Here is a 72089-nt window from a genome sequence, read left to right as displayed (position 1 = left end):
TGTTGCAATAACGCTAAAATGCAAAGATGGACAACAGATGAAAGATTCTGATGCATTTGTGTGCTTGAATGAATCCATAAAACATCAAGGCCTGGATTATGAATACATTACATTGATAGATTTTGGTGAAGGGTCTGTAAATATTATGGTGAATAATAAAGGGTGTCAAGATATTCATTTAGAGGAAAATTCTTCATTGGGAATGTCCATACAAAAATCACATTATACAGCAGATCTGAAAAACATGGTGATTGGAAATAGCAGGGGGTGTGTTGCCAGAATACCTGGATTCTCAGCCCAAAGGGATCTTTAAAATTCATTCTGTGTAAACTTATAATTCAAATGAGACAGTATGTTATCACCAAGAGAATGATATTGCATTTGACTTGAATGAAAATGAAACAGAAAATCAGCCCATTGAAGTGGAAGCTGATATGCCAAAATATTTGAAAGCAGCAGCTTTACAGAGAGACACAGCCACACAGTTGGAAGAAAGCACAGAGATTCCTCCACTGGAAAATTTCCCAGAATTCTCAAAAATGGTAGAGGAACAGATTTTGTCAGCAGATGCATGTGATAGCGATGAAGATAAAATTGAATTGAGAACATTTTTTATGGAGTCTAAAGATGTCTTTGCTAAAGATGCATACAATTGTCGAGTAACTAACTAACATGTTGCCACATTACCGGAAGGGTGTAGTAGAAGCCCAGTATTTGTGCGCCAGTATAGATTACCACTGGCATGTTTAGAGTCCCTGACAGAAATATTTAAGAAGTTGGAGTCTCTGGGATTTATCAGGCCTATTCATAGCACATTCAACACACCTATTTTGGGTGTGTTAAAGCCAAATGGTCAATGGCTTCTGTGTGCAGATTAGAGAGGATTAAATAAAAGAGTGCCAGTGTCTAGATGGCCACTGCCATTCATTGATCAAGGTTTAGCTCAGGTACATGTCTCAAAGTTGTTTACTACATTAGATCTCACATCTGGATATTGGTGTGTGCCATTGGCAGATGAGATTCAGAATTTATTTTCATTTTCATTTGATAAAACCCAATACGCATGGGTTAGAACTCCATTCGGGTATGTCAATAGTGGGAGTGAATTTGGTATATTTTTAAGAAAGGCTATGCTGATGCAGCAGAAATAGGGACTATAGTTTATGTGGATGAGGTCCTGATAAAAAATGAAAGCTTAAAAAACCATTTTGATTTAATTAGACATGTTCTTGGCCAATTACAAAAGGCAGGTGCCAAAATATCTTTACAAAAAGCACAATGGTGCAAGAAAAAAGTGGATTTTCTAGGCCATGAAGTGACTGAACATGGATTAAACCCACAAAAGAAGAAAGTAGAGGCCATACAAAAACTAAAAGACCCTAGATGTGTGAAAGTTTTGAAATGTTTATTAGGAATGACAGGATATAACAGAAAGTGTATTGAAAATGATGCTGAAATTACTCAGCCATTGACTAAACTACTGAAGTTGAATACACCCTGGAAATGGGAAAAAGAGTAATCTGAGGAAGTGGCTAAGTTAAAGAAGTGTCTTATGAAGGCACCATGTTTAGAATACCCCATAAAGAATAGGGATTTCTTTATAGAAATAGGTTTCTCTGAACATTGTATGTCAGCAGTGTTATCACAAAAACATGATTTGAATCATAAAACCGTCGCTTATGCAAGTAAGGCATTTTCCCAAGTTGAAATTAAATTCAGTGAATGTGAAAAGGCCTTTTTGACCACTGTGTGGGCGCTACAGCATTTCCGCCCCATTGTTCAGGGGGAAAAGGTAATCTTTGAGGCAAGACCTCAACCATTGCAGTTTTTAGAGAGTAAAATAATTAGTTCAGGCAACCTAGCACAGTCCAGCATTACTTCATGGACCCTGGCATTGCAAGGCTTTCCTGTAGAAGTGAGATATGGCCAAAATAAAAAGAGCCCAGTTGCTCAAGGTTTGGCAGATCTACATGACTGTGCAGCTGAACATGTATCAAATGAAGTAAAAGTGGCATCTAGTTTACAGGAATTTGGACAGCCAACTGTATATGTTGACGGTTGTGCTTTTCACATTGAAAATGACAGTAATAAACAATTGGTGTCAGGAATAGGAAATGTCTGGTTGAGATGTGAAGATATCCCCAGTGTAGGGATGAGAATTGGGGCTAGGAGCAGTCAGGTAGCGGAATTAGCACCCATTTATAAAGCAGTTATTACTGTAGTTAATAATAAATTTAGTGAAATTGTCTTGGTGACTGATTCTGATTATGCACGAAATAGCTTTGTGGAATATTTGCCTGGCTGGAAAGCAAGAGGCATGATTACATACAAGCCCCTTAAACATGGAAAAATGATACAAGCCATAGACAAATTGGTGTCAGAGAATGATTTGACAATATATTGTAGGAACATCTGTGGGCATTTAAAAACTCCAGGAGAGGATACGGAGGGAAATGATAAAGCAGATCATTTAGCTAAAATTGGGGCTGTAATGATAGAGTTGCTACCTATTGAACATTTACATGGTGAAATGCAAATTGATGCAGTTACACACTCTAAAGCTCTAAAAGAGGTAGATCAACCAGTAGTACAATGGAGTTATGATACACCAGCTCAAGATCTGATTAAGGCACTAAAAGATGATCCAATTTTGGGAATATATTATAATGATTTGATAGACCCTGAACAAAACCCTTTAACAGAAAATGATTGTGTGGGAAAAGAAGAGTTGAGGGTGCTATTAAAGAATAAAAAACAAATCAGACTACAGGATGGACTCATGATTAGGGAGTCCATAACAGGACAAATACAGTGGGTGGTACCCCTTTCATTCGGAGGGCTAATGCTACACCATGCACATGATGCAATAACTGCAGGACACAGAGGTTCACAAAAGACATTAGAAATGCTAAAAGGTTATGCTTACTGGCCACATATGTCCCAAGATGTGGAATTATATACTAGGGGATGTCTATTATGTGCCCAATTTAAACCTGCTTCACCAATGCCTAGAGCCCCATTAATGAAAAGAGTCTTAACTCTTCCATGGTCAGATCTGCAAATAGACTATGTAGGGCCTGTAAAAAGGTCAAGCAGGGGGAACCGTTATATTTTGAGTGTGGTTTGTTTAATATCAAAATGGATAGAGTGTATTCCTGCACCAGATTGTAGTGCACAAACAGCAGCTACATTACTGGTAAATCATATATTTTCAAGATTTGGGTTACCACAAAGAATAGAATCAGACAGAGGAAGTCATTTCACAAGCGCTTTAATGAGTAAGGTGTGGCAAATACTGGGAGTGAAAAGAAAGCTGCATATTGCATACAGACCCACCTCTTCTGGTGGTATTGAACGTTGTAATAGGTCTGTTGTGGATATATTAAAGAAGTTTGTAGCAGAGGCAGGTTCCAGCTGGGATTTACATTTACCTCTAGTTTTGATGGAAATCAGATCAACTCCTGCCAAAGCAACAGGTATCAGCCCTCATGAAGTATTGACAGGTAGGAAGATGGTGTTTCCACACCTGCCATACAGAACACATGAACAGACACTTGTAAGTGCATCTACAGTTCATGAATATATGGAAGAACTGAGGAAGCATTTACAACATGCATTTGCTTTTGTGGAGCAGAATTTGGAAAGGGCCGCTGACAGTGCAAAATGCAAAATGACAGATGTCTTTTTATGATAAAAAGACATCTGTCAAAGAGTATAGTGTGGGTGCTCAGGTGTATAAATTTTCTTTTGGAAAAGGTAAACAGAGAAATTCAAAATGTCTGCCTGCCTGGCATGGGCCATTTCAAATCATAGATAAGGTGTCTACAGTGGTTTATAAAATATTAAAAACAGAGGGTGAAACGGTAACAGAGCAGTTTGTTCATGTTAACCATATTAAGCCCTGGCATCCCAAACATGAAGTAAGGAGACTTGAGCGAGTAGAAACAGATCAAGTGCCGTAAATACATGAAAGAAAACACATGAGTCTATTTATAGGGCCCAATACCAGAGAAATAAAAATAGAGGTGATTGTTGTAATGGAATAGATGTAAATAAAATTACTATATGTGATGATCATTAAAAGGGGGCTGAAGCTAATGACATTATTTTTACAAAGTTGAAATATGTTAAATGATCAATGATGCTTTGTGTATGTTTGTTTTCTCTCTAACATATGCTTAATTTCAGAAAGCGAAAAGAAAAAGGGTGAAATGTTTTGGAATATTTATGGATATTTTATTTTTGGTAAAAGGGTGAAATTGGTATTGTGCTATGTACTTAATCTGTCTCTTTTCTATCTGATCTTGAATCACTAACCTATGTTTTGAGGTCGGAGGTCACAGGACCAGAGGACACGGGAGATAATGGGGACCTGGAGTCCACGGGATGAAGATCAAGTAATGCTTGCCTCCGGATGGAGGTGAAGACAAAGTAACCGGGAAGCCAAAAGAGATGACTCCTGTAGAAAAGCATCCAAGGGTGCCAGGATGAAAGAATTCACCAGATGAACCAGATGATGTGATGTTGCTGGTCGGGACGTATCAGAGATGGACATAATTAAAGAAACAATATTGAACTGAATCAGCAGCATTGTGGGTGTATTCATTTGGATGCATCATGGAAGTATGGAGTTCCACACCTTTATTGTTTTAATTAATTATTTTAATGTGTTATGTTAATTCTTTGTTTTAATTATTTATTTTATTTTATGATGTTATGATTGACATCAAGTATTGATAAAAAAAAAACATTGGACTACGGACACTTCAGTTGGGAAGAAATATGTACAATATTTTATAAGAACTAATTGTTAGGCGGAAACCTCACTGCAAAAGATTTAGGACTACAGGTGTTTGGCAGTAAACCCACTTGGTAGCAGTCTGTACCACACAGATTCACTTGGTAGCTGTGGCTGAGCAGTCAGACTTCCCTCAAGAAGAGTTAGGCAGTATGTGGAGTATACAAAATAGAGCAATTTACACAGTAGAACAAGCAAACACGGAACAAGGCTTTGGTGTAAAGATATATAGTTATTTATTTATAAAAACACATCTATGAAAAACACTCTGGCACTAATACGGCCAACAACTTCAATCACAATTACTATAAGAAAAAGATCAATCCCCCTAACAATAGTTCGACAAGTCTAGGTTCAACGGCATCACTTATTTGCAGACAGAGGTGTATGCTTTAACCTAGATGGCACTCTAGTATTCGTTAGGACGGGAGAGAAAAATAAGGCAGGTTATGAAATCAACTCGGTACCAATACTTTTACGAACAAATGCAGGGCAAGTAAGGCAGGGTCTACTGTAGATCGCAAAGTTCAGAGGCCAGGCCCACTCGGAGAGAGGCAAGGCGATGTGTCCCAAAACAAAAAGTATCACAGTGGAAATGCACTTCGAGTCTTTGTGACAAAATTGTTATCGCAAGATTGGACCAGTTCAGAAAAGAAAGTTAAGAAAGCTTGGGGGCGACCCAATGGAGAGGCGAGGATTAAGACACCTCACTCTGTCCGGCAGAAAGGGAAGCCAGGCGGACACGGTACCTTGTTTGTGGAGAGACAGCTCCGGCGGGGGCAGTTGTTCCTGGTGGTGGATGCACGTCGGGTCTTTGCCAAGAGAAGAGATGATCTCGTCGTCGGAGGAAAGTTGAAGATCGTTGCACCACCAGGGAAGAGACCAGGCGCGGAGTGCACCGTCACAAGGCACCACCTTTTGGTCGCAGTACAGGGGGAGTGGCTATCCGGTTGCCGAGGTGCTCTGCACGGGCAATTCGACCACTGCGTCCTGGAGTGAAGAAAAATCAAAGGGGACTGGTTATTCCCACAAGTCAGGGGAAGAGACTCTGTGGCAGGGAGATCTCCTCTGTCGTCGGGAAGTAGTGAGTCGGTTCAGCAGGGCTCCACCGGAGGTGTCGTCGTTGCAGGTCGGCTCAGCTTTACCCTCGTCGGATTCTTAGGTCCTGTGGCGACTTCTGAAGATCCAGTCCCAAAAGCCCTGATTTTATGCAGAAAACCCCCATTCATTCAGCCTAGCTGTCAATCAAAACATGCTAAGTGGTGAGTGGGGTGGCTCACCACTTGGGCCAATCACACCAGAGTGCGACCTGAGTTGGCAAGGCAACTCAGTCCAGGGTGCCTAAACCCCCTCCCTCACCACCTGTGGTACCCAGACAGAATGGCACCACTTTGGAGGGCCTCTGTGTAGAGGCCCGCCAAAAGTGGAACAAAGGGCTCAACCTTTGGTTTAGGAGTCACAGAGACGAACACAGACGCCATTTTAAAAACCGAGTTCTGACAGAAAATACCAGAGATTAACGAGAAAAAGTATTTACCTCCAACAATGGGAAGAATCCCATAGAGTTATATTCGGGATTGAATATAACAAGTAGTTTCCACTGCCACCAGCCAAAACTCGACGAGGGGGGACGGGACAGTGCCCCCTCGAATAACAGACCCAGGAGTAATCGAATTACCCCTACTAGTACGTCCGCAATAGGATGGTTTGTACTAGTTCTGTTAGTATATTTAGGTCTAGTAAAGCCAATGGTGACTTTACATGCCCGGGGAGACAGTAGTCAGTCCCAGGGTATGGAGTCTATGGTGGGGATCCTCTAGGACGCCCCAGTGTTACGGCACGGAGGGCACGTTGTAACACACATAGCAAAACATATGAGAACCTATGGAGTAAAAGACCCCATAGCCCATAGAACACATTGACATTCAAAGGAATTACACACATTCATGTCCAAGAGTGGGAGAAAAAGAGTCTCACTATTGGCAGGATGGAAAAAAACAAACTCCAGAAATCCAGCAAAGCTGCTGGGGGACTCACTAGGTTAGGAAATTCAGCCTAAACAGAGAATTCTCCCTAACACTAATGGACTCATCTGAGATGAGTTTTGATTTCATAGTGATTAAGCAGTGATTTATTGTGAAAATGTCAATATTCGTTTTGTTGAATTGCTATGATGAAAAAAAAGGAGCACAAGTTGGGTTTCCTCCAATTGTGGCTTGGAACACTGCCAAATTGTCAGAAAAGGAGGGATAATGTAGTAGTATAAAGCGCTTTATAGTGCCTTGGAGTGTGTGGCACTTCCCTGAATGCAAAAAAAGCGATTTATAGCACCTTGAAGTGTATAGCGCCTCACTGAATGTTATAGCATTTTGGTGCCAGCAATAATGTGGCATACACATATAGTCAGTCTATGTTGCTAGCAAAACATGTGAGTTTGTGGCTGGAGACAGAATTTATAATACAGCAAAAAGCAATGTGAAGCTGTAGATTAAAAGTGCACCAGAATTTTTTTTCTCTTTTCTTTGAAATACCTCATACATAGGGGACTACATTATTCATCTAACTAACTGACTTAATTAACAATTACTAATTACTAGAGATAACCTATTAACATTGTAATGTAATCTCTATGGGCAAATGGCGTGAAAATACATATTCTGAAATTCGTTTTTCAAACGTGCAATGCATTTTCTCCCTTACTGTTCTGTGTTCGCAGTAAGCAGAGAGCCTTCATACCAGGAAATAATATTAGTTACAGTATAACTGGTCTATTGTTCTAAAGGAAGGGTGATGCTGACTTCAATTTGATTGGAGCAGTGTATCTGCAGTTGTGCTACGTAGGCAGAATGGGACGGTGCTGAGCTTTCCTGGGGGAACAAGGACTGGGGAAAGGCAGTTTGTTTTTGCTGGGCTTGTGATGTCATCTTTGATGTCGTGGGTGTTAGTCTTAGCAGTGCACGGTGGTGGCGCGAGTTATGGTTGCTTAGCTTACCATAACTGGCGAGTTTCAAGGGTTTTTCGGTTTTACATGGAACCATAACGTCCCTTTAACAAAGTATTTTCACTGAATTTCATAGGTTTTTAGTAGCGCAACTTAACCATAACGTCCCTTTAACAAAGTTTTTTCACTGAATTTCATAGGTTTTTAGTAGCGCAACTTAACCATAACATCCCTTTAACAAAGTTTTTTCATTGAATTTCATAGGTTTTTATTAGTGCAACTTAACCATAATGTCCCTGTAACACAATTATGTTTTACTGCATTTCATAGGTTTTTAATAGTGCAACGTCACCATAACATCCTTTTCAATAGATGAAGACCACTAGCATTTTAGGTCCTCAAAGTGGGAACCCCAGGTGGTAAAAAAAAGATTTTTCTTCCCAAACCGGGACGCCTATGGCGCCCCGGTGCAGGAAGGAAAATCTTTTACCAAGATGGCCACCATGGAAAGGGAAGGCGGGGTGTATAAAGAGAACACAACAGGGCATGAGCGGGTGGTGGGGGGGAACAGGAGAGAGACACGGGGCATGAGCGGGGTGTGGGGGGCAACAGCAGGGAGACATGGGGCATGAGAGGGGGGTGGGGGGTAACAGGAGAGAGACACGGGGCATGAGAGGGGGTGGGGATAACAGGAGAGAGACACGGGGCATGAGCGGGGGGTGGGGGGAAACAGCAGGGAGACACGGGGCATGATCGGGGGTGGGGGGCAACAGGAGAGAGACATGGGGCATGAGAGGGGGTGGAGGGTAACAGGAGAGAGACACGGGGCATGAGAGGGGGGTCGGGGTAACAGGAGAGAGAGACGCGGGGCATGAGCAGGGGGTGGGGGGCAACAGCAGGGAGACACGGGGCATGAGTGGGGGGTGGGGAGCAACAGCAGGAAGACACGGGGCATGACGGGGGGTGGGGGGCAACAGAAGAGAGACACGGGGCATGAGAGGGGGTAACAGGAGAGAGACACGGGGCATGAGCGGGGGGCAACACCAGGGAGACACAGGGCATGACTGGGGGCAGGAGAGAGACACAGGGCATGAGCGGGGGGCAACAGCAGGGGGACATGGGGCATGACCGGAGGGTGGGGGGCAACAGGAGAGAGACACGGGGCATGAGACGGGGGTGGGGGCAACAGCAGGGAGACACGGGGCATGAGCAGGGGGCAACAGCAGGGAGACACGGGGCATGAGCAGGGGGTGGGGGGCAACAGGAGAGAGACACAGGGCATGAGCGGGGGTGGGGGGAACAGGAGAGATACACGGGGCATGACCAGGGGTGGGGGGTAACCAAGGGAGACACTGGGCATGAACGGGGGGTGGGGGGTAATAGGAGAGAGACACGGGGCATGAGTGGGGGGTGGGGGACAACAGCAGGGAGACAAGGGGCATGACCAGGGGGGTGGGGGGCAACATGAGAGAGACACGGGGCATGAGAGGGGGTGGGGGGTAACAGGAGAGAGACACGGGGCATGATCGGGGGTTGTGGGCAACAGCAGGGAGACGCAGGGCATGAGCGGGGGTGGGGGTAACAGGAGAGAGACAAGGGGCGTGAGCGGGGGCAACAGCAAGGAGACACGGGGCATGACCGGGGGTGGGGGTTAACAGGAGCGAGACACAAGGTATGAGAGGGAGTTGGGGGGCAACAGCAGGGAGACACGGGGCATGAGCAGGGGGTGGGGGTAACAGGGGAGAGACACAGGGCATGAGCGGGGGGTGGGGGGCAACAGCAGGGAGACACGGGGCATGAGAGGGTGGTGGGGGGTAACAGGAGAGAGACACGGGGCATTAGAGGGGGTGGAGAGTAACAGGAGAGAGACATGGGGCATGAGAGGGGGTGGGGGGTAACAGGAGACAGACACGGGGCATGAGCGGGGCAACAGCAGGGATACATGGGGCATGAGCGGGGGCAACAGCAGGGAGACACGGGGTGAGCGGGGGGTGGCGGGGCAACAGGAGAGACACACAGGGCATGAGCGGGGGGTGGGGGAACAGGAGAGAGACATGGGGCATGAGCGGGGGGTGGGGGGTAACAGCAGGGAGACACGGGGCATGACCGGGGGGTGGGTGGTAACAGGAGAGAGACACGGGGCATGAGTGGGGGGTGAGGGGCAACAGCAGGGAAACACAGGGCATGACCGGGGTTGGGGGGCAACAGGAGAGAGACACGGGGCATGAGAGGGGGTGGGGGGTAACAGGAGAGAGACACGGGGCATGAGTGGGGGGTGGGGGGAAACAGTCGGGAGACACGGGGCATGAGCGGGGGGTGGGGGGTAACAGGAGAGAGACACGGGGCATGAGCTGGGGGTGGGGGGCAACAGCAGGGAGACACGGGGCATGAACGGGGGTGGGGGGAACAGGAGAGAGGCACAGGGCATGAGAGGGGGGTGGGGGGCAACAGCAGGGAGACACGGGGCATGAGCGGGGTGTGGGGGAACAGGGGAGACACAGGGCATGAGCGTTGGGTGGGGGAACAGGGAAAACACGGGGCATGAGCGGGGGGTGGGGGAGAAAATGAGGGAGACACGGCATGAGTGGGGGGTGGGGTGGAACAGGGGAGACACGGGGCATGAGCGGGGGGTGGGGGGCAACAGCAGGGAGACACGGGGCATGAGTGGGGGGTGGGGGTCAACAGCAGGGAGAACGGGGCATGAGAGCGGGGTGAGGGGCAACAGCAGGGTGACACAGGGCATGACCGGGGTTGGGGGGCAACAGGAGAGAGACACGGGGCATGAGAGGGGGGTGGGGGGTAACAGGAGAGAGACATGGGGCATGAGTGGGGGGTGGGGGGAAACAGTAGGGAGACACGGGGCATGAGCGGGGGGTGGGGGTAACAGGAGAGAGACACGGGGCATGAGCGGGGGGTGGGGGGCAACAGCAGGGAGACACGGGGCATGAACGGGGGTGGGGGGAACAGGAGAGAGACACAGGGCATGAGCGTGGGGTGGGGGGAACAGGGAAAACACGGGGCATGAGCGGGGGGTGGGGGAGAAAAGGAGGGAGACACGGCATGAGCGGGGGGTGGGGTGGTACAGGGGAGACACGGGGCATGAGCGGGGGGTGGGGGGCAACAGCAGGGAGACACGGGGCATGAGCGGGGGGTGGGGGTCAACAGCAGGGAGAACGGGGCATGAGAGGGGGTGGGGGGTAACAGGAGAGAGACACGGGGCATGAGAGGGGGGTGGGAGGGCAACAGCAGGGAGACACGGGACATGACTTGGGGGGGCAACAGGAGAGAGACACGGGGCATGATCGGGGGTTGGGGGCAACAGCAGGGAGACGCAGGGCATGAGCGGGGGTGGGGGTAACAGGAGAGAGACAAGGGGCGTGAGCGGGGGCAACAGCAAGGAGACACGGGGCATGACCGGGGGTGGGGGTTAACAGGAGAGAGACACAAGGCATGAGAGGGAGTTGGGGGGCAACAGCAGGGAGACACGGGGCATGAGCAGGGTGTGGGGGTAACAGGGGAGAGACACAGGGCATGAGCGGGGGGTGGGGGGCAACAGCAGGGAGACACGGGGCATGAGAGGGTGGTGGGGGGTAACAGGAGAGAGACACGGGGCATTAGAGGGGGTGGAGAGTAACAGGAGAGAGACATGGGGCATGAGAGGGGGTGGGGGGTAACAGGAGACAGACACGGGGCATGAGCGGGGCAACAGCAGGGATACATGGGGCATGAGCGGGGGCAACAGCAGGGAGACACGGGGCATGAGCGGGGGGTGGGGGGGCAACAGGAGAGACACACAGGGCATGAGCGGGGGGTGGGGGAACAGGAGAGAGACATGGGGCATGAGCGGGGGGTGGGGGGTAACAGCAGGGAGACACGGGGCATGACCGGGGGGTGGGTGGTAACAGGAGAGAGACACGGGGCATGAGTGGGGGGTGAGGGGCAACAGCAGGGAAACACAGGGCATGACCGGGGTTGGGGGGCAACAGGAGAGAGACACGGGGCATGAGAGGGGGTGGGGGGTAACAGGAGAGAGACACGGGGCATGAGTGGGGGGTGGGGGGAAACAGTCGGGAGACACGGGGCATGAGCGGGGGGTGGGGGGTAACAGGAGAGAGACACGGGGCATGAGCTGGGGGTGGGGGGGCAACAGCAGGGAGACACGGGGCATGAACGGGGGTAGGGATAACAGGAGAGAGACACAGGGCATGAGAGGGGGGTGGGGGGCAACAGCAGGGAGACACGGGGCATGAGCGGGGTGTGGGGGAACAGGGGAGACACAGGGCATGAGCGTTGGGTGGGGGAACAGGGAAAACACGGGGCATGAGCGGGGGGTGGGGGAGAAAATGAGGGAGACACGGCATGACCGAGGGGTGGGGGGAGGGAGAGAGACACACAAGGCATGAGCGGGGGTAGGGGGAGGGAGAGAGACACACGAGGCATGAGCAGGGTGTGGGAGGGATGGAGACAGACACACAGGGCATGAGCGGGGGTGGGGGGGAGTTAGAGACACACACGGGGCATGAGCGGGGGTCGGGGGAGGGAGAGAGACACAGGGGGAATGAGCGGGGGTGGGGGAGAGGGAGAGAGACACACACGGGGCATGAGCGGGGGTGGGGTGGAGGGAGAGAGACACACGAGGCATGAGCGGGGGGTGGGGGAGGGAGAGAGACACACGGAGCATGAGCGGGGCATGGGGGGACAAACAAAAACATGGACATGCCGGACGGACATGAGTTCGTGCAGCAGATCCCGCTCCTCGGCCCTCTGCTGGCCACAGTGTGCGATGGCGTGAGCGGGTGGCTGGAGGAACAGGGGACACACGGAGCATGAGCGGGGGTGGGGGGGACAGGAAGGACACACGGGGCATGAGCGGGGGTGGGGGGGACAGAAATGACACACGGGGCATGAGCGGGGGGTGGGGCAGACACGGGGCATGAGCGGGGGTGGGGGGGACAGAAAGGACACACGGGGCATGAGCGGGGGGTGGGGCAGACACGGGGCATGATCGGGGCGTGGGGGGCAACAGCAGGGAGACACGGGGCATGAACGAGGGTGGGGGAACAGGAGAGAGACACAGGGCATGAGAGGGGGGTGGGGGGCAACAGCAGGGAGACACGGGGCATGAGCGGGGTGAGGGGGAACAGGGGAGACACAGGGCATGAGCGGGGGGTGGGGGAGAAAAGGAGGGAGACACGGCATGAGCGGGGGGTGGGGTGGAACAGGGGAGACACGGGGCATGAGCGGGGGGTGGGGGGCAACAGCAGGGAGAACGGGGCATGAGAGGGGGGTGAGGGGCAACAGCAGGGAGACACAGGGCATGACCGGGGTTGGGGGGCAACAGGAGAGAGACACGGGGAATGAGAGGGGGGTGGGGGGTAACAGGAGAGAGACACGGGGCATGAGTGGGGGGTGGGGGGAAACAGTAGGGAAACACAGGGCATGAGCGGGGGGTGGGGGGTAACAGGAGAGAGACACGGGGCATGAGCGGGGGGTGGGGGGCAACAGCAGGGAGACACGGGGCATGAACGGGGGTGGGGGGAACAGGAGAGAGACACGGGGCATGAGAGGGGGGTGGGGGGTAACAGGAGAGAGACATGGGGCATGAGTGGGGGGTGGGGGGAAACAGTAGGGAGACACGGGGCATGAGCGGGGGGTGGGGGTAACAGGAGAGAGACACGGGGCATGAGCGGGGGGTGGGGGGCAACAGCAGGGAGACACGGGGCATGAACGGGGGTAGGGGGAACAGGAGAGAGACACAGGGCATGAGCGTGGGGTGGGGGGAACAGGGAAAACACGGGGCATGAGCGGGGGGTGGGGGAGAAAAGGAAGGAGACACGGCATGAGCGGGGGGTGGGGTGGTACAGGGGAGACACGGGGCATGAGCGGGGGGTGGGGGGCAACAGCAGGGAGACACGGGGCATGAGCGGGGGGTGGGGGTCAACAGCAGGGAGAACGGGGCATGAGAGGGGGTGGGGGGTAACAGGAGAGAGACACGGGGCATGAGAGGGGGGTGGGAGGGCAACAGCAGGGAGACACGGGACATGACCGGGGGGAAGGGGGCAACAGAAGGGAGACACGGGACATGACTTGGGGGGGGCAACAGGAGAGAGACACGGGGCATGAGCGGGGGTGGGGGGTAACAGGAGACAGACACGGGGCATGAGCGGGGGGCAACAGCAGGGAGACACGGGGGATTGGAGGGGGGTGGGGGGTAACAGAAGAGAGACACGGGGCATGAGCGGGGGGTGGGGGGCAACAGGAAGGGACACGGGGCATGACCGGGGGCTGGGGGGCAACAGGAGAGTGACACGGGGCATGAGCGGGGGGTGGGGGTAACATGAGAGAGACACGGGGCATGAGCGGGGGGCAACAGCAGGGAGACACGGGGCATGAGCGGGGGGTGGGTGGGAGGTCTAGAGACACACGGGGCATGAGCGGGGGTGGGGGGTAACAGAAGAGAGACACGGGGCATGAGCGGGGGGTGGGGGTCAACGGAAGGGAGACACGGGGCATGACCGGGGGGTGGGGGGCAACAGGAGAGAGACACGGGGCATGAGCGGGGGGTGGGGGGTAACATGAGGGAGACACGGGGCATGAGCGGGGGGCAACAGCAGGGAGACACGGGGCATGAGCGGGGGTGGGTGGGAGGGCTAGAGACACACAGGGCATGAGCGGGGGGTGGGTGGGAGGGCTAGAGACACACGGGGCATGAGCGGGGTGTGGGAGGGCTAGAGACACACGGGGCATGAGCAGGGGGTGGGTGGAAGTTCTAGAGACAAACGGGGCATGAGCGGGGGGTGGGAGGGCTAGAGACATACGGGGCATGAGCAGGGGGTGAGTGGAAGTTCTAGAGACACACGGGGCATGAGCGGGGGGTGGGTGGGAGGGCTAGAGACACCCAGGGCATGAGCGGGGGGTGGGAGGGAGAGAGTCACACGGGGCATGTGCAGGGGGTGGGGGGAGGGAGAGAGACACACGGGCATGAGCGGGGGCTGGGAGGGAGGGAGAGAGACACACGGGGCATGAGCGGGGGGCGGGTGGGAGGGCGAGAGACACAGGGCATGAGCGGAGGGTGGGCGGGAGGGCGAGAGACACACAGGGCATGAGCAGGGGGTGGGCGGGAGGGCGAGAGACACATGGGGCATGAGCGGGGAGTGGGCGGGAAGGCTAGAGACACACAGGGCATGAGCGGGGGTGGGCCGGAGGGCTAGAGACACATGGGGCATGAGCGGGGGGTGGGGGGAGAGAGGGGCATGAGCAGGGGGTGGGGGGAGGGCTAGAGATACACGGGGCATGAGCAGGGGGTGGGGGAGAGGTCTAGAGACCCACGGGGCATGAGCGTGGGGTGGTGGGGAGGGCTAGAGACACACGGGGCATGAGCGAAGGGTCGGTGGGAGGGCTAGAGACACACAGGGCATGAGTGGGGGGTGGGGGGAGAGACACACAGGGCATGAGCAGGGGGTGGGGGGAGGGAGAGACACACAGGGCATGAGCAGGGGGTGGGGGGGAGTGAGAGACACGCACAGGGTTGGGGGGAGGGAGAGACACACACGGGGCATGAGCAGGGGGTGGGGGGAGGGAGAGACACACACGGGGCATGAGCGGGGGTGGGGGGAGGTAGAGAAACACACGGTGCATGAGCGGGGGTGGGTGGGAGGGCCGGAGACACAGAGGGCATGAGCGGGGGGTGGGGGAGAGGGAGAGACACACACGGGGCATGAGCGGGGGTGGGGGGAGGTCGAGAAACACACGGGGCATGAGCAGGGGTGGGGGGAGGGAGAGAAACACACGGGGCATAAGTGGGGGGTGGGTGGTCGGTTTAGAGACACACAGGGCATGAGCGGGGGGTGGGTGGGAGGGCTAGAGACACACGGGGCATGAGCAGGGGGTGGGTGGGAGGGCTAGAGACACACGGGGCATGAGCGGGGGGTGTGTGGGAGGGCTAGAGACACAGAGGGCATGAGCGGGGGGTGGGGGAGAGGGAGAGACACACACGGGGCATGAGCGGGGGTGGGGGGGAGGGAGAGAAACACACTGGGCATTAGCAGCGGTGGGTGGGAGAACTAGAGACAAAGAGGGCATGAGCGGGGGGTGGGGGAGAGGGAGAGACACACACGGGGCATGAGCGGGGGTGGGGGGAGGGAGAGAAACACACGGGGCATGAGTAGGGGTGGGGGAGGGAGAGAAACACACGGGGCATAAGTGGGGGGTGGGTGGTCGGTTTTGAGACACACAGGGCATGAGCGGGGGGTGGGTGGGAGGGCTAGAGACACACGGGGCATGAGCAGGGGGTGGGTGGGAGGGCTAGAGACACACGGGGCATGAGCGGGGGGTGGGGGGAGGGAGAGAGACACACGGGGCATGAGCGGGGGGTGGGTGGGAGGGCTAGAGACACAGAGGGCATGAGCGGGGGGTGGGGGAGAGGGAGAGACACACACGGGGCATGAGCGGGGGTAGGGGGGAGGGAGAGAGACACACGGGGCATGAGCGAGGGGTGGGGGGAGGGAGAGAGACACACAAGGCATGAGCGGGGGGTAGGGGGAGGGAGAGAGACACACGAGGCATGAGCAGGGTGTGGGAGGGAGGGAGAGAGACACACGGGGCATGAGCGGGGGTGGGGGGGAGGGAGAGACACACACGGGGCATGAGCGGGGGTCGGGGGAGGGAGAGAGACACACGGGGAATGAGCAGGGGTGGGGGAGAGGGAGAGAGACACACACGGGGCATGAGCGGGGGTGGGGTGGAGGGAGAGAGACACACGAGGCATGAGCGGGGGGTGGGGGAGGGAGAGAGACACACGGGGCATGAGCGGGGCATGGGGGGGACAAACAAAAACATGGACATGCCGGATGGACATGAGTTCGTGCAGCAGATCCCGCTCCTCGGCCCTCTGCTGGCCACAGTGTGCGATGGCGTGAGCGGGTGGCTGGAGGAACAGGGGACACACGGAGCATGAGCGGGGGTGGGGGGGACAGGAAGGACACACGGGGCATGAGCGGGGGTGGGGGGGACAGAAATGACACACGGGGCATGAGCGGGGGGTGGGGCAGACACGGGGCATGAGCGGGGGTGGGGGGGACAGAAAGGACACACGGGGCATGAGCGGGGGGTGGGGCAGACACGGGGCATGATCGGGGGGTGGGGGGCAACAGCAGGGAGACACGGGGCATGAACGAGGGTGGGGGGAACAGGAGAGAGACACAGGGCATGAGAGGGGGGTGGGGGGCAACAGCAGGGAGACACGGGGCATAAGCGGGGTGAGGGGGAACAGGGGAGACACAGGGCATGAGCGGGGGGTGGGGGAGAAAAGGAGGGAGACACGGCATGAGCGGGGGGTGGGGTGGAACAGGGGAGACACGGGGCATGAGCGGGGGGTGGGGGGCAACAGCAGGGAGAACGGGGCATGAGAGGGGGGTGAGGGGCAACAGCAGGGAGACACAGGGCATGACCGGGGTTGGGGGGCAACAGGAGAGAGACACGGGGCATAAGAGGGGGGTGGGGGGTAACAGGAGAGAGACACGGGGCATGAGTGGGGGGTGGGGGGAAACAGTAGGGAGACACGGGGCATGAGCGGGGGGTGGGGGGTAACAGGAGAGAGACACGGGACATGAGCGGGGGGTGGGGGGCAACAGCAGGGAGACACGGGGCATGAACGGGGGTGGGGGGAACAGGAGAGAGACACAGGGCATGAGAGGGGGGTGGGGGGCAACAGCAGGGAGACACGGGGCATGAGCGGGGTGAGGGGGAACAGGAGAGACACAGGGCATGAGCGTGGGGTGGGGGGAACAGGGAAAACACGGGGCATGAGCGGGGGGTGGGGGAGAAAAGGAGGGAGACACGGCATGAGCGGGGGGTGGGGTGGAACAGGGGAGACACGGGGCATGAGCGGGGGGTGGGGGGCAACAGCAGGGAGACACGGGGCATGAGAGGGGGGTGGGGGGTAACAGGAGAGAGACACGGGGCATGAGAGGGGGGTGGGAGGGCAACAGCAGGGAGACACGGGACATGACCGGGGGGAAGGGGGCAACAGAAGGGAGACACGGGACATGACCGGGGGGTGGGGGGCAACAGGAGAGAGACACGGGGCATGAGCGGGGGTGGGGGGTAACAGGAGACAGACACGGGGCATGAGCGGGGGGCAACAGCAGGGAGACACGGGGCATGAGAGGGGGGTGGGGGGTAACAGAAGAGAGACACGGGGCATGAGCCGGGGGTGGGGGGCAACAGGAAGGGACACGGGACACGGGGCATGACCGGGGGCTGGGGGGCAACAGGAGAGTGACACGGGGCATGAGCGGGGGGTGGGGGTAAGATGAGAGAGACACGGGGCATGAGTGGGGGGCAACAGCAGGGAGACACGGGGCATGAGCGGGGGGTGGGTGGGAGGTCTAGAGACACACGGGGCATGAGCGGGGGTGGAGGGTAACAGAAGAGAGACATGGGGCATGAGCGGGGGGTGGGGGTCAACAGAAGGGAGACACGGGGCATGACCGGGGGGTGGGGGGCAACAGGAGAGAGACACGGGGCATGAGCGGGGGGTGGGGGGTAACATGAGAGAGACACGGGGCATGAGCGGGGGGCAACAGTAGGGAGACACGGGGCATGAGCGGGGGTGGGTGGGAGGGCTAGAGACACACAGGGCATGAGCGGGGGGTGGGTGGGAGGGCTAGAGACACACGGGGCATGAGCGGGGTGTGGGAGGGCTAGAGACACACGGGGCATGAGCAGGGGGTGGGTGGAAGTTCTAGAGACACACGGGGCATGAGCGGGGGGTGGGTGGGAGGGCTAGAGACACCCAGGGCATGAGCGGGGGGTGGGAGGGAGAGAGTCACACGGGGCATGTGCGGGGGTGGGGGGAGGGAGAGAGACACACGGGGCATGAGCGGGCGGTGGGAGGGAGAGAGAGAGACACACGGGGCATGAGTGGGGGGTGGGTGGGAGGGCGAGAGACACGGAGCATGAGCGGGGGGTGGGCGGGAGGTCGAGAGACACACGGGGCATGAGCAGGGGGTGGGCGGGAGGGCAGGAGACACATGGGGCATGAGCGGGGAGTGGGCGGGAAGGCTAGAGAAACACACGGGGCATAAGTGGGGGGTGGGTGGTCGGTTTAGAGACACACAGGGCATGAGCGGGGGGTGGGTGGGAGGGCTAGAGACACACGGGTCATGAGCAGGGGGTGGGTGGGAGGGCTAGAGACACACGGGGCATGAGCGGGGGGTGGGTGGGAGGGCTAGAGACACACAGGGCATGAGCGGAGGTGGGGGGAGCGAGAGAGACACACAAGGCATGAGCGGGGGTGGGAGGAGGGAGAGAGACACACGAGGCATGAGCGGGGGGTGGGCGGGAGGGAGAGAGACACACGGGGCATGAGCGGGGGGTGGGTGGGAGGGCTAGAGACACACGGGGCATGAGCAAGGGGTGGGGGGAGGGAGAGAGACACATGAGGCATGAGCAGGGGGTAGGGGGAGGGAGAGAGACACACGAGGCATGAGCGGGGGTGTGGGTTGGAGGGCTAGAGACACATGGGGCATGAGCGGAGGGTGGGTGGGAGGGCTAGAGACACACGGGGCATGAGCGGGGGGTGGGTGGGAGGGCTAGAGACACACGGGGCATGAGCGGGGGGTGGGTGGGAGGGCTAGAGACACATGGGCATGAGCGGGGGGTGGGGGAGGGAGAGAGACACACGAGGCATGAGCGGGGGGTGGGCAGGAGGGAGAGAGACACACGGGGCATGAGCGGGGGGTGGGTGGGAGGGCTAGAGACTCACGGGGCATGAGCGGGGGGTGGGTGGGAGGGCTAGAGACACACGGGGCATGAGCGAGGGGTGGGGGGAGGGAGAGAGACACACAAGGCATGAGCGGGGGATTGTGGGAGGGAGAGAGACACACGAGGCATGAGCGGGGTGTGGGAGGGAGGGAGAGAGACACACGGGGCATGAGCGGGGGTGGGGGGGAGGGAGAGACACACACGGGCCATGAGCGGGGGTCGGGGGAGGGAGAGAGACACACAGGGAATGAGCGGGGGTGGGGGAGAGGGAGAGAGACACACACGGGGCATGAGCGGGGGGTGGGGTGGAGGGAGAGAGACACACGAGGCATGAGCGGGGGTGGGGGAGGGAGAGAATCACACGGGGCATGAGCGGGGCATGGGGGGACAAACAAAAACATGGACATGCCGGACCGACATGAGTTTGTGCAGCAGATCCCGCTCCTCGGCCCTCTGCTGGCCACAGTGTGCGATGGCGTGAGCGGGGGGCTGGAGGAACAGGGGACACACGGAGCATGAGCGGGGGTGGGGGGGACAGGAAGGACACACGGGGCATGAGCGGGGGTGGGGGGGACAGAAAGGACACACGGGGCATGAGCGGGTGGTGGGGCAGACACGGGGCATGATCGGGGGTGGGAGGAACAGGAGACAGACACGCTCCTGCTGATCTGACAAAGCCTCTCATGCGGGAAAGAAAGATGGCGGGCGTCTCTGAAGCCTGACGCACTGCACGCTTTCACCGCATCCAATGAGAGAGCACGTCAGATGTCCGCGGACATCACGCAAGCTGCTGGCCCAATCAATGTCCTGTTCGCGGAGCGAACAGGGAAGTCTGTCCGTGGACACAACACAGATATCACTAATTTTTTTTTACCTACTTTTTGGTCATTTAATAAAAAACTACTGGACGGATTTTCACCAAATTTGCAAAAGCACGCTTCGGGACCAAGCCGCTGCTCCTGGTCCAAATTTGGTGAAAATCCGTCCAGTGGTTTGGGCTGTAGGCGCGAGCAAAATGTTATTCCCATTCAGTCTATGGGAAAAACAGACATTTTGGGAACCCCCTATAACTTTTCCACCCCTGCACGAATCCTCACCAAACTTTGCAAAGAAATTCGGAGTGGGCCATATACTTTTTTTGCAAAGTTTGGTGAGGATTCGTCCAAGGGGAGTGAAGTTATAAGCCGCCCAAAAAGTGCTCTTCCTATGGAAACAGCATCTTAACCATAACTACACTGCCACTATCGTTGCAGTGTAATATTACTGGATTAGCCAATACAATATAATAAGGTATGGTCTCTAGGATGATGTGAGGACAAACCCAACCTAAACGTGAGGATAAGTATCTCTATCTCTAAATCACCACTATTCTTTTGGTGGTAAGAAAATACCGCCAGACCCCAAATCTACACAAAATATCCTACACACCTTAGAAAACCTGGACAGTAAGTATCCATTAATAAAGCCATATCTGAATTCTAAACAATATGACGGTTATTTGAATAAAATACCTGAAGAAGTAAAGAAGATAATGAAGGAAGATAAATGGTAACGTCATAAGAAATCGGACTGACGCACATTTAGAAGATATAATAACCTGAGAATACTGACAAGAGACGAAATACCATGGATAAGTGACATCTTGAACCTAAGGTGAAGAAGTTGATGTCATGATGAAGAAACTTATGCAACATACATGATGAAGATATTTAGTTAGTTTAAACATGTACAGATGCAAGTAACTGCAAGAGGCAAAGAAATTGTGTAGCTTGCTTATGCTTAATAGTTGTTGGATTGTGGCGAGTGCCGACGTTTACAAGTATAAACCTCAAGAAGCACTTTATGTATGAATGTAAGTCCACTACGCACATAAGGAGAATTGAACAAAGGTTACAAAAGGCCTCAGATGGAGTGTGTCGCAACAAGAAAATCGAGAATCAAGACAGAACAAAACTCAGCTAAAGGATGACCATGCCAAGAAGCCAAGGTCTTATCTGACTGGAATGGGCCAACATTGGATACAATTAAGGAGAGAAGAGAACAGAGGATACTTTTTAGAAAGGTCAAGATAAGCCAAAGACATCAGAAGACTGGTAGAATTAAATCAAATATACGAAAAGACACAGAGAAAAAACGATTTCACGGTGTCCAGTCACGTGACAAAGTCAGGCTAGAAGGGTGAAACTATCACACCTACGAATGGATCCCCGCCATGCTCATACTTCTTGAAAGTTTGCAGAGTACAGAACAGACACAAGGCCAAACTACAAAGCAGTAATTGAAACATGACCACTGAGGTGATGATTGATTGTAGCATAATTGGTGGGAAGATGGTGTGCAGACGAGCTTATGTGCACCTGCATGTTCTTTCTGCATGCTGCTAGACTTAGGTAGAAAAGTATGAGTTGGGTTGATGCCAACCCAATCATAGTGGGCCATGTAATCTAAGGTCCTATAGTGAGTAGACCCAATGGGACATCATACTTTTATTGATGTTCATAGTGGCCATTTTGAAGGGAGGTCTTAGTTGCCCTTCCTGACGTTTATTATCCAATCCCCTCTCCCCATTACCATATACAGATATAGTACCTATGTTATGTTACCTTCCTATAACCAATCACGTTGCATGTTAGGTTTTTAAGATTGCCACGTAGGATGACGTTAGTACAAGCTCAGGTTTTACGTCAGCAATGATGAGTTTTTGCTATAAATATTGGGGTTTTTCTAAAAGTAAAGAGAGCGAGAAGATCAAGCGGTTGCTGATGTTCGGTGTATTCCCCGTTTTATGAACTTGTCATTAAACTGACTCCCTTTGCCAAACTATTGAGTTGTATTAATTATTTGATGAATGAGTATGAATCTGCATCCCTATCTATATCAAAGGTACTGCTACTCATCTTAAAGGGCTGTTGGAGATCATCCAGTACACTTGGTAGCAGAGATTAGATGGTTAGATTAGATAAAGATACCCATCGACCATCAACATAAGTAACTTCGGGTCCTCCGCAATATCACACGTCCTTTGCCATCCGGCTGATAGAACGATAAGCTCAACATAGATAGTGGATAGATTAATTAAAAAACCCTGCAGGTTAGGTGTGACGGGTTCCTTGCTTCCCCCAAAAACCACTCCCAGTTCTACTAGCAGCAGATCGGACAAGCGACCCGGAGAGGCGGTAATGAAGGCGGTGACCCTGAATGTACGTAGATGAAAGACATGCGAACGGTGAGTAAAAAAGACTGAATGTTTTGGTAAAGCATGCATGGCTTAGAAAACAAGTAAAGGGAAGGTAACGGAAGGAGGTGGGATAAAATATAACATCACAATAAGAGTGTAATATATATATAAGGGGAAAGAAATTGACTCGAGTGTGGCTGAGCAATATAAAGAGTTATCGTGAGTTTGGCCGCGATAAAGAGTATACACCCTGTTCCTAGATAGTAAAGAATGCTAGCAGAAGACCTTATCTAAGGTCGTGATTAATAGGATGACATACAAGACCGGATCGATTAAAGACGATCTGAAAGGGATAGACTTGAATTCCATGTTGAAATAAAAATAGGGGTAAGATGCATCTGAGAGAGCAGACGGCATAAGGTTCATGTGGCTGGCCAGAGTTTGCATGTTTGTTTAATGTGTTTAAGTAAACTCGTGATGTCATAATCGAAAACTTTTTTTGTGAAAAAAGAGCATGAAAATTGCACGATTGTAGAAGGACATTGGTGCATGACATGGATTGATGGTTGTTTTTTAGCAAGCGTAATGTAACAAATATTGTTGAAATAACAAGATTGGAGCTTACGACGATTGGTGCTCGCTCATATTGTTGATTATTGAGAGGTAATTATAATGAAGTATGAAGTGAGAAAAAAATAAGCAAGTGTTATAGAAATAAAAAATAAACGAGTTAAGCATGGAAGATATCATTCCGTTAATGCACATTTGCAAACAGTTGCAGAAAAAATCACCTAAGCTTAAACAGTACAGTGCGGAATGAGCTAAAGGGACCACTGACAAAAAGTTTATGTCATGGCCCCAAGGCAGATCACTATCTAAAGCGGTCCTACAGCACATGACAATATATTTACAGGCTACATACACTGGCAAAAAGTTAGACAAGTGCCTGGCTAGTTTAGAACTTTGGGAGATGTACCAGGAAGAAAGATAGGGGCAGCTGCTGTTAGATTGGATACTGAACATATGCAAAGAGGGGGGTGAAGAGCCTTCTGCGCCACCCGCCCCGTCTGAAATCAAAAACAAAGCTCGTAAAGACCATGGATTGTACCCACTAAGAGAACTTAAAGCAGCAACTGGATATAGTAACCTGTGATATGAGTCACCTACACAAAATAGTGATGAAAGCCCACAGCAAGACAAGGAAAGAAATATTACCTCCAAAGTCCCGAGGGATAAGGAGAGACACGAAAAGGAAAAAGGTGATCAAACGCAAGCAAGTACATTGCTAGGTATAGGAAGAGAGGTAAAGAGATGGAAAGGAGATGAGGATAGAACTGATGAGATGGCATTCACACAGTACAAATGGATGGAAGGTCAGATTTTATTGAAACACGATGGTAAAGGCATTGAGGACATGAGACAAAGGGGAGAACGATATGAACAAGAAAGAAGGGATAAGGAAAAGGCAGGATGATTGAGGGATGAAGGAGCGAGAAAAAAGGATAGGCAGAAACAAGAGCAGTTATACCATGATGAACAGGCTAGAAAACAGGAAAAGGTGGAAGAACAAAGAAAACATGATACAAGCAAAGGACAGCTGATGATCAGGAAAGAATAGAACAAAGGAGAATAATAGAAGAAGAACAAAAGATACGAGAGAAGAGAATAAAAGACGGAAAGATGAGGAAATACGAAGGGCAAATGAACAAATAGATACTAGGAAAAAAGAGTAATATAGGGTTAGAGAGGAAGCGAGGAAACGTACAGAGTTTGATGATGACGTAGAACATAAGCAAAGACAGAGAACACGTGATTTCGAATATCTGGAAAGGGAGGTTTGAATACCTGATCGAGTAGTAGAATAGGAAGATATAGAATAATTATTTCCTGAGTACAATTCAGTACAAGGCACGTCTAGGGTAAATCTAGAAGATGACTTTGACAGCAGAAGTATCAGAGAGACAATCAATAAGATATATGATGAGATGGGACTAGAAGACATAGACATAGAAAGCAGCAGACATAGAGAGCTGTTGTTAGATCAGCTAACACTAAATAGAAATGAGGAAGATGAGAGAAGCTGCACGAGTTGGGCACAGGAAATATCACACGAAGAAAGGGAAGCCTGTGGAAGAGAAGAAAGAGAAAAGAGAGACGCATAGCGAGGTCACGAGATATGTTTCTCTAGTGGAAAGGGAATAAGATGGTCAGATTCAACCGCGTCCACATCTAAAGTGCCAGAATTAGTGACACAGTCAGACCGGCATGAAGGACTGCCATACGGCTAGAGGGGGGTGTCTCCCCTGCCATACGTAAGCAGGTAAAGGACATTGCCAGGCAGACGGCGATGTGGGAATATTACCCCTGTGGTAGAAAGGCAAATGATGAGAGAAGAAAAGGAGTTTAGTGTGTCACAGTTAACCCTTATTAGAGAAGGGAGGGACAAGGCCACAGTATATACCATGGCCACAAATGGATAGAGAAAATCTTAAAACCAAGCTCCGAATGTTGACATCTGCAGCTCGGAAATGGATAAACAAGTTAAAAAAAATGACAGGAGGTAATACGTTGGCTATAGGAGATATCAAGGGTCTTTTGATCGCCATACTTGGTGAGCGAGCTGACGATGTTTGGACACGTGCAGGTTAACCCGGTGTGACTACAGTCAACACTGCACATGACGGAGCGCTGTTTAACAATTGCAGAACCGCGGCATGGAAAGCTCTTCGAGTGATATGCCTGGTCACTTCTAAGGCCACATAAGATGAAAGAGGGATATGATCCGTTGATTTAAATTCAGAATTTCCAAGACGCATGGGTGCTAGAAACTCGTGAATCTTGGGGGAAATCTATAGCTGTGTTTTACCATATATCATGTCAAGGGCTGCCAGAACAAGTGCAGAAGCAGCTCAAGAAGTTGGTAGGAAATGAAGCTAAACCATGGTCTGAAATACAATTGAACATTGCGCATTATTGCAGGCTGCTGCAAGAGAAAAATCACTAGATGAATGACTCAAGAAAAGGAGAAGAAGCCAAATTAGTGCAGAAAAAGTTGTCGAAATATGCCATTGAATTGGCAATCTAAACTAGCACAGATGGATACAATGCGCAGCAGGTTAATAACCAAAGGCAGTTTGATCAAAGCAATAAAGGGTTCAGCCCAAGAGGAAGAGGCTACCACGGAAGGGGATGGTGGAATAATCAGGGAGGTTTTCAGAATATGCAAGGCGTAAATCCTAATATGCAAAATGGCCAATGATCAGACCACCGCCAACATGTTGGATGTGTGGGATGACAGGGCATCTAGTGTGTATGTGCAGAAGTCAAGGGATGGTGCAAAATGACCAATTTACAAGCGGGGGTACAGCAGCAAGCGCAGAGAGTGCAGCAAAGCTTACAGCCACAACAGACTGTGACCAATTTCCCGCAAGGGCAGTCTCAACAGCCTTCAATGCAACTTCTACAGACGACAGGCACAGGACAGCAGGACAGGTATTGAGCTCTAGAGCAGGAAATGCCACAGGTGATGGAGGAAATCCATTCACTAACTGTGGGACAAAATTGTACATGGACTAGGACAGCTCACTGGGAAACCTGATGTGTCCCATCCTATCAGTGACACCAAACTCTCACGAGGAACCAAGGGTAGATGTCACTATAGGGGATAAAGAATTTTCGTTCCTAATGGACTAGGGTGCCACACGCTCATGTATACGTGAAGGCAAGTTTTCTTTATTTGGCAACGCCATGAATACCCAAAGTTTTACAGGAGCCACAAGCCGTGTTCCTTTCACAAAATAACTTCCAGTTTCTATAGGAGAATGTGACATGAAAGTGCCACTATTATATTCGAGACAGATGCCTATCAATTTATTGGGACGAGATTTTATGACAAAGCTAAATATGAAAATGTCGTTTACTGAGGAAGGGATAGTGTGTTCAACTCCAGGAATGCATTATTTAAATGTGTGCAAAATGATCAGAGCATATGCAGGACGAGTGGCTATGAGAGCTATTCTATTAGAAGCTGAGACATTTGCATATGAAGTGCGCATATTAATGTCATGGAGAACACCAGATGAGTTTCTGTTCAGACCAAGAATACCTATACAGGAGGAAAAGGGACAAGTGTTTCCCTTGACAATACATGCAGCCATAGTGCGAGGAGAGATGACTTTGCTTGATGGCTGTGATGATGAAGGCAGACAATGGTGCGCTATAATCGCCATTGGGGAATGTTACAGATCGACTGACGTCACTGATGATGATCTATTTGAAGAACAAATAGGTGAGGATGAGATTACATTTGAGGTTAATCTCATTTATTGAGTGAAAATGATTAAATGAGAGGTACCCCAGAAGATGACGCTGGCACAAAAACGTCCTGAATATTTTGATGATGACATGGCAAAGGTGCCTATCTCAGTATGGAGTACAGGCCCTTATGATGTAGGCCTACGAAAGAGAGTTGGAGAAGTGAAGATTAAATTGAAACCAGGAGTAATTTTAGCAAGAGCATGCCAATGTCCCATGTCTAGGGAGACAGATGAAGGGATTTTCAAGACAATTTCCGCCATGATGGATCACGGTATCTTAGTGACGTCAGAGTCGTCATGCAATACTTCGGTTTATCTGATAAAAAAATCAAAGGGAGGGTCTTGGCATTTAATGCAAGATTTAAGACCGATAAACCAGATAGTAGAGGCCGAGTTCCCTCTAGTCCCTAACCCATCTACAATCCTATGTAAGATACCTGTTGAGGCACGTTATTTCATGATGATTAACTTACAAAATGCATTTTTCTCAATCCCATTGCACAAAGACTCACAAGATTTGACATCTTTCATGTTCAGGCAAGTTTGTCTGAAAAGCACAAGGTTGCCCCAAGGTTATTGTGAGTCTCCTTCGATTTTCAATAGAGTCCTGCAGATGGACTTAAGCAACATTGCATTAGAGAGTGTTGTTTTGCAATACGTGGATGACATTTTAATCTGCAGCACAACAGAGCAACAGAGGAAGAGTGCAGACATGATTCCATTCAGTTATTGACTATACTTGCTGAGAAAGGATATACATTTGACAAGGAGAAGTTACAGTATTCTCAACAAGAGGTGTTGTACATAGGACAATTGATTTCACATGAGGGAAAACAGGTTACTCCTTTACTGCTGCAAGAGCTGAAGCTATTTTGAGAACAGCTAATCCGCACACGGTAAAACAAATGCAAAGTTTTCTAGAATTATGTAATTATGTCAGGGCATGGGTCTTTGACTACAGCTCTTATGCAGGCCCTTATTACAAGCCTTAAAGAAAGCACAGGCATCTGAAGAAAAAATCGTGTGGACTAAGGCCGTGGAAGAAGGGTTTGATGAACTAAAAAAGGCCATTTGCAAAGCACCAGTTTTAGGGATTCCCAATTATGCAGAGGAATTCTACCTGTTTTCACACACAGATGGTACTGTTATGACAGCAGTCCTTACACAGAAAACCAAGTTGGAGTAGAAGCCCCTGGCATACTACAGTGGGATTTTTGACCCAGTAATGAGAGGTCATTTTCCATGCGAACAAAGTTTGGCTGCTGCCGCGTTCACCATAAAGAAAGCTGCAACCATTGTAATGGGGTGCCCAATGACGTTATTCGTTCAGCATGCATTATTTGCCATTTTAGAGAAACCAAAAGGTACATTGACATCAGAAAGAGCTTCTGCTTATGAAGTGGTCATATCAAATCCAGTGATTAAAATAATTCAATGAAGAATAGTGAACCCAGCTATGTTTATAGCAAGGCAAGTAACTGAAGGAGAGCCAATACATGATTGCGCAAACTATGAAGAATTCTATGATGAGATCACAAGAGTAAAGGAAAATGCATTGGCAGAAGGAGAAATCGTCTTCATTGACAGTTCCTGAAGGATCGATCAAAGTCACAGACAAAGATATAAGGTGCTGCTGTGGTAAAGCAAATGGCAAATGGGGAATTTCGAGTACTTATTAGTGCACATTTACCCTCTCAGTATTCATCACAGGCTGCAGATCTATACTCGCGTTTGAGAATCACGAAGACCAGGCAGTAATGGCAAACAGTAACTCTGCCTATGTGACATCGGCAGTGCATGTAGGCTTAGCGCACTGGAAAAGGAGGGGTTAACTCCGAGCGGACAGAATGCCAATGCAACACGCCGCCTTATTGGACAGGCTGATTAGATTAAGGCACTACAACTCCCAGTGGGCATAGCAGTCGTGAAATACACAGCCCACACAAAAGGGGCAGATTATATTTCATGCGGAAATCAAGCAGCAGACACTGAAGCCAAGCGTGTGGCAACTGAAGATGAAATAATGATGAATGTGGAAATATCTGATGTATATGAGAAAATGATTGTGGTGAGAAGTGAGCCGGAGGACTATAGTAATATGTCGATTACTCAGTTAATGGTGTTCGAAGGGGAGGCATCGCAGGAAGAAAAGAATGTTTGGAAGCAAAGAGGGTGTTCTTTAAACCCTTCTGAGGCTTTATGGTGACAGGACAGCCCTGGTAAACCAGTAATACATATAGCCCAACTGAAAATAGCACTGGAACAGTTACACTATCCAGAGCATATAACAAGAGAAAATCTAGCAGCAACTATTGCCGAAGACTGGTTTGTACCAAACCTAGCGGAGCATGTTGCATTTTATATGATAAATTGCATACCCTGTTAGAAATGAATTGCTGGGCATACACTGCGTGTGATCAGAGGAGTCATCCCAATGCCTAATGGTCCTTTTCTGCACTTGCACATCGACTATGTCGATATGATTGAAGTATGTAACGGGTACAGGCATCTAATTGTTGTGGTGTGTCCATTCCCTAGATGAATAGAAGCAGGTCCATGTATACACCCAGACTCTACCTGTGCGGCCACATTTTTGGTGAGGGAGGTGTTTGTCAGATGGGGAGTTTGTCAGATAACGGTCCTCATTTTGTTAACGCAGTATTTGAACAGATCAGCTTGAAATAATGAAAATGTATTAAAGAGTCAGTTTTTGCTTCCTTAGGTGATCGAGATGGGAAGCCAGAGCAGCAGCATTGTTCTCCCTCAGGAGGAGAGACATTAATATTGCCCAAGAAACAAATTCTGTAAGATAACCTACCGTTGCATTGTTTATGCATGCATTATATTCATAATCGTATTACTGTCATTAATGATAAGAACTGCATTTTTATAGGTCCACAAAGTGTTGTTCCCATGCACCCACCTGAGAATGCATGCTTGATACCCGCAAGAGGCCCAGACCTTATATAGTCATTCCTGTTCCAAGAATATAATGAGTACAAACACACCTGGTCTAGTGTCAATGAGTTCAGAATCACATTCCAGAGAATGGGGGAAGCTTGGACAAACAACGATGACAAGTTTTACAGAAGAGAAGTTGAGAGACAAATGAGGAAACCTGAACTTTTAAAGAGAAAAAAGGCTTTAGAGAATAAGCAAATAGAGACCACACATGCAAGCGCACCTGACCCTGCGAGATATGATATCAGGGCAGTGCCTGGAGGCAAGACACAAACAGAAATTATAAGAGACATTTTCATGCCTAGTTGGTATATTGAAAGGATGGAGCAAATTGCACAACCTCCTACTCAATCAGTACAAAGGGAAACAACCGGATCACTGATGGAGATGCCTGAGAATCCTCCAGCAAGAAGGAGCTATACAGAAGTATTACGTGACATGCTTGTGAAAGCTCATATCAAAAGAATAAAGCCAAAAGAAGCACACAAGATGACAATAATGAATTGAATGATTATCCGTGTCACAACTATCACGACCTGTTTGTAGGCTCATCTGTTGAGACTTGGAGTGTTTCTTTTTTGTAGACTCGAGCTGCTTGCGTTTCCTGGAGGTGCGGGTCTCGTGGAGGTAAGGACAGGCCTTTTCCAATGCCACTCTGTTGGTAGTTGTTCAAATGTCCAAAATAGTAGACAGTGTTCCCAGGGAGGAGGGGCCGCGGTTAGAGGAGCCGTGTAAGTTCGTGGATGGAGGAGCCCAGGAAGGAACAGCAGCGATAGAGTCCCTTCTGCAACAGGAAGCTCAGGAATGAAGAGGTTCAGCGATCCGAGGATGACCGCTAGGTGGGAAGCCCAGGAAGTGGGAACCGCGGAAGGCGGTAAGGCGTGGCCGCGGACGAACAGTGTAGGAAGGTAAGGAAGAAATCGCTGGAAAAGATTCTAAGGTACGCGAACACTAGATACAGAGACCGGAACTCGGACTGCGAGCGTTGACACGCGCCGTACTGCAGGGGCGGGACGCTTATCTAGCCGATTCAGTATACCCATGAGCTAGACCACGTATCGGAGAGCGGCGTCTGCCATATTGGGGTTTCATTCTGGTACGTTGCCGTATGGACCAGGATGTCCAGAGGGTGCAGTAGCATGGTTTGATGACAGTATACCCCTCCGAAGCTTCGTACCCCCTGGCTTGCCAGGATGTAACCATGGAACTGTTGGACCAGTCTTGGGGCATTGAGGTTGGAGACTGGTTCCCAGGTGTGGTCGCTTGGCAGATATCCTTTCCATTCCACCAAGTATTGTAAACGCCCTCTTCTGTATCTGGAATCACAGATCCGGGAAACTTCTTACTCGACTTGACCCTGAACAAGCAGAGGAGGGGGACGAGGAGTATGTTTGGTGTATTGATGGTACGGTTTCAACAAGGAGGTATGGAAGACAGGATGAATTCTCTTCCAAGTTGTAGGGAGACAAAGTTGGTAAGCCACAGGGTTGATGATCTTGGATACTACGAAGGGTCTGTAATTTCAGGGTACCAGCTTGTTTAGTCTCAAATGTCTTGGTAAATACCGAGATGATAACCAGACCTTGTCCCCAATGGTGTAAGACGGGACAGAACGTCTTTTGGCATCTACAAATCTCTTAATGTCTTCCCTAGCTTTGGATAGATGGTTCTTTGCCTCCTGATGGGTTAATACTAGGTGAGCAGTACAGGAGTCAACAGAAGGGACGGGACTCGGTGATGGTAGTAGGGCTGGATTTTATCGCTGAATGCTCAGAATTGTTGTAGGCAAATTCTGCCACCAGCATCAGAACAGAACAGTCGTCCTGAACCTTGGTGGTGAAACATCGCAGATATTGTTCAAGGGTTTGGTTGACTCTTTTGGTTATGCCATTGGTCTGGGGATGGTATCCCGAAGACAGGGCACGTTGAATACCTAATACGTTGCAGAGGTGTTTCCAAAATCTTGCGATATCCTGGGGCCCACGGTCAGAGATAATCTTAGATGGGAGCCCATGTAGACGTAAAAAGTGTTTTACAAAAACGCCAGCCATCTCAGGTGCCGAAGGCAATTTCAGTAACGGTGCAAAATGGGCCATGTGAGAAAAAAGATCAATGGTCACCATTATGACCATATGTTCCCTGGAGGGAGGGAGATCCACTATGAAATCTGCTACTATGACTTCCCAGGGTCGAGAAGGTGGGTCCGGTTGGGGGAGCAGTCCTGCTGGTTTTCTGCTAGCTATCTTGTTCAGGTTACATATAGTACATGCCTGGATGTAAGCTTAAACGTCATTAATCATCTTAGGTCACCAGAGGTTTCTGTGAATGGAGAGAAGAGTGCAACTGACTCCACAGTGTCCGGAGTGGAAGGTGTCATGGTATAGGTGTATTATCCGTTCCTTCAAAGCCTCGGTAGGAATTACCAGTTGGGAACCTCGAAAAAGGAAGCCATCTTTATTCTTCAGGGCCCACGAGTTGCGTCCCTGAAATTATTTCCATAGATCAGAGGTTGTGGTTTCACTCCTAATGGTATCCAGGATATCACAGGCCTGGGCGATGAACACAGTATTGGGAAACATCTTGGGTAGGTTGTGCGTATCATGTCAAGGGTAGTCAGGATGTCTGGATTAGACATCTGCAATGACATTAGAGGTACCTGGAATATGTAGGATTTGGAACTGGTACTGAGCAAAGAAGAAAGCCCATCGTGCTTGTCGACTGTTTCTGCACTCCATGGACTGGAGGACATGTAGATTTCGGTGATTCGTCTGCACCTGCACAGGATGAGTAGCGCCCAGAAGGAGATGACACCACTCCTTAAAGGCTTGGTGAATGGCAAGTAGTTCCTTTTCCAGGACTGAAAAGTGTGTCTCGCATGGATTGGATTGGTAAGCCACAAAGATGTTCAAGACCATCCTCGGCTTCTTGTTTCAAAACCGCACCTATTGCATATTCCGAGGCATCAGTTTCCACCAGAAAGGGTCTTGAAATGTCGGTTTGTATCAGAACGGGTCCTTAAGTGAACATTTTCTTCAGTTTTTGAAAGGCGGTTTCTTGGGAAGACGTCCTTACGAAGGGAACGTCCTTCTTGAGTAAGGATACAATCGGTTGAACAATAGCTGAAAAAGAGGGAATGAAGTTCCTGTAGAAATTTGCAAGACCCAGGAAGGAGTGAATTTGTTTAACAGAGCACGGAACTGGCCAGGAAGTGATAGCTTCAATCTTAGTTGGATCCATAGCCACCCATTGGGGGGTCAAGATAAATCCCATGTAACGTACTGTAGAAACATGAAATATGCACTTTTCAGGTTTAGCTAACAAGTGGTGTTCCCTTAGTCTTTGTAAAACAGCAGAGAAATGTTCATGATGCTATGTTGGGTCGCTTGAGTACACCAGGATGTCATCCAGATATACGATAACAAAGAGGAGCAGCATGCCCAAGAAAACCCTATCCATAAATTGTTGGAAGACAGCTGGGGCATTAGCAAGACCGAATGGCATGACCAGATATTCGAAGTGCCCAAAGGGTGTTCGAAAGGCGGTCTTCCATTCGTCGCCCTCTTTTATTCGCACCAGATGGTAGGCTCCTCTTAAGACTAACTTGGTAAATATCAGGCACCTCGTAGTGCTTTCAGGATGACTGATATCAATGGTAAGGGATATATGTCTTTCCGGGTGCATTGATTTAGGCCCCTATAGTCCAAACAGGGTCGTAGCTCCTTGGTGTCCTTTTTGGGAACAAAAAATAAGGATGCCCTTGCAGGGGACTTGGAAGGACGGATGGTACCATTAGCAAGGTTGGTATCCAAGTAGTCTCGTAGGTCCCTTTTTTTGGGTTCTGACAGGATAAACATCCTGCCGAAGGGTATTATCACATTTTCATCGGTATCAATGGCACAGTCTTCCGGCCTATGTGGAGGCAGGGTCTGTACAATAGCTGAGGAGAAGACATCCAAGAATTGCTGATAGATGTCTGGTACATTGATTTACATTGGAAACGGTAAGCGAATTATTAGCTTTTCAGCTTTCCGTGGATACAACTGGTCTGGTGTCTGGTGCAAGGCAATGTGATAAACAATACTCTGAGCCCACAAACAAAGAATCAGCAGTCCAATCAATGTATGGATTATGTTTTTTTAGCCATGGCATGCCCAGGACCACTGGATAGTGCGTGGCTTTTACAATGTCAAATTGTATGGTTTCTTGATGGTTGTGGATAGAGAGTACAACATTCCTGGTTTGTTGGGTGATTGGTCCAGAAAACAGGTGGGAGCCATCTGTTCCTTCGACTGTCTGAACAAATTCCTTGGATTCTCTTGGGAAGTTGTGCTTTAAAGCCCACTCATCATCCATAAACATACCCATGGCGCCACAGTCTGCTAAGGCTAGGACCGAATGTGGTGCTCCGATGGAAGGGGTCAGGATAACCTGAAGGACCACCAGGTTACATCTCAATGAAGGATACAGGATGGGAGGGATGAAGCTATCTTTATTCTCCCGAAGCTGAGCTCCATTCAGGATCGGGAGCTGGCCTTTCCCGAACGCCTCGGTGGCGCTCTGGGGCAGTTCCTGACTAAGTGTTTGTGTGAAGCACAATACATGCACAAACCACTGTCAAATCTTCGGTTTCTTTCTTGGGCTGATATAGGGCCTCTCATGGCCCCCAGTTGCATCGATGCTGGCACAGCAGAAGGGTTTTCCCTGGAAGCAGGAGCAAATGGAGATATCTTGGATGGAGGGTGTTGTGTCTTTTTCTTTTCCACCCTTCTTTCTTGTATTCTGAACTCAATTTGCAGGGATAAATCCATAAGAGCCTGGAATTAACCTGGACGTGCTATTCTGGCCAGCTCATCCTTTACTTTGTTGTTCAGGCCACGATGGAACAAAGTAAAACATGCCTCTGTGGACCAGTCTGCTTCTTTAGCGAGCTGCTTAAATCGAGTAACATAGGACAACATATCCTGGGAACCTTGTCGGAATTCCAATAACCTTTCTTGAGCAGTATAAACCTGGTCTGGGCAGTCAAACATCTCCTTGAAGGCTTTAATGAATCCATCATAATTGTCCAACAAGGCATCTCCTGCGGAAACCAACGGTGTAGTCTAAGTCAGGGAATTGCCAGTAAAATGGGCTATGACAAATCCCACCATGGCCCTAGGGCTGGAAAAATAATATGGCTTAAAGGTGAAGTGTACCAGACATGAATCCAGGAAAGAGCAGAGCGTTTTAGGAGAACCATCATATTTATCTACTACACCACTCATAGAGGTACTATCCTGATAAGCAGACTCCCGGGATAGAACCAGTTGTTTCAGGGCTGCGTTTTCTGCCTTAAGGTTCTGTACCTCTGTAGAGTGTTCCTGCATTCCTCGTAAAAGATCCTGAACCGTAGGATCCAACTCTGATCTCTTGTCAAGAAGTGTGCGTGTCAATCTGTCATAACTATCACAACGTGTTTTTGGGCTCACCTGTTGTGACTTGGAGTATTTCTTCTTCGTAGACTCGAGCTGCCTGCGTTTCCTTGAGGTGCGTGCCTTGTGGAGGTAAGGACGGCCTTTTCTGACGCCACTCGGTTGGTAGTAGTTCTAATGTCCAATATAGTAGACAGTGTTCCCAGGGAGGAGGGGCCGCAGTTAGAGGAGCCGCATAAGTTCATGGATGGAGGAGCCCAGGGAGGAATAGCAGCGATACAGAGTCCCTGCTGCAACAGGAAGCCCAGGAAGGAAGAGGTTCAACGATCCTAGAATGACCACGAGGTGGGAAGCACAAGAAGTGGGAACCTCGGAAGGAGGCAAGCCGAGGCCGCGGACGAACAGTCTAGGAAGGTAAGAAAGAAATCGCTGGAATTGATTCTAAGGTACGCGAACACTAGATATCGCAGGGCGGGGCGCTTATCTAGCCGAGTCAGTATACCTAGGAGCTAGACCGCGGATCCGAGAGCGGTGTCTACCATATTGGGGTTTAATTCTGGTACATTGCCATATGGACCAGGACGTCCAGAGGGGGCAGTAGCATGGTTTCATGACAATCTGGACAGCACAGTACCTTTTGGGAACAACATATGGTACCAACATATGAAGGAAGTTGGAAGACGACCTTCGAATGCGGAATGCTTTGTATGTGCACTTTTGCTCTACAGCATGGGAAAGTGAAACATCTTTGTAGCTATTGAGATAGATGTGCCGACAGCACGCTGTCACATATAGCAATGTGCAAAACCAGAGGTCAGTTCATGGGAAGTGATGCTTCTCTCAAATGGGCGACTGAAAAAACAGATCCAGATGAAGATGATTATGTCTAAGACATAAAGACAAGAAACAATGCCAAAACGCAGAATGTTGTGATCAGATATGAAAAACCTGGAATAAAAGTAGCAGAGATCAGAAGACAAGTGAACAAGAAATTGGAAACTACAGGAAAGACTTCAGAAGAATCTCGCAGATGGAAGAACAGAGGTCAAATGCAAATCTGGGGAACAGTGTGTTCACCAGACGGATGGGGAGAAGGAGTAGTGATCTGCAGAGCAGGGGTAGTAATCAGGGCCGGTGCAAGGAATTTTGCCACCCTAGGCAATCAGTCAGATTGGCGCCCCCCCACTCCAGATCCTAACCGATCTCAACCAACTGTCCTCATTTTGTTACCGATTGCCGCAAACCCATTACCTTCACCTAACACATTGGTCGTGTCTTCTGCTATGGATGGATAACATTGCACTTAATGGAGTGAAGAGGGAGAGGAGGAATACCATTCAGAGGACAGAAAAGAGTGAAAGTAGTGGAGAGGAAGAAAAGTGGTTAATTACATGGAAAATAAGGAGAGACAGAGACAGGTGGTTGGAGAAAACATCAAGGGAGATGGGGAGGTTGGGGAAGGGCTGAATGAAGCCCGAGAAGACTAGGGTGAAAGAAGGTAGTGAAGTGAGAGATGAGAATCCTTAGTCCAAAAGGGGCGTGTCTGACAGGGCTAGAGGAAGGAGCACATGGTGATGCGCCTAGAAGTGCAGGGAAAGCGCGAGGCGAGAGGACGAGAGAGGTATAGGAAAGGTTTCTCTAGGTGTGAGCAGGTGGCAAGATGTCATGGAGGAAGGTAATACTGGGTTTCTGGGAAGTAGTCAGGACCCCGAGACAGGGAGGGGGCACGAGTCCAAGAAAGAAGCCTTTGGAAACTGTAAGGGGCCATCCTGTTTGCTTGAGTTGGACCTTTGACGAAGTCTGGCTCAGTTCTAGCATCATGTGTAGAACCAACTGTCAAGTACAACCCTGAACCTGCCACCCAGGGAGGTTGTCTGCCCACCGTATGCCTGCTACACATGATCCAACCAAGAAAACAGGCAGACTAAGAACAGCACTTCAACTCACGGATTGTGAGTGAAGAGGAGACCACAAAAATCCAAAAGGGGATTTCTTAGCAACATATGTTTGCAAAGCTGAGAACGACAAGCCTTCGGGTTTGTTAGCTTGAGTTTCTTTGCATTTTCATTTCGTGCACGCTTTTAAATCTATCATTTAAAGAAATGTCTGCCTGTGTCATGTCAAGCAACTGGGAAGGAGCAAAGACTCAGACTCTGTTGCTTAGGGACACTTTGCTTACACCCAAAGGCTACATGTGTAATCACTTGGATGGGACCATAGGCAAGGGTAGGGAATAATACAGGCCTTTTGGAAAAGCTACGCTGACCATTAAGCTTTCAGGATTTTCAGCCTTTTTATTATTTTTATCTATAAGAGTAGCAATACCCCAAATAAAGATTATGATTCCTGCACATGTGGTTGACTGGAGTTTTCAATTGATCTCTGTACACTTTGTGACAGTCTACAAACATCAACAAAAAGACACCCATCAACAATATTCCTGGTGACCACATTTCAGTGCAACACCCTCACATCAGCCCTCTGAGAATATCTGCCTATGACAATAAGAGACAGATTCCACTCTGAGGCAAGTTCATGTCCATGATCATGTATCCTATGACATGCACCGCGTCTTTGTGAGGGTGCTTGTGGAGGAACTATGCACAGATGTGCTGCTGTGCTGCAAAGCCGCAGAGGCGTTGGAGGGAGAAACAGTGGTGGTCTCCCTGATTGTACAATATGGCCAGTGGACAAAACGGCCAGTGAATATGACAATCTGGATAGCTCTTTAGTCAGTTAATTGGGCACAGGAAATACCATAGCCCGCAACCCGGTGGGGTAAAGAGGAGCAGAAAAGGGGCAGGCTACAAGTGGGAAGAGGAAGAGCGAAATGGCGAGGATGGGAATCAACAGGATGGGGATGTCTGAGGGAGGCACAGGATAGTGGAAACAGGAGGGGAGGAGTAAAGCACAAGAAGAAGGTGTAAGAGTAAAGGGAAAGGAGGGCAGAGGTATAGTTAGAGTTTGAAGGTTGGGGGAAGATAAAGAATCAGGGGAAAGGAATGGTGTAAGAGTAAGGAGGCAAGCATGCTTAGAAGAAGTAAGACAAGGAGCAGATGAGGGAGTAAGGGTAGTAAGACAGTAGATGATGGAGCAGGAGCAAAGAGTGGGAAGGGCACAGAGACACTTATGGCGAGTCAGAAGGAGTAGGGAGGCAGAGGATGCAGCATGAGGGAAAATTTAGAAGGACGCCCATATACAATGAGGAAAAAGGGAACAGGATGAGCAGAGGGACAGGATGGCAGAAGAATGAGTAAGAGGAGAGGAAGGAACAGGGAATAGAATAACGTAGGTAGGGGTACACACATGTGCATTTTAGGATTTTCCTTAACAGGAGATGTCTCTGTGAGTTCATGATTTCATATGACTGAGTTCACACAATTGGTTGATCATTGATACATGTTAACGTGTGTCATAAAATACTCATTTTGTTGCAACATATGTGAAGCATTCATACACAAAACTTATATAATCACCCGCTAGCCGCTATCCAGAACTTAAAAGATCAGTGGGGCCAGAAACTCAACAATTTTATTCCCCACCTGAGGAACAAACCTGGGTACCTTTAAACCAAATCCTTTATCCCAGAAACCCTGAAAAAGGCCCATTTTATTCAAACTCAGAGTGAGAGCCAGAGAGAACAGACCTGGGGGAGAGAGGCAGGAAAGCACAGAGTAGGTGTAAGAGGAGACACAGTAACACAAGGATGGGGAAGCAGAGAGAGAGAGGAGAAAGAGGAGCGTGATCAGGGCAATGGGGGACTGTGCAGGGCTTGCATAGAGGGAAATGAAGCCTGAAAACAGAGGGCGATGAAGAAGGGCTGGGCAAGAAAAGGAGTAATAGGGGATAGTATGGATGCAGGAATCGGATGAAGGCAAGAAGAGGAAAGAGACGGCAGGCACATAGGGAGTGAAGTAGGTAGAAGAAAGAGGGAAGCGGAGGAAACATGAAGGCAGGGGGATAGAGGTAAAAGGAAAATATCAGGGGGTGCCGGTGGCTCATATCCTTGGTGAGGGCCAGGGCCTGCAGCCACTGCCAGCCTGTCCTGATAAGCATAACTAACATTTAATAATTGCAAAGGGTTGGGGGGCATGAACTATGGTGTCGGCAGTAGTCGGCACGAACAGGACACGCACATCAAGGTGAATGCAGTAGTGGTCACAGAAAACACTCTTTCCCGGTCTGAGGAGTGCTGTTAGGACCTACAGAGGGGTGTTTGCAGGATGGTCACAGATCACGCAGGGGGTACTTGACCACCAAGACAGTAAGCCACCACCAGAGCTGAATCTGTGGCCCTGTTAGAAGCAGGCATGGACTGTTAGACCTTAGTGTCCTAGAGGGAATCAGACAATTCTAGACTGGAGTTTAAGCTGAGTGCACATCAATCATGCAGTACAAACATCCAGGAGGTGATTTGCAGACTGTGTCAGTTTGAAAAAAATAATGTTGGCAGTGGTACAACAGAGACAAACTGCTTAAATAAATGCCCACCTACCTAGCTACTGGCTCTCATAGACATTTGACATCACGTGCGTATGCTCACCAAAGACAGATCATTTGTATTGCCCCACAGATGATATGGGGGCAACGTCTACCACGTGTTCGTAGCAAATGTCCAGACGATGACTCCATGTTTGTTACGTCAATTGCCACACCCCACACCAAGTCCGTGTCTGACCAAAGTGCCTGCTGCATCTGGATAGATTCAGTGTTGACATACTTGTGCCAAAGAGGGTAGAATCACTGCAGATACCAGAAGCCACATGCCCAATCACCTGGACAGTGTACCCAGGGACATGGAGTCAACACCTAAGACGGTTTCATCAAGGTTCATGATGACTAGATAGTTTTGCCTGCATCAGCACAGTGTAGTGCCTGTGATTACTCTGCCCCAGGTAGGTAGCATGCTACATGCAAGAAGCCATCGCAGGTCAATGGAATCAACTTGAGAGAGCATCGAGTCAATGCATGTACTGCACACCCCTCGCCCTCTGTAAAAATACTTGGGAGCACGACAAACTGCAAACAATGCATGTCAAATCAGGTGGTTAATTACTGAAGGCCATCATATAAGCCTCACTCTGCAAACCAGTGGACTTGCAACCCGACTAGTATGCATGATAGGAGTCAATTATCAGAGAGAAGCATAGAATAACCCACACCATACACCTGCAGGAAGATGAAAAGCAATGTGAATGTCATGCATTCATGCTAGCATGACCATCCCATGCTGCTGTAAAGTAACGTCTCGTGATGCATTCTGCCAGACCCTGGAGACCCATCATTATTTCAAGAAACAAGCCTAATGGCAGTCACACTTTGCGGCTAGTTGCACCTGTGATATTGCCAGTAGGGTCTCCTCTCAGCATGCATCATTGACCATTTACTTCCCGTATGCTTCACCTTTTCCATGTGTACCAAATGCCAGTATGAAACGCTATCTAAAAAAATCACATTTACGTTTGCAAAAACATTGCATATTTGTCAGGTGTGCAAAGTGAGTGAAGCTAATGTTTTGTATAATTGAAAAGCCGAGTAAGATTGCTAAATCGCATGCATTTTAGCGCAGTCTAGCATAAAATGGAACCTTTCTGACATAGGGCCTCATTACGACCCTGGCGGAAATGGAAAAATGATGGCGGAAATGCAATACCGCCATCGAACACCGCTCGTTGCGATCATGACCCGTCACCGTAAAGTACGATGCCATTAGCGACACCGCAGTGAACGGCAACGCTAACTGCACCAAGTACGCGCACGCGCGCCTTGCAAAACCGGAATCACCGCCATGGCGCAACGGTACGCGAATTCTGACCCTAGCGGACATGTACTGAACGCTATCAAGCACCTCGTAAAGTACCATTCCGCCATGGCGAGAAATACGGCAACGCGAACCAACCGTAAATGGCCCACTGAGTGCCTGTACTCCACTCCCTGGCCTCATTGCACAACTCCTGGCAGGCGCAATGTACTCACACTATGCAACCAGTGAAATCCACAATTCACCCATGCATGCCAACGTAGAAAAGCATGCAGGGGCTCAAAGCGCCCCGTGAGTGGGCATCCATGTACGGCATGTCACCATAGCCGTACTGACGCAGCACAGGCATGTGAAGGTACAATACATCAAAATGAAAATCAAGAACACATGACACAAAACAACAGTAGACCCCCATCGCTTGCCACCAGCGCAAGGCAACATCCAAAACAGCATCCTGAGGGGGATTGCACCAGCCCTGTACTCATGCCAGTAAACAAACCAACCATCAGCAGAAGCATGTACCACACAAGTCGGCAGAGTGACTGAGCAGCCAGGCTCATCCCAAGAGGGGCCGATGGGAGCTGCAGGGCACAGATGGCATCAATACAGAAGCTATTCCAATGGACATGACCCCAGTCCCCCTCCAACAAACGCACGCAAACACAGTCACCTGTGACCAGCCACATTCTGAACAACCCATCATTCCACCAATCGACCTGGCTGACAGGCACCAGTCGGCCAAAAGCCAATCCCCCGCCCCTGAACAGCACATCATGTAAACAGTCACAATGGCAGCCCCTATCCGTGACCATACTGTGCTACGTAGGCAAACGCGGCCAGTACTGTACCACACAACTCAACTCAGAAGGCGGAACACAATGCAGATCATCACGCAATACATACCGCCACAAAGCGAAAACTCGCCACATCACCTGCAAAGAACAACGCAACACGACAAATATCGGAATACAATTTAAATGCACATCCAAATGACAAAGGCCCCACAGCAATTTGCAAAATACCACCAAAACAACCATCATCACCGAGGGCTGCATCTGCAATAATTGACCGGCTTCCACTTGTGTGACGCCCTGTACCATCATGGCACACAGGGCCTACATCAACGTTCCAAAAGGCAACATGGAAGCGGCAAGAACCGCAGGTCCGTCCCATGAGGCAGGCACTTGTCGAGCTGAAAGGCCGAAATGTTGCACCTAGCCACCAGTACAGCGTAAGGGCATGTGGCCCATTGGCGATCGTCCCATATGATCGAAATGGTGCTCCACTGATTCACCCGAAGCTGCAGGAGTCGAGAGTAAAAACCATCTGGAGGAGTGGCGTAGAGATGGCATCTGCAATAGGGCAGGAGATACCTGTCACCCAAAAGAAACACAAATCAACCGACTGCATTACGGGACTCATGATGCATTACAATCTTCATTCAACACACCAAATCCACACCCATATGCATGCTAGCCCACTCCAAAGGAATATACACACCCCTAAATCAGTATCGAATCATAACGAAACCAATCGAGCTAAATACACCACTGTCAACGTCGGTTACTGTGCATGCGTCCGTCAAGATAGAACCCATGACATGGGATTAGTAACGTGCCTAGACACAAGTGTATGAAGGCGCGTCGAGACAGGGAGGATCCGACAAGGGCAGATAGACGTATGTCCCACTATGGCAGCCTTGCATCACATAACGCAGGGGAAGGGGAGTGAATCAAAAAACCCATGTACATGGCAGACCCTAAACGGAATCATCAGTCCATGCATCCACACATCATTCCCTCATCCCGCAATGAAAACGCATGAATATTCACTCACATAATATGTGAAACTTCCATCGCGTCTGTGCGTAATGCAGTCCGCAAAAACCACTGTGCCCCTGGCCGGATCTGTAGTGTTGTGAAGCAAGATGGATTTGGGAACGTCCTGCCTTATCGTCCACAACGCTATTGCGCATCCCATTCAATTCATATCATTCATTGCCTGCTCGTTATGGGCCATGTCCCAAGGACATTCTACAATAGAACGTTACATTTCCAGCCAGACCTGTGGGCGTATCCTCGCCGCTACTTCAAAACCCAAAATGCTGGCCTTCGAATTCCTCACTTGCAACATTACGTCGAAAAGGCTTCTGTGAACGCTTGCATTCACAATTACATCAATGTAGTGCGGCTGTGTGTCATGATGCTAACTGGCTGCATTCACAAATGGCACGCCACGCCCGTCGGTGAAGTACGTTACTGTGCTGCATGAGGGTCGGCCATCGATCGAGCCCTACATGCCACTGACTCTTCACAGGTATGTAAGCGGCTGCAATCATAGCATGTGTAACAATGGGAGCATAGCATGAAGATCAGTCAAAGTACATCACACTGCCATCGGGATTTGATACATGATTCAAATCCCAAGATGCCATGCGGCCAAATGCAGCCTTACGGGCGGGACGTGCTCGGCCAGAAGGGATTGCATCTGCCACAGATTCATTCAATCAGCACAGGTGGAGGCCATACAGGCCGACAGCACATATATTGCAGACCCAAACCCCTCCCACAACCACTCCCACTCCAAAATGCTACCGGCAGGACTAGCGATGTTGGGCCTGGGGTACCAGATAGCACTGCAAGTGCTACAACTACAAGAAGACGACGAACAACAACAGGTACAACAACCGGGCGCACAGGGGAGACGGAGGAGAAGGAGGAGGAGGAGGGCAAGGCAGGGTCAGCAAGGCCCACAAGCACTGCCACTACCACCACGCAGGCGGCCCGCAATCCCACGCCTCCGAGCCGATCCGTTCAACCTCACTGCTGAGCAGATCCACACCCTCTACCGTTTGGACCGGGACACCATAATCGCCATTGTGGACATGACACATGCTGACCTCGTGAGCATGATAGATAGCCCAACCGCCATCCCACCCCTACTGAAGGTGGTGTCTGCACTCCACTTCCTGGCCACAGGCACCTACCAGCACACAGTGGGACAGTTGCATGGCATTTCACAGCCACTGTTCTCACGGACACTCTTCCAAGTGCACGATGCCCTCCTGAAGCACGCCGACGACCACATCACACTACCACGCACGTACCAGGAGATTACCAACGCTAAAGTGGGATTCCATGCACTTGGCGGCATCCCGGGTTGCATTGGTGCCATCGACTGCACCCATGTTGAATTGGTTGTCCCACATGCCATGGAGGTCCAGTACCGCAACCGGAAACAATTTCATTCAATCAATGTGCAAATGGTGTGTGACTCCAACAAGATATTTACGCATTGTTGTGCCAGATTTCCAGGATCTACCCATGATTCTATGGTCCTGAGGAACACAAGAATACCACGCTACATGGAGCGACACGCAGGGCACAGATCCTGGCTACTCGGTGAGTCTCATTCCATGCATGACATCGTGGCCCATTTGATGCGTCAATGACCTTGCAGGGGGGGGGGGGGGCTACTTGGCACTATCATTCCACTGACACCCTTTATTCGTCTCATACAGGTGATGCCGGGTATCCACTGAAGAGATGGCTCCTTACACCAATCCGGAACCCACAGAACGAGCATGAGGAGGACTACAACCATGCCCACTCACGTACCCGTGTGGTCATTGAACAGGCATTCGGCCTACTGAAGGCTCGTTTCCGCAGCCTCAGCAGGTCTGGCGGGGCACTCATGTACAGCCATGAGAAGGTTTCTAAGATGGTCATGGCATGTGTCATGCTGCACAACATGTGCATACGTAGGAATGTGCCCATGCCCCCTGACGCTGTACTGCATGCACCTGAAGATGATGATGATGATGAGGGTGGGGATGTGGAGGCACCTCAAGGAGTCCATGAGGCACAGGATGTACGTGCAATCCGACAGAGCATCATAGATGCATGCTTCTAGCAACCACGCATGGTGCCTATTACACGGAAAGGGGACCTGTGGCACTGTGTGTGTGTAGTACAGGCACATTGTGGACTGTACGCCTATGAAGGCCTCGTACGCAAATATCAATGTCCACACATGTCATTGGATGATAATGAGGTGCTGTATTGTTAATGTGATTTGATTTATACACCCTATGGACCCGCCACCCAGTGAAGCCCAACACACCCCCTCCACCCTACTCCCTCCCCCCCCAACACCAGTGTCCGAATATGCATGCTGTCCGTGGGTAGACGCTATTGCAAGCCCCCTCTACGGGTATCAGGGGCACCCCTGCCCGTGGAGCGCAGGTTCCTGCCAGATCTGCGTTGGGGGCTGCCCTGGACGGAACTTGCCACGGATGATGTCTCTGCCTGCTCGCGTCCATGCATGTCTCTGAGGGTTTGTGAGAGCTCCGAGAGCACACGGCGCACAGCAGCAAGTTCAGCACAAACGTCTTTGGACGTCGCATGCAGTTCCCCCCTCAGGCTCTCGGTGCTTTTCTCCATTTGTGCTCTCAGGCTCTCACTACTTTTCTCTATTTGTGCCCTGAGTGTCTCGGTGGATGTTTCCAAGGCTGCCCTGGAACCCCCGCATTCATTTGCATGGTCCTTGAGTAGCGTGGACGCTTCCTGCTGTTGCTCGATCAGCAGGTCGAGGGACTGTTGCCTCTGCTGGGCCATGGACATTTGCGGTGGTGTGACAGGGGGGCTGCTCAACACATGTTGCCTTGGCACAGGACTTGTGGGGGTTGGCCAGTCGTCGTCTTCAGGGTGCCCCTGCGTGGTTTCGTCATGGTGTAGGGGATGGAACATGCAGGGGGATTGGGAAAGGTCATGGATGGTACCTACGTCGCCAGCACTGTTTTCCGTGTCGGAGCATGCTGGCATGACAGCTGTGTCACCTATGGTGCTGCTACCACCAGAGGCAGTGCCATCAGATACGTTCTTGGGGGGGACCTGTGGTGCTGGGGTTGTGGACTTGCTGGCTGCTGGGGTGCCTGTTGCAGTCCCCTCCAGTGTGCTGCCACTTGATTCCTGCTGCTGCCGTGTCTTGATCCTTGCACCTGAGGTGGAGGCTCTTGGGACGTTGGTCCTGGCCCTCTTTGCAGGCGTGCTGGTAGGGGTGTCCTGCAGCTCGTCGTTGGTATCGGACCCTGTGGTGGAGTAAAGAGGGGCGAGCGTTAGTTATGGGTCTGTCGGATTTGGAATGGCAACGTATCAAATGCATTGGGGTGGTACATGAGGCTGATTTGGGACTGGGCCTTGGAGGTGGTCTCATTTTCGTGTGGATTGAGGATGCATTCATTTGGCTGCCTGCAGTTAGGGGGTGCATGCTGCACATGTAGGGGTTGTTTATGGCTTCTTGATTGATTTGTTTGTTCATTCTGACTTTTAGAGGGCGCTGTCAGGGCAAAGTATGTATTGCACTATGGGGTCACATGGTACTGCACATGTTCGTGGTTTGTGGATTTCGCATTGTTTCTCTTGGCCAACCTACCTGATTCTCCGGATGTCGGCACTCCTTTCTCCATCCCTCCGACTCCCTCTATGCTCTCCATTCCTATGGTGGAGGCGCAGATTTCCTCCCAGGGGGTCAACTTGATGGGCGACTCTGAACCCCCCCCGGTAGCTGTGGCGATGTTCCTGTTCGCAGAAAGTATGCTGCGTACGCGGATCCGCAGGTCGTCCCACCGCTTGCGACATTGCTGTGGCGTGCGGGGTGTTGTCCCCACCGCACTTACGCGCTGTGCCACCAGGGCCCATATGGCCTTCTTGTTGGCAAGGGCCGTCCTGGTCATTTGACTGGAGAAGACGACGGCGGCATTTTCCTGGAGGGTCTCGGTGAGCACGGTCAGTTCCTCTCGGGAGAAGTGTACCTGCCGCTTGCGGTCACACGCTTTCTTGGCTACCTTTCCCATATTTATTTTTTTGACTGGGGTTGCTAACGGGTTGGGATGTGTGTCAGGGTCGGATTTTTATGGTTGTGTTGGGATTCGGATTTTAGAGTTGTGCGGCGTGCTGTTTCCCGTTCCGGCCACATGCTTTTACTTCCGTTTCCGTATATTTACGGTGGCCGTAATTTGCGGTGCACGCTCGTTACGGTGACCGCTCATTACGGTGACCGCTAAGATGGGTGGCGGTATTGCACCTGGTGCAGCGTACGGCGGCGGTAAGGGCCGTTTTGGGGTCATTTCCGCCATCGCAGCCTTTCGGATTCCGCCATGGCGTAATGCTCGTGCCCGATGGGTCGTAATTAGCCGCACTTTGCTCCTTCGTGCAATGGCGGAAACGCTATTTACGCTGTTGCGGTCCGGTCAGTCAATTTCCGCCAGGGTCGTAATGAGGCCCATAGAAATAATCAACAATAAAACACGGCGTCTGGGCCGCCATTTATAATCGATGGAAAATGCACGGTGTAATGAGCTAAAAGAGAGAGAGAGACACACATAGAGCTCAGTCGACAGCTAGAAAGGTGGATAGGTAGACAGAGATACATAGAGATAGAGATAGAGATCGGTCGATAGCTAGAAAGGTAGGTAGATAGTTGGATAGACATACAGACACAGAGAGATAACATTGAATTTTATTAGAGCACCTCACCTGCCGACTATGTGTCAGTCACTCTCTCTGCAGAACAGCAGGGCCGCTCTTAGCACAGGGGGTACCGCCACCAGGATGTGTGGCCTCACTGGCCTGCTGGCCTGGCAGCACATGCACAACAGAAAGTGTCTGCAGGCTTGCAGCTAGTGCAGGGCCAATCCAGGACAGGTCAGGTCACAGGTGGCAGCAGCTGACAGAGACGCAGGCCGCATCAGTCGCCGGGTCAAAGAAGAAGGAGTTAATTGTCTGCAGGCAGCAGACTGCAGCATTCGCTTTACTGACTCAGTCAGAGTAAGGACAATCTAGGGGGCAGTGGCACGAGTGGTGCTTCATTCATGTTACGCCTAATGTGCAGTTGCCAGCGCTTGAGCGAGCGCTGACACGCCCATGACCACACTCCTGACCCTTAACCGACCCCAATCATTTCACTGTGCCTCAGGTGCAGCGCTGCCTGGTCTGCTACTGCAGTCAGCCTGCAGACAGACGCAGGGCTGGTGCTCTCACAGGCAAGGTTATGCAATTAATGTGGAGGTGTTAAAGCAGCATTTTGCCACTCTCACTTTTCCACATATAGGCAAGCGCCTAACCTTGCCTAGTGATAGCACCGGCCCTGGTAGTAATCAGTTGTTACGAGGCTACCATTGACATAGTGCAAAATGGATGCAAGCCGTTATGACGAACACTTGCTAAATTACTGACATGGATCGAGGACAGAGGAGGAACCTTGCAATTAATACCATTGGAGAGTCCAAAATTCTGTTTTAGAAATTAAGGCACAAGAAAAATGGGAGAGAATCGCAATTGTAGTTGAGTCTTTGACATTCCAGGAATGGTGCATTGTACTGCAGTGATCATGGATCACTATTGGGCATGTGTATCCCAGGCATACATGAGATTGCCGAAAAATTGGGGAGGCATATGTACATTGGTGAATGTCCCTGTTCCAGCGTTGGTGATTCCAAAAAAATGATGTGAACATTGACAATTTCCCAAAAGTAGATAGTCACCTGAGAAAGAAGAGATCTCTGGAGCGTATGAGGAGAACAAAGAGGGAAAATTATTTCTCTACAAAATCCATAGAATCTTTCGATGCTATCCCATACAAACACAGGTTTTTCAGCCTGACCTCATCAGTGTTTACGACGATCCTGATGCCAAGAATTCAGGTTGGAGCAAATACTAAATGGTTGCAGATAACAAGATGGGAGTTACTGCAGACCATCAACACACCCATAAAAGGATTCAATGCAATCAGAGAAGAATTGAGAGCAATCAGACTGATGACACTCCAGAACAGATATATCTTAGACATGATCACAGCTATGGATGGAGGTGTTTGTGCAAATATCGGAGAATCATGTTGCACATTTATACCTTCACACAATGACGAGAATGGAACCTTAGCAGAGGCCATAGACATGCTGAAAAAACTACAGAATGAGATGATAGATGAAGCTGACCAAGTTGATGATGACAGTTGGTTTGGAGCACTGTTTTCATGGATTCCACAATGGATGGGAGATGCATTCAAGTTCCTAGGAGCCCTGCTTGTGATGATATTATTTGCATTCTATGTGATCAAATTAATAATCTCACAATGCCAGAAGACTGCAAAGAAAGCCATAGGGATGAAGATTGTGATTGATGTTGAGTCAGGATGGAAGCCCAATACCTAACTGATGAAGATATAAGAGACTTTGTGAAAACCACCATTTATGCACCAGAGGGAACCAAGTTCCTGTATCCAAGAAGTCATAGAAAATATGTGGGAAGATGGATCTGTTGCAGTCCAAGTGGAGAATGCCAACTGATGACACAGAATAAGGATGAACACGTGAGAACAGCAGGATATTTGAAAGGAGTCATAAAGATATGGACCGCAAGGAAGCATCTCTTCAGACCAAAATGTCTGGATCCAGAGGATGAAATAAAAGTGAAGGATGAAGAAAAAGTTAATGCAAAGAAAGAAGTGAGAGTGGTCGATGAATCACCCAGAGGGGGGAGTGAAGAAGAAGTGTCAAGTATCGTCCTCACTCCAGTTGCCCCCCTCCCATTACCTATTGAGTTCACACCAAAGTATGTGATGTATGATGAACAGTTAAATCAGCAGAGAGCAGCACATGGGCTCTGCCCAGTACCTTTCAGGATAACAGCACCTGTTAATATACCGACACCTAAGAAAACCTGGACAGTAAGGTATCCATTAAAAAAGCCATATCTACATTCTAAACAATATGATGGTTGTTTGAATGAAATACCTGAAAAAGCAAAGAAGATAATGAAGGAAGATAAATGTTGATGTCATAAGAAATTGGACTGACGTACATATAGAAGATCTAATGACCTGAGAATATTGACAAATACCATGGATAACGACATCTTGAGACTAAGGTGAAGAAGTTGATTTCAAGATGAAAAGACGTATGCCACACACATGATGAAGATATTTAGTTAGTTATAACATGTACAGATGCAAGTAACTGCAAGAGGCAAAGAAATCATGAAGCTTGCTTATGCTTTATAGTTGATAGATTGCGGCAAGTGCCAACATTTACAAGAATGTACCTCAAGAAGCACTTTATGTATAAATGTAAGTCGACTACACACATAAGCAGAATTGAACAAAGGTTACAAAAGGCCTCAGATGGAGTGTGTCGCAGCAAGAAAATCGAGAATCAAGACAGAACAAAACTCAGCTAAAGGATGACCATGCCAAGAAGCCAAGGTCTTATCTGACTGGAATGGGCTGACATTGGATACAATTAAGGAGAGAAGAGAACAGAGGATTATGTTCAGAAAGGTCAAGATAAGCCACAGACGTCAGAAGACAAAGTGGAAATCCTTCAGCTGGGCTAGAAAGTGCATGGTATCTTTGACATACGTGGGGCTGTTCTGTATCAAGGGTTGCAGGACTTTGTCAAGGTACTTCGCCACTGGTTCTAAGATACTCTCTGTTGTAGCAATTATGGGCCGACCTGGCGGTTTATCCAAGCTCTTGTGTATTTTTGGTAGTATATAAAAGACCTCCATTATGATATGATCTTTCTCAAGAAATCTATGGGCCTCATTACGACCCTGGCGGAACAGGATTAACGGTGCCGTAAAAGGTGCCAGCACCGTTTACCCTGTACCGCCTCATTATGAGGTCCCCTCGCGGGACCCAGGAAGTAATGCCTGGTAAAACCAGGCGTGCTTACCGGGTTCCGCGAGGGGTAGAGGGAGCAAACAACGGGCCAACTCGTAATGGTCCGTTGTTTGCTCCCTCTCCCATTCCCATTCAGCCCTATTGGGGCTGAAATGGGAATGGGAAAGGACCGGGTCTGGGTCCTTGGAGGGAGGAATTACCGAGCCTTCCGAACTCGGAATGGCCTGGTAATTCCTCATTCTGTGGACCCGGACACGATTTCGGCGGCAGCCATGCCGCCAATGGCGGCATGGCTACCGCCGAGGTCGTAATGAGGGCCTATGTGTTCTTTCACAAATTACTCCTCTCTCTTCTGCCTCTTCCAATACCCCTTTGATGAGTTCACACACTTTCTCTGTAGGGTCAAAGCTAAAATTTCCTCATCTCCAAGCTGTCTATTTACTTCCTCTAAGTAATCAGTTTCATCCATCAGGACTAGTGCTTGCCCTTTGTCCGCCGGTTTAAATATGATTTCCTGATTGTCCAATAGTCTCTTCAAAGTTCTACTCTCTGCTTTCGAAAAATTGCCATGTTTCTATGATGAAATTGAAGTTTCCTGAATTTATCTAGAACTTTTTTCTCAAATACTGTGAGGATATGGTTTTGTATTGGAGGATTAAATGTACTTACTCTTCGGGGATAACTCCAAATAATCAGAGATAGGCTCCATGTTGAGTTGTTCTTCAACAGAATAAAAAAAAAACTTTCAGTTTCATCTTCTGCAGTAGTTTGAAGAAATCTATCTTCTCTTTCAGGAGGATGCTAGAGTATTGTGCAACAAAGAATAGACCTTTTTGTAATACTTTTAATTCAAACTTAGAGAGCTAGTATGTTGAGATGTTCAGTACTACATTTTATTGAGTGTTTTTTTTCCTCAGTGGATTCTTTCTTCTCTCCCCTTCTTGTAGGTCCTTTTCTAAAAAAGCACTTGTCTCTCCTTCAGTGCCCTCTGGTATGGAGAAGGAGGCTTCACCCTCTAACCGTAGAATGTGTACATTATCGAGTTCTGTACTTGATGCTTCTGACAATGAAGGTTCTGTGTTTGTATTCTTTTTTGGTGCCCGTGGTTGGTATGTTTTATATTTGGACAGTTTGAGATTAATGTCATCAAGGACTTTTTGAAGTTGGTCCCCTGTGAACATAACGTTCAGGCTGTTTTGATAGTGTCAATTTCTTCCTCCAAGGTACCAAGGTTGTGCGCTAATTCCTCTATCGTTAAGAGTATGAGGTCCAGCGAGCATTTGGTAAGGATCTGACGCCACCTTTTCACAAACGTCAGATTTTCCTAGCATAGTGTGGGTTCTAGATTCACCCGTAAACCTCTGGGGATCCTTTGTGCCTTGTGGTATTGGGCGACAGTTGAGGCATTTAATTTCAAATTAATTTCACGTTGTATTTTCCATTCAAGCTGTTTTATTAAGGCGTCTGGTTTTTCTGATGTAGTCGATTTGTCACCGGTAGTTTTGATTAGTCCCTGAATCCTCTGGGCCTCGTCGTCACCAAATCCCAATGTCTCTTCTCTGTTTTTTGTAATTTGGTCAATTTTTGCAAATGATATGTTATTTTAAAGGTAGGTGGTGTGCTCCCTCACTTTGATGCCTAAATCGGATTATGTATCAAAGAAGAGGGTGTGGAGAGGGACACTACTTCTATGACATAAAATTCCACCATTTTTCATGTGAGTATCATAATATTCAAAGTCCCTAAGGGTAAAAAAAAAGGATAAATTAAAATTAAATTCATATTTCAGGTGCAGGAAGGTAACAACCTGCTAAACATCAAGTGGCCCGTTGTTGCCAACTGGGAAACCTTCTTGCACTCCTAAGAGGGCTATGCCCTGTTGGACATGTTTGTTTGACAATGCAAATCTTCAAGACTTCCTGATCCCACACTCACGTGCATGCTAACACTCCCACACACCCACAACTCAATTAAAATGTGCTGCAAAATTGCAACAAAAATACAATGTTGTGCTTAAAAATGTCATTTGTAAGAAACTAAATATCCTATTACTTGCTTCAATATTTATCGAGGAGGAGCAGGCTGTCTTTCACAACAAAATAGCTGGACCACATGCACCTCATACGTGGCCTCCTGGGAGTAGCCACAGTATTCAGGGAGGTATTATTGAGTGCACACTATGTTTGATGGAATAAGGACTGGCTTCCCCGTTGCTCAGCCACTGCAGAGGAGGAGGTTGCATCATCCTCGATTCTCCCAAGCCAGGCCAAGAAGACATGGTGGGGGAAGGGTGGGGTAGGTGGGAGTAAATGTTAATGGGAATGGTAGTCAGGGGGAGCTGATGGAAAGTGACAGGGGGTGATACTGCCACACTCATTTTTCTGCGTCTCTTTTGCTCTGTACTGTTTTTTTATATCTCGATTATAGCAGTATGTTGAAAAAAGCTACAAAACATATTTTGTAGGCCATGAATAACTGGGATTAATCTCTCAGACTCTTGTTAAGGGTAGTATACAGCTTTCATTTTTCATTTTTGGCAAACGTTTACCATATAGCAATGTTTGAGCACATGGAAGTTGAAGTGAGTAGCCAATGGAAGGTCAAAGTAGTGAGGGAGCTTATGGAAGGAAACAAAGGAGCAAATGGGAGAAGAGAGCAGAAGGGTACTGGAGAGCTTGTTATTTTGGAAGGGATGAGCAGGTGGAAGGCGAGAGCAGGCTTACCATTTGAACAAATTAAACAAACCTGGGAAAATAACCTCATGTCAGCAAAACCTGCTGAGGTGAACAGGCTGTTTCCAGCTAGAGTCATACCCCTAAACATACAGCTCCAATAGTAGGAAAAGACAACTTAAAAAACATGTAACATTTGTTGCACTCACGACAGGGATTAACGACTCCCACCATAAACTTCACACCCATACCACACCTATCCGGGACCATCTGTCAGCCTTGCCCAGGAATTCATTTGGCTTAAATCTGCCAGGGAGTGCAATCCAAACAAGCATCTTTATCAGACATTCAAGTAATCTTGAGAGTAAATATGTCAACTCTGGTACTAACAACCTGGGTTTGAATCCAGACTTCTGCACCTTAAAAAGCAGTCTAACAGACTATAGAAGTCAAGGGCAAATTAAGGGCAAATTGATTTTTCAGATCCAGGAAGACATTGTTTGCTGGATCACAAATTTGAGAAATGTTTGGCCCCCCTGATCACAAACCTGGCCCATCCAGATTAAAATTCCTGAAGCCTGGCCTGATTTACAGTTCCACCGTCCATTACAACATTGTTGCTGCCTTAGCAGAAGTTTCAGCAGGATGCCCTTATTTTGCTTGAGATAGTAGCTGAATGGCACCAAGGCCCGTTTCCTGTGTGCATCTTCATCTGCTCTGGTAGTGACCAAAGAGAATAAGAACGGATTCTTTGTTGTTTGTATCTGTAATGCATAAACTGGCTACCCCCAACCTGAAACTCGACCTCTAAACCAGCTTCCCATCGCATAACGCTAAAGCTCACAATTTAGGTGTGCCTTCCTCACTATCAAACCAGCCTTAGCATGAACATTTGGCATGCACACAAAATAGCACAATGTTATAGCAATCAAGAGAGTTGACAAGACAGGCTTTATGCCAGCATGAAACTGGTAGAATGCGCCAAAATGCCTTTGTTGTATGTATAATCCAAATTATAATCCAATTTGCGATTTCTATATTAACATGCCAAATGATGATGGATTGCTTCTTATACATATTTCTACCTACAAAAAATGTACCCATGCATGACATTAGGAAGATGCAGAATTGTTCCCGAGAAACGAACAGATTTTCACTTAATCCATACAAAACATGTAGGGCCTCATTATAACCTTCGCGGTACGGGTTAATGGGCTCCGCTAATGGAGGCGGACACGTTAAACCTGTGCCGCAAAATTACGAGGTCTACTCGCGGGTCCCAGTAAGGATACCTGGTAAAACCAGGCGTCCTTACCGGGTCCCGCCAGGGGAAGAGGGAGCTAACAACGGGCCGGTCGTAATCGGCCCATTGTTAGCTCCCTCTACCATTCCCATTGAGACCTATGGGGGCTCAAATGGGAATGGGGAAGGTCCGGGCCGGGTTCCCTGAGGGAGGAATTACCGGGCCCTCCGAAATCGGAGAGAGGTAGATGGTAGAGGGAGCTAACAATGGGCCGATTACGACCGGCCCGTTGTTAGCTCCCTCTACCATTCCCATTGAGCCCTGTGGGGGCTCAAATGGGAATGGGGAAGGTCCGGGCCCGGTTCCCTGAGGGAGGAATTACCGGGCCCTCCGAAATCAGAATGGCCCGGTAATTCCCCATTCAGGGAACCCGGTAAAGGAGCCCGGTTTGGCAGCAGCCATGGAGCTAGTAGCTCCATGGCTACCGCCAAACTCGTAATGAGGTCCTTAAGGTCATTTCATCATTATTTTAACGAGACCAAAGTCCACACTCTTTTCTCTTTTAATTGAAACACGTGTCAGATGTACGAACACAAATTCAAATGATGCCAGATTCAACTTTTCTTTACATTGCCCAAAGGTGGAAGAACTAAAAATGACTCTTTTGCAATCACCACTCATCGAGATTCGAATGACAGGAGAGTCCTCACTCCAAAAGATGTGCATGTCAAACAGGCAAAACCATTGCAGGCCATACACCCCCATTTATAGAGATGTCAGATGAATTTGACTTTTTCTACAAATAAAAGTGATTACTCCTGTATATTCCAGTTTCCCATCCACTATGTGCCAAATACCAATTAACAATATGCTATATGTCTGCTGCCCCTCACTATTCATAAATGTCAGGACCTCATTATTACCTCAAGTTCACCTGTTTGAGAAAAATAGAAAGAGTAAAGCTGAACAAGCAGTCTTTTTGGGTGTAACACTATTCTGTGAACTCCGATAGATGTGCTCTAAAAAAAGTCATTAAGTACTGGACCATCCACATCGGGCCATCACATTTCCTAAGCATTGAGCATTAAACACAGACATACACTGAGTGTAGGTGGTAAACATATCCATTCATTGGTGGTTGCATGCTCACATCCTCGAAGCAGTCTCCTGCCAATGCCAATACAGAATGCGATGATCCTGAAATGGTGTATCTGCTCATGGAGCAGGAGGAAGGGCTGTGGCCTGCAAGCCTCACTCCATGGTGAAGTGTCTTCCATGGTGAACTGTTCCTGACGATGGTTATTGGTTGCTCTTCACTATTCTGGTGATCAAGAGTGTCTTGACTGTTAAATCTCGCACACTGCTTTCTTCCATAATGCTGTTGAATTTGTGCACGTGGCTCACTTTCCACTGGCTTCCGAAGTTGCACCCAACCCTCCTCCTCTTATCTTAAATAACTATGCCAACTTTATAGTGCGTTTTCAGATGTTGACATCACTAATTCAAACACATTATCATGTAATTGATAATACCTTACACATAACCTATAGGCATGGCAATAACGTGCAATGCTAGACAATTATGCACACATGTGTGCTTGCAAACAGACCATAATACTACTGCATACAGTACAAAGAGTTCCTTCCACAACAAAATGGATGTTTGTTCAATATTTAGTAGAGTATTTGCTCATGTGAGCAAACACACAAAGATCTTCATGAAGGCATAAAACGCAACAAAGACAATGGGCCTCATTACAAGTGTGCCGGTCTGGTAACAACGGTGCCGGTAAGCCTACCGCCACCGTTGTTACCGGACCGGCACACTACAAGTCTGTGGGCGGGTGCAGTACCACCTGCCAGGGTCAGACCTGGCGGGTTGAACGGCCCCGTCCACAGAGTTACACAGAGTTACGCAGAGTTAGACTGAAGCACCGGCACTGGTGGGACTCATATGGGAATGGGGAATTACACTTTACTGGCACCTGACTTCCCGGAACGCCGGGGTTGTAATACCCTGGTGTTACCACAAGCCAGGTGCAGTAAATATTGCAAGTTCGATGGCAACCCGCCAGTGGAACCGGCAGGGTTACTGCCGGACTTGTAATGAGGCCCAAAATATTTAAGAACGAAGAGGTATGCATAACGAACGCCTCATCGTACCAAGCAGCAAGGAAACAAACCACCCTCTTTAAAGCCACATTCAGCCAAGCACTGATGCACGTCACCAGCTTCAGTGGCCCTTACAAATGGCCACTGCTGTAACAGATATTTCACTCGATATGATTAACAGAACAGCTGACTGACACCAGGAACCTTCTATTTTACGCTTTTTTCATTAACTCTGCCAGGGAGGAACGCTAGCTGCTGCCAGACCTAAGCAATGGACATCATAAGTTTGATGTGCTGTCTCTTCAAATGCATATGCAAAAAACAAACTATAACCTTCGACGAACATCTACACTTGTATTGCCTGATATGAAAATGTAATACTAGCTTTGTTTTGAAGTGATTTTTCAAAATTGATTTCTTATCTATGATCCCTTTTGTCTCCTCAGTTGTCAAAATAATACGCTCTGCATTAATTTCAGCAAGGTGAACAAGCATTGCAAAGTAGGATTGGTGTGAAGTTGAAACACACTCTGTTGTTTACTTTGTTCAGTCTCTGGCACCACTGGACCTTGCCTCGGCTAAGTGCTTGGTAAATGGAAACACCTAAGCTAAATAGCGCGTTATTTACAATGATGTAGCATATATATAATGGTTTTGAAATTTCTCTATGCACAGGAAGTTAAGCACCTAACTGAGATGATAAGCAAAATGCCCGATGTTATCCTTCCCGAAATGTTGAAAGTAGGCCCACATTTAGAAGATCACCCTTTGTCATCCCATCTTTATATACACAAAGCCGCTGACGGTGCAGAGCCCTCTTTACTGTTTCTAGGATGCTTCTCGCCGGTGGCGCCTCTGCTGTAGTGAAACGAAAGTAAATCACTTTGACTTTCCAACTATTTTTTTCGTGTTTGACTTGGAAAATCGCCTGGAAGAAGCAAGTTACTGCTCTCCCAGGGAAATAAGAAGTTCATTACCGCCTCATGGTGATTGAAGAGACGGCACAAAAGGTCCTGCACTGGCACCCTTCACGAATCAGGCAAAATAAAGTCACAGTGGCTGAAATATGTTAGCAGTTTTCAGACACGAGGGTATTTGTTAGCATGGTCAACTACCAAGCTCTTCATTTAACATCATGTACAAAATGGAAGCGTTACTGGGGGACTAGCATTGTAATGCATCTTAGCATTCTATTTTTCAAATGCATGGACCTCTGAACAAATAGTGAAGATTTACAATTCTTTTTGCCAGGATCTGCAATAGAAAATAACTAGGGGGACTCTGAGAACATTACTATTTCTGTGTAAATATGTATTAGTCTTTTTGGAGTCCGTTATAGATAACGTTTCTGGCCCTTTCTTTTTATGTTCTTCTTTAAAGACAAGAAGGCAAGAAAAGAAGGTGACGGACCACTATCCTTTACCAAATTTAAAATGTGCCTCAAATATAGTTTTTCCTAGAAAACTTAGTGTAAATCTAAATAGGATTAAGGGCAAATAAGTGAACATTAGGGCCCTGATTCATGGAATTATTTAAGTGGGAAATAGGGGACTGGCACACCAAACTGCACGCAAATCCGCGTTCGTTGGTTCATGCAACTGACTGCTCAGGACTTTCTTGTGACTTGCGTGCAGTATGCGCAGGCCCGAAATGTCTGCCAAAGCTGTCGAGTGCCTTGCGTGAGACACCACGCAGAGAGTGGGCATGGTTTACAGAGATTCACAAGCATTCGCACACATATTTTCTGAGTTTAGACTGAGTTATGGGGACCATGCGCTGGGTCCCTAAAATGCAGGCCTGCTTGCGGGGTACCCCATGCACTGTTTGATGGGTGTGTGTATTCGCACCCGGGGAAGGATGAAAAGGGAGCTATTCTGGCTGTTTATGCTTTGCGTGTGGGCGTGTCAGGGGCATTCAGCATGCGACTTTCAAATACAGTGGGGGTCATTACGACCCAGGCGGTACGTACGCCAACTTTACCACCATGGTGTAAACTATGTTTACACCATGGTGGATGGCGGATTTACCGCCCCATTCCAAGGTGAGTGAGGCGGTAAATCCCCATTTCCCATTTACCCTTCCCCATTCCCATTTTTGCCCCATAGGGCATAATGGGAGTGGGGAAGACGCTAATTACGGCACCGTAAATTACAGTGCCGTAATTAGCACCAAGGCGGGTTAGCGCCATGGATTTTAACGGCTGCTAAAAGCAGCTGTTAAAATTGGGATCAGGCGTTAAGGGTTAACGACGGCGTTAACCCTTAACGCCTGGGTCATAATGAGGCCCAGTTACTTTGCGCAGTAAATTCCATGAATACACGTGGCACGCATTTTTTATTCTGCACGCAGGCTCGCAAAGTGTCCTTCTCGGCACGCTGCCTTTTGACTGCTATCAATATTGGATGAAATTTGCACTACAAAATTATCAACTTGAATACGTGAAAAAATGATCTTAGTATAAGGAGGAGATGGTGTGAGAGTTGTGATCTCTTCTTGGGCCTCATTACGATATGGGTGGTAGCCATGGTGCTAATAGCACCATGGCTGCCTCCCATACCGTGGCCCTCATTACAACCTTGGCGGAGGACCATGGTGCTATTAGAACCATGGTCCATGCCGCTAAGGTTGCAATTCCGCCATGGTGGATGGCGGAATTACCGCCCCATTCTAAGGTGAGTGGGGCGGTAATTCCCCATTCACCAATGGCCCCTTCCCCATTCCCATTTTTGCCCCATAGGGCATAATGGGAATGGGGAAAGGCGATAATTACGGCACCGTAAATTACGGTGCCGTAATTATCGCCAAGGTCCCTTTGCGGCATGGCTTTTAACGGCTGCAAAAAGCAGCCGTTTAAAGCCATCCCGCAAAGGGAACCTTGTAATCAGGCGTTAAGGGTCGGCACCGTTTACGGCGCCGTAAACCCCTTAACGCCTGAGTCGGAATGAGGGCCCGTGTCCGAGTCCGGTCTTGTTCAATGGGGATTTACCGGTGCATTCCGACCCTGGTGGGACTGGTAAGTCCCCATTGAACAAACCATTCCCCATTCCCATTTGAGCCCCCATAGGGCTCAATGGGAACGGGGAGGGCGCTAATAACGGGCTCGCGAATGGCAAGCCCGTTATTAGCGCCCTGGTCTCTTAGCGAGGCCCGTAAGGGACGTGTGGTCAGACCACACGTTCCTTACGGGTCCTTCCAAGGGACCTCAGAATCGGGCGGTAAGGGATTACCGGCACCGGTCTCCTTACCGGTGCCCGGTATCCCTTACCGCCCGACTCGTAATGACTGCTTAGCCTTGGCTGGACTGCATCCACCTTCCCCTGGATAAGTGCAAGGCAGCGAGAGTCCATCCAGGCTGAGATGTCATCTAGGCTTCATGAATGTATGGTCAAATGCATGGTCAAACAGATTTCAGTTTAAGGAAGTGAACTATTAACATTAAAAATAAAATATAGTGTAACACAGTTCCAAATAGTTCCTGGTCACTTTGACCTCTGCCTTTATTAAAGAATATTGAACTTAGAATACATGTTATTAAAATTAACATTTTAGCCACCAAAGCATATATATATATATTCAAATGAAAATAATGCCCTATAGGAACCTGCCAGAAGTGGGCCTGGGAGTGGAGCAACAGGCATAATCAATGGGTAGATGCTGTGGCGTCTGCTTGCAATGAAGTCACTATCCTCCTGGAATCGTGTGTCATCCTCTCTGCCTGCCTCTCAAAAGTTTCTGTCCACCCCAATATATGCAGAGTCTGAGAATAGATGAGCATAGTGATGCCAGCATGGAACAACTTCCTTGGGCCTGATGCAATACAAGCTCTTGCTCTTAAATGTCTGAGTTCAGGGATCCAGACATTCAGAAAGGCAAACACGCACCATCCTGTGCCTGCATCTTCAAGTCGTATACGAGAGCAGGAGGCAGACAGAAGCCCAGAAAAGGCATCTAAGAAAAGGCATAGTGAGAATATCATCTGGCACTCTTTGAGCCTCATTTACAAAATGTTTAGTGCAGTGCAAAGTGACTATGTGCTGTAAAAGTACACATTGCACCATGCTAAAAACAATTTCCAATTCATAGATCGGACTATGCGCTGGCCCTTCCCACTTAGAGCTCTGCAGGAGCACTTTGTGTGCGTGGTGTGGAAAGGGCCAGCGCAAAGGCTCAAAAGGGGGCATAACATGCAAAATACACATTAAATGAGGAAAATGCAGAAGAGAATGGGCTTGGGAAGGAAGGCACCGTACAAACAACAAACATGCCCATCAAGCACTACGAAAACCCTATTTGCAGAATCTGCTGCACAGTCGTTGTGAGTGCAAATGAGAACAATCATGATGTGGACTTACTGCCACCCGTTACCCATCACAAAGCACAATAAAAGTTTAATGCATAAAACCACAATGTGATCCCATCGAACGCACAATTGCCACAATGCCAGATCCTGCATTGCTAGCACTGATATTACTAGGTGGAAAGAGGAGGAGAAGGGCCAGAATATTACCATCCACAAACAACAATGTGTGGGATGCCAGATGAGGAGGTTCATGGAAGATACTGCTTCTCTCCCAATGTCATCACAGACCTGGTCAGGGAGTGGGAATATTACCTTGTATCACCTAATATGTGCCCACAGGCAGTGACACCTCTGGTCAAAGTGCTATCAGCCTTACACTTCCTGGCCAAAGGATCATTCCAGTATACCACAGCCCACACAACCAAGGTGCCTCCACCAGGTTTTGCGCTGCATCCTAACAAATATGCATAGGACCATTTACATGCCAAGTACACTGAAGGCAAGGCAGAGAGTGTGCTGGGAATTATAAGCATTAGCACACTTTCCTGGGTCCTGGGAGCCATCGGCTGCACCCAAGTAGCACTGTAACCCCCATACTCCACAGAGACACAGATCACATTTATTGCGACAGGAACAATTGGCATTCCATCAACGTGCAGGTGATCTGTGATGTCAAGGGAAACATTATGCAGTTGAATGCCAATTACCCAGAATGCCTGCATTATAGCTACATCGCCAGCATTCCCTTTCTTCAGGACACTTTGGAAACAGGCTCATGGGTGAGTTTCAACTATCACGCACACACACACAGTCACATGACACACAGAAACACAAGAAATGACAATACATGCAATAAATAATGATTTACTCCTTTGCAGGGTACAGTGCCTATTGGCTATCGCCATTCCTGTTGACACCCATCACAAATGCAGCCACTCCAGGTGATGCACACTACAAGGTAGCACACATAGTCACTAGGGGCATAGTTGAGCCCACATTTGGAGTACTTAAGTTACGCTTCCGCTCCCTTCACCCCACTCAGGTGGCGTATTGCTCCATGCACGCCCTGTAGAATTCAAAATCATGGTGGCTTGTTGTGTCCTCCATAAGATTGCCACACGTCATGACATAGCAGTAAATCTGAAGGAGGGCTTCTGTCCTCATCTACAGGCATAAGCCATTCTATTTGCAGGCCAAAGTGCACAGGGACAGGACACATGCAACTAGGTAGTACAAACCTACTTCACATGACTAACAACCCCTGTGGAACGCACACAATAAAGCCACATCCCTGATGGCATACATTGATGCAATCGCGCAAATCCAGTTTGCCCAGAACAACATCCTGAGAATGCACGTCTTGGATTTTCAAACGGTGTGTTCCCCATTGCATTAAAAGTACATTGCAACCTCATTGATATTCTTGACATAAAATACACAAACCATTTCCACACTCATGTCAAGTTGGAAGAAAATGTGTCCATGTCACATGCCCACAATACATGATATTGCAAAGCCAGCCTCTGGCCTGTTGGCTCATCACATGTGTTCCCCTGATCCCATGTATAAAGGGGAAAAAATAATATCTCACCGGAATGCCATTTTGAAGCTGGGTCCCTCTGTACCATTGCAACTCACCACTATTCACCACTGACTTGTACAAGCTCCTACGATGTGGAAAATCAACAGCTGCCCACCCATGCATCTCTACAATACCATCAACATCTCCCTTGTCACATCATGAAGATGCACACCAAATCTCCCATAAAACTATCTAGCCAGTCATAGGATATACACACATTAATAAAATGATGCAAGGCTACACACCCCTCACTATCCACTGTCCCTGAACATATCAATGGCAAAACAGCAGCAACGTTACGCAAGACACATGAGAAAGGCAATTAGGCCCCCAGCACCTATATCCCACCAGCAATGCACAGCCCACTTCACAGATCATCCACATTCATACTTGTCATCTGGATCATCCATCTACATGGATTGTGGATACAGGTGTTTTGCATGCTTGTGCATCATTGAAAGGGGTGGACTGGGAACCAAAAGCAGCCCTGGAATGAATTCTGAAAATGGCCCGATATCACAGTTCTACTACAAGACCAACCCTTGTCCCATGAGAAAATGTGGAAATAGCACACAAAAGAGGCTCAGGAAGCAGAGGTCTACCGATACATTACCAGGCACCCCATAGGCCAGTTCACCTCTGATCATGGAGTGGCTACTTAACATGAAACATGTCGGCAGAAGGCATGCAAAGCTGACATGACAGGAGTGCAAATGTAATGCAACATAAGAAAGGAGCTACTGCATTAGCCCTCACCAAAAATATGTGCATAGGAACATCCCGGGGAGACTGCTTCCGAGCACCAAATTGTGGAGGTGTAACTATTAACACAAATTACAAGCATTGCTAATCAAGGAGACATGCGCACACACACACAATTATGTAGGACAACCCACATTTTCAGTGACAGTGACAATCACCCAATCATTGCCATGCATATGTCACCAGCCATGAAATTGAATGACAGTCAACAACCTTACCTGGTGGTATAGCTGTTATGCAGTGAATTCCTTACAATCTCCACGTAACATTGGGCCTCTGAATTGGTGCTAGGAAGGTCAGTGTGCACCAGAGTGGATGGGGACTTTGTTGGAAAAGGGTGCTCTGTGGTCCTCTCAGGGAGTGGGGGCACTGAATGAGGTAAGATACCTGAAAGGACATTGAACATTTGTTTGGACCATCTGAAAGAGCCTGTCTGACAGAATGCAATTATACACATCAATGATGAATATACTGTTCACCTGCATGTGGGAGGCTGTAGAAGTCCACAAGACCACGTCAGTTGACTCCACTGAGCATGGCCACATGTCAAGTCCCCCAGTTTGTAAATGTGCCCAGTACCATGAGCAGTTCACTCACTGCCCTCGAGAGCACAATGGCCCTGAAATGATGACAAAAAAATGATACACGGATACACTCTACTTTGGTAGGGTGTACACAAAATAATACAGTCCAGCATGGATGGGGGTACACCATATTATACAATCCACCTTGGAAGGAGGAACACAAAACAAGATATAATAATTGGTCTACCCTGTAGAAGGGGGGGAATACATAAAGGAACATTATCCATGCCCCTTTCACTGGTTCATGGGCACCAGGGGGCATGAAGAAGGGGTGGTGGTGGCAATAGGATAGGGATGTTTTTGTACATGGCCAATGGCATCACCTGCATGGTTCACATGGACCTCCGTCCTGTGGTGGATCCTGGGATGGGGCACTCTGAAAACGCAGAGGAGGAAGGATAGCTCACTGGCAACTCATTTATCTAGATAGCAAGACAACGCGGCGCAACACATGTTTGAATCCTGATTCTATGCTTATAAACCACATTCTGGTATTAAGCACGTTATAAATGAACAATAAGATAAATTGGCTATGGCCACTCGTGGGAGGGATGCATACATGAGGGCCCCAATTACTAGAAGGTCCTGATGGATTTCGTGTGTGGCCAAAGTGTCATTAGGATGCTGACCCTTGACTTCTCTAACTGCATGTTGAGAGATTGTCTCAAGTAATCCACCTCTTGGCAATGGATGTCCATTGTGGCAAACATTTAACCATTCAGAGATTGGATCAAGGAATCTGTGTATTGATGTTGAGATTCTGTTGAGGCCAACATCTCCAGATTCAGGGTTTCCCTTTTGGTGTCTATCTCCTGCCACTGGCCAATCCCGGTGGAGCCAACAAATCATCATGCAGGGATTGTCACAAAGCCGAACCATCATTGTAAATTGTCTGCCTCAGGTGTTGCGTATCCTCTCACCTCTCCTGCCACAGTAGGCAGAGTTCAGCCGTTTGTGCAGCATTTGAGGAGATTACATTTTCTACCAGGCGATGGATGTACCTGGCCATCTCCTGCAGGACCTCACCACATCGGGCACTTGCACACAGCAACTGCTCCTCCTACTCTGAGTATCTGGCAGGCACACATCCACCCCATGTGCGGGGTCTACTAAGCCGGGAAGCCCAGGCCCATCGCAATGAGTGCACTGTCATTGGCTGGTGTTCTACAACCATCTGCTGACACCAGCCTCTGCTACTGGCTCCATGATGGGCAAACACAATCTTTCAGATGCTGAAGCCATCATTGATGCAGTGCTTCCCACTGCCAGACCCAGGGGCACCTGGATTTCCTCCTCCAACCCAGAAGCTTCAAGGAGCTCCAGAAGGTCCATGTCATCCAGACTACCCAGTGATCTTCCCTCCACTAAGTCCATCAGTATGCCCTCCAAATCACATTCGGCAGCATCATTGGAAGAGTTGGCAGGCCTGCTGATTATGGCCTGCAACACAAGGATATTCTCACCTGGCACTGCATCCCGGGCTGCATTGGTGGATTGGTGTTGCTGGAAATGCCTCGTGGAGCAACATGGCCTCCAGTCCATGTCCTACCACTTCTCTGTATGTGTTTTCCTTATGTTTTCTGCCAATGGATGTCTGGCAGTGCAGAACTGAAAGACAGAAAAAGTCATAATTCTGAAACGCAACACCAATCCATGTACCCGTCACCTCCAGATGTCACCAAAGGGTGCCGGGGGTCTTAAATTCATCTGCCAAGCCTTTATGGAGCCCACAGCAAGTTTCATCTTCACAGGACTTCTACAGTTGGTGAAATCATCGACCAAAGGAGAGCACCACAAAGGACCAAACTTCTGCACTTCAGAAAGACTTTGGTTCCTTTTTATTTTTGGACTCAGTATCCCAATGGCTCCTTCTTCCAAAGGGGGTCAATTCTCAGAGGGAATTGTAGACTAAAGCTGCAAAACTTTGCCACTTCACCTGCCATGGAGAGGTACTGTGATGAGGAAGAGCATCGTCTAGCCTCAGGAGTCATCTAGGGGTCCCAAATTCGTCTTGGATCCTGTTCTCTTGTGGCCTCTCAGGTACTCTGGGGTGGTAGAACCTTTTAAAAGAATGCACAAGGTTATTGAACAGTATTGCACTGGGCTGTAAAAGACAACAGGGGTCATTCTGTGGTTGGAGGTAAGGTAAAAACGATGCCGGTGAAGGATTACTGGCATCGCTTACCGCTCCGGGCTATTCCGACCTGAGACCCCGCTATTAATAACAGTTAATAACCGTTAATAATGGTGACTCTAATAGCGGCATGGGCACAGGCACGCGCCCCATCACACCAGTAATAACGGCATGCCGCTAATGCGAGGAAATCATAAGTCAGACGGACAAGCAAATACCGTCATCATGAAGGCGCCAATAGAGGATACAGGCATGCCAGCAATACCGGCATCTCGAACCAACCGTAAAATGCTATGTTCAGTGTTCCCAACTGCCACAGATGCACACAATCAGCACAGGTGGTGGCAATGGAGTCTGGGCCAGTACAAAAAGAGCACACCGACATGCCACACCCCTTCCACACCAAGATGATTCCAATAGTAGTAGCAATACTGGAGCTGGAGGACCTGCTTGCATTGCAACACCAGCAACAACAGCAGCAGCAGGCACCACAGAGGAGACGCAGGAGAGAAGGAGGGTGAGACAGGCCCAGCATGCCCCACCAGTGCAGCCAGCGGTACCACACAGGCAGCCCCTAATCCCTCGCATCAGAGCCAGTCTTTTCAACCTAACCCTGGAGCAGATCCACACCCTGTACTGTCTGGACCGGGACACCATCACCACCATCGTGGACATGACACACAACAACATTGTCAGCCTCATTGAAATACGCACCGCCATCCCCCTTCTACTCAAGGTAGTGGTGGTGCTCCACTTCCTTGCCACAGGGACCTACCAGCACACAGTGGGGCACATGCATGGCATATCACAACCCTTATTTTTTCGCATTCTGAACCATGTGCTGGATGCCCTCCTCAAGCACACAAGGGACTACATATCCCTACCACGGACTCCCCAAGAGATTCTTGATACCAAAGTTGGCTGCCATCCACTGGCAGGCATGCCAAATTGCATAGGTGCCCTCGACTGCACCCACGTGGAGTTGGTGGTCCTGCATGCCATGGAGGTGGTGTACCTCAACCACAAGCAATACCACTCTATCAATGTGCAGATGTTATGTGACGCCAGCAAGATCATAACACATTGTTGCCCCCGATATCCCAGATCAACTCATGACTCTATGGTCCTGTGAAACTCCACGCTACCACGCTACATGGAGCGACATGCTGGATGACATGCCTGGCTACTTTGTAAGTTGCATGACAGGCATATGGCACTGATTTGGGGGGAGAGATGCACACACCAACATGGTGTCAATGTTGATGGGACAGCATGATGTGCACATCACTAAACACTGTGCCCCAAAGCATCCCAAACAGAACATGACATCAACATCCCATAGGACAGAAGTAAGGTCGACACCTATCACAACATGACAAACAGCAAACACCCCTACATCCCACTAAATGTGCACCACTCATCAGCGGACCTCACCTTCCGCAACACCATCCAGCAACATGCAGTGAATATGCACTATGTTGCTGTCTCCAGCAAATCACTGCACAGGACAAGCATCCATGGGAGTGCATTGAACCAAAACACCAAGGGAATACACTGTCTGTCACAGGGCCGCCACAACCACAGGAATGCAGCATGTCACCATGGCAGAAATCAGCACTGAATGCCTAACATTGCAGAGCCTACTGCCAATGCTCCAAGTCAGCAATTCTTACAGAAGACAACACATCACAAATTAGACACAAACACAGCTGTATGCGTACACAATGCATGTGCAACAAGACGGCGGTGCACACCGTGTATCATCTTGAAGATGCAGCCCGCACCATTAGCCCATGGCACAGGACACAATGAGGGCCTGACAATAGCGTGCATACAACCAGGGACATGCGCATGTGACCAATGATCATCTGCAGGCATGTGTGACTAGTACACCTGTCCATCATGATTCGACTGACATGTACCTTTTTTTGCCTCCCATGCAGGTGACAGTGGCTATCCCTTGAAGCCGTGACTCCTCACCCCTGTCCACAAGCCACAGAACAGGCATGAGGAGGACTACAATCGTTCCCACACCCGTACCCGTGTGGTCATATAGCAGACCTTTGGCCTGTTGAAGGCACGATTTCGCTGCCTTAGCCGGTCGGGTGGGGCACTCCTCTTCCGGCATGAGAAGGTGGCCAAGATCATCATGGCATGTGTAATGCTGCACAATATGTGTATCCGACGGAACGTGCCCCTACCCCCTGACATTGAACTGCTACCACCTGGTGATGATGAAGGGGATGAAGAAGATGTGGCTGCACATCATCGTGGTGCTGATGCACAGGAGGGACGTGATGTGCATCATTCAGTAATGGCACAACATTTCTGACACACATGGCTGCAGAGGGTGACATGATATTTTGACAGAGGGCACTGGGTGTGGGAGTACATGTGCACTGTATATGAATAAATGACACATACACAATGATGAATGTCCACTCAAGATGTTTTATTTTTTACTCCCCCCTCCCGCTCTCCCCAAAACTCCCCCACACATGTCCAAACAAGTATCCATTGCCTTCATCAGGCTTGCCAATTTACTTCCTGCCATTCCCTGCACCTGGTGGCAGCATGTCCGGGTGGCGCAGGGTGCGCGCTGACCTGTGCATTAGGCTGGACTGTGTTGAGCTGGAGGAGGATGGTGTGGCCGCCTTCTCCATCTGGGGTGCTGTACATTCAGACGCCATATCATCAGCGATGCGGCTGAGGACCTGCCGCAGGGAGGATACCTCCTAGCACAGTCTACTTGAATTGTCTGCAAAGGTCTTGCCAAGGGAGGTGGTGTTATCAGCAATTATCTTGCCCACAGATGCAGTGTTTTCACGCCACTCCTGCCTTGATTGGGCATTGTCATTCACAAATTGACGCACAAGGGCAGACGGCTCCACATGCCGCTGTGACCCCGCCGGTACACCTGTGGAGGTGGAGGGTGCTTGGGTGTCATGTTCGACTTCAATGGGCTCCACTATGGGACTCATGGCCCCTTGGTTATACTCCCTCCAGACTGCTCCGGGGTAGTGGCGTGGTCAGACTCTAAAGATGGGATCTGGGTGGATGGTGCTGGACTTGGTGTGCGGGGCAGTCCGGAGGATTCGTCCTCCAATGCCACCCACACCTCTTCCTGCGCCTCCTCCTCAGCCAGGGGTGCTGTGGCTGCCAACTCCCCAACTGAACTGGAGTCTGCTGAGTGTGGAGCTTCAGCTGTGTGCTGTGGCAGTGTGACAGGGTTTGCGGCTTCCGTGTCGACGGCCCTTGGCGGCACCAGTGGCGTGGCATCTTGAGGTAGTTTCTTTGGTGGTGCATGGCAGGCCTTGTGTTGGGCCTTCGAGGTTGAAGGCCTGTTGGCCTCATCCCGGGTCCTCTTCCGGGGTGTGGTTGGCTGTGGGGGTGAGTCCTGTGCATCGCTGTCATGGTCTGAGCCTGTGGGGGTCGAAGAGAGGGACGGCATGAGTGATGGTTTGATAGGCATCATGCATACATTTGTATAATTGCTCATCTACACAATAGAGGGCATTTGAGTTTGGTTGATCACCACGCTTGCTACATGAGTGGGTAATGCAGGCATATGTCAGGGTCACTCATGTTGGGGTAGACGTATGGTATGTGACATGCATATTTGTTGGGGCCTACATGCAGTGTGACTTATGCCATTAACATCTTAGTGTGGTTTGTGTTAGGAACGGGATTGCCTTTCTGCAGGCATCTGCATGTGTCTGTGCTGCGTCCGACAACTTTGCTGGGAATGTGTGTGTATTGGGCAATGACTTGCCTCTTTGGACAGACATATTGGTGGACTTTCATCAGACTCTGCATTACAGTGTTTTCTTAGGACACTCACCTCCATCCGCCGATGTTGTGGCGCCACACTCCATGTCTCCAACCACTTCTATGGCCTCCATGCCGATCAGGCTCACACATATGTCCTCCCACCGTGACAGCTTTATCAGGGAATTGCTCCTCCACCAGTTGACATGGCCTGGCTCCTGTTGGCTGAAATCGCAGGCGCAAGTCATCCCACCTCTTCCTGCAGTCCTCTATTGTGCGGTGGGTGTTACCGACTGCGCTTACTTTTTGCGCCACCAGTGCCCAGATCTCCTTCTTACAGATTATGGCCTCTTTCTTGAGACTCTGGGCAAAAACGACATCTGCATTTTCTTCCAGGGTCTCCGCTAGCATGGTCAACTCATCTTCATTAAAGCGCTCCTTGCGCTGGCGGGAGGTGCCCTTCTTCACAGCCTTGGCCATTGTGGTGTTGTAGTGTTTAGGATTTCACACACAGCAGTATCCTACAGGTCCTGGCTGCTGAGGATGGCAATGGATTGTGTTTTTAAAGATGGCCGCCATGCTCCTTCCCGTTCCTGTGAGATGACGCTATTTCCGATTCCGCTTATTTACGGTGACCGTTATTAGCGGTCACGGCTATTAGCGGTGGCCACTATTGCCACATTGATTCATGCCGGTAGTGCATCTGCGCTTTACATGATGCCGCTAAGGGCCTTTTTCGGGCCTTTTACGGCATGGCAGTAATGCCCTTACCGGCATGGCGCAGAGCTTGTGCCCGCTAAGTTGTAATAGCCCTCTATTAGTGGGCTGTTGCCTACACGGACACGGTATTTGCTCCATGCCGGTAAGGGCAGTTACTTACCTCCAAACTCGGAATGACCCCCAAAATATGTTACTCCATCCCTTTTCCCTTACAGGTTGCCCAGGTGGGGGATCCTAACTCATTATTACTTGTCTAGTCTAAAGAAAGTATTCTGCCACTGTTCATACCTAACCAGACTTTATTTCCTATTCTATTTTGTTACACCTAACTTAAGAATCCACCTGCCTATTTTAAAATGTCTGCAGTTAGTGCATCTATTACTGGATTTAAGCAATGGCTGGCACCACATAGTGTGAATATATTTACCATTCTTTCAATAAGTATTCCTAGTACAAAGTATTATTATTTATATGTATATATATATATATATTCAGTGAAAAAACTTTGTTAAAGGGACGTTATGGTTAAGTTGCGCTACGAAAAACCTATGAAATTCAGTGAAAAAACGTTGTTAAAGGGACGTTATGGTTAAGTTACACTACGAAAAATCTATGAAATTCAGTAAAAAAACGTTGTTAAATGGACGTTATGGTTCAAAGTAAAACCGAAAAACCCCTGAAATTTGGCAGTTATGGTAAGATAAGCAACCATAACTCGCGCCACCGTGCACTGCTAACACTAACACCCAGGACATCAAGGATGACATCACAAATGACATCACTTTTTTTACTGAATTCCATAGGTTTTTCGTAGTGCAACTTAACCAAAACGTCCCTTTAACAAAGTCTTTTCACTGAAATTCATAGGTTTTTAGTAGCACAACTTAACCATAACGTCCCTTTAACAAAGTTTTTTCACTGAATTTCATAGGTTTTTCGTAGCGCAACTTAACCATAACGTCCTTTTAACAAAGTTTTTTCACTGAATTTCATAGGTTTTTAGTAGCACAACTTAACCATAATATCCCTGACTTCATATACATGTAACATAGAACATACTGAACCCCCACGTAGTGATTTTGATGTCTGCGGACATGGCGAGAATCTGAGAGTGGTGAATGTAAATTTAAATAGTGTGCCACATTTCCCCTTTGAAGTTGGCTCTGAAAAGAGCCGTTTTTTTGTTTTTTTACAGATGCTTGACAGACACGTGTTATTTTGTATTTTTTTTTCTTGTTTTTTTTTCTTACTTTACTCCTAAAATCTTCACATAACCTTCTCCAAAGCAACCCTTACATTCCAAAATAGAAAGGCATTTCCCGTAAAAGATAAAGAGATGCCATCTTCTTTAAAATTAACAGTATTACTGGCATAAATATTCTCATTATTACAGAAGAACA

This window comes from Ambystoma mexicanum, chromosome 7q (genome assembly GCF_040938575.1).
Source record: "Ambystoma mexicanum isolate Mex_15411 chromosome 7q, UKY_AmexF1_1, whole genome shotgun sequence".
NCBI classification, from domain to species: domain Eukaryota; kingdom Metazoa; phylum Chordata; class Amphibia; order Caudata; family Ambystomatidae; genus Ambystoma; species Ambystoma mexicanum.
This window is presented reverse-complemented; position numbering follows the sequence as displayed.